The following is a 71,626-nucleotide window of genomic DNA, read 5'->3' as shown; positions in this document are numbered from 1 at the left end:
ATCTCTGTAGGCTGTTAAACTTTGTTTAGCTCTAAAATCTTGGAGGTGGCAGGTCAAGAAATTGATTTCTGATAACAGAACAGAGCAGACTAAAGCTTTCCCCAATGTACCTGCAGTTACAGAACAGTGTTGTAACAGAGGTGTTTACCCATATTGTATGCAGTATTTGAAGGAAGTTCTTCCTCTCCCCATCTCTCAAACTCCTTGACATGAAAGACAAAAATAGTAGTGATGCTTAGAATGCATTGTTGTGTGTGGGTTTGTTAAGCTGAAATTTTGAATAGAAAGTTAGATAAGAGCAGGTGAAAATGAGGTCACATACTGAAGGAAGAAGAAAGCAAACTTGTTAGCCTGCATAATGCAAAGGAAGGCTTGTGTTGCTCTCTAGGGTAACAAGAAGATCCATTCTAACTTTCATACCATGTGCAGCAGAGAGTATGAAGCTCCTGGAAGAACATACATTTAAATATTGATGATATTACAACATTTAATATCACCAGTAATTTCCCAGTTGCACATAGATACCATTTGTGTTATTATTTGACATAAATGGAAGTCTCTGGGGTGGCTTACTCCGAACTAAGGCAGACATACCAAATACATCTCTTTAGTGGCTGTTAAAGAAAGGAAAAAAAAAAAAAAAGGAACGAAAAACAACATTTTGGGGGCAGGATACGAGATGGAGATGGTGACAAGAAGGCAGAATGACTCCGTAGATATTATGGTTAAGAAAAAGAGCTGTATCATACCAGAAGGTAAGTCTACTTCTTTGGTTTAACTAATGAAGGAAAAACTATTTGTCTGTATCAAGCCAAACAGCAAAAAGACAAACTGCTTGTTAGTTGAAGCTGCATCACTAATCATATGTAGTAAAAATGTTTAAAAATGATTTGTAGCCAGAGCAAACTTATAGATGACTAATTTGCTTTAATATAGAAGCTTTGATATAAAAGGCATATTAATCTTTAACTGAATTTTAAGAGTCAATTTGTTTTTACATAGGAATATGGTATTTCTAAAGCTGAGAAATTGGAGATTGCCAAAGGTTACTGCACTCCTCTAGTCAGAAAAATTCGTTCTGACCTTCAGAGAACTCAAGATGATGACACTGTAAATAAGCTTCACCCTCTGTAAGCCAGTTACTTTTTTACATGGTTACATTAATTGCCATAAAAATTAGAGCTATTCTGTAGGTTTCAAATTTGAAATATCTTCTTAGCTCATAAAAATTAAAAAATATAATTTATTTATTTATTAACAGCTATTTTAAAATTAAGGCACATCTTATCATGGTCTAATAACATCTTGGTTTTTTTAAGCTACTCCAGGGGTGTTATGTCCCCAGAACGCCATGTTCGTACCCGGCTGTATTTCACCAGTGAGAGTCACGTCCACTCCCTGTTATCCACCCTTCGTTACGGTGCCTTATGTGATGTAAGTTTCTGTGTTAAAGCCCTGATATTTTGCGAGGAACCTGAATCTTCCTCTCACTGTATCAATTGAAACATTAAGTGTCTTTGAAATTTATCGCATTTTTTCAAACATTTTATTTTCTATTACTTATGCAGAAATATATTGCAAATTGCATGTTAATTAGCATGTTAATTTCCATCAAAGTAATGCTATGTTCTGTTGGCTGTATGTGTTAGAATCACAAATAGATGTGGAAAGGCCAGATACTTTTTTTTTGTCTTCTGTTGTCACCAATTCTTTCAACTTTTATTCTCAAGTTATGATTCAGGGTTTTCTTGAATTTACTTTTGCACTGGCTTACTATTTTTGACCATTGACGTATTGTCAAGACATCCCTACCTAATTTTAAGACTGCTCATAGAGTCTAAAGTTCTTCCTATACAGTGAATTTTTTTATTTTTCTATACTGTTATAGAATACTACAAAGGTGGTGCATTATCTCCATCTGATAGTCTTTGACACTGAAAAAGACAAGGTCTCCAGATTTAGAAATTACTTAAACTGACCTCTTGGAGTAGATATATGCAGCACCATGAACATATCTGGTTGTAAGATACCATTTGACTTATACACTACTTTTCAAATTGTCATGTTGACATACTTGCTGCTAATGGATGACGAAACTCAGTGATGGCAAAAGCATTTATAAGTCTCTGTGACATGCTACAACAGGTACACCTCAAGTTGAAGTCTGATAAACTCTTAATTTTTCTTTAAGGTGGATTACTAAATGGTTTCTTTGCTACAGCATAAAAAAGATGACTATTCATTTAAGTAGTTTAGGATGTGACAGTTGTACCTCCTCTATATACTAGGAAGCTCTGTTATTCTGTTTGGCTGATATCTCCATTAGCGTGATGTCTAAAAACATTTTTCACAATATACTAGCTGAAATGAATTTATTGCAACATTAGGAATTCTCATCAGGAGAATTGAAAACAGTGCCTCTGTCCTCATGTCATCATTGGCGAAAAAACATGAAAGACACCCTGAAATAACATGAAAAGTTTGCTCTTCACTTTTCAGTCATTTGATAAGCAATTTTAAGTCACTTTTGGTGGTTCATAATTAGTTTTTTTTCATTGTACCTCTGCATTTTCCTTAACTATAATGAGCTTTGCACTTCTACCATGAAAATCTGTGTAAATGTGGGAAAAGTGAAATCATCAGTCTTTTTAAAGAAAATAGCTGAGTTTTACTTGTTGATTTTTTTTTCTCCATAAGGAATCAAAAGATGAACAATGGAAACGAGCTATGGATTACTTAAATGTGGTCAATGAACTCAATTACATGACACAGATTGTCATCATGCTCTATGAGGATCCAAACAAGGTATTTAAAAATGGATAAATATCTACAGAAATTAGTAGTGGTGAGCAATTTATTAAAGTATAAACCTATTCTTTTACTTCAGGAACTTTCTTCGGAAGAACGTTTCCATGTAGAGCTGCATTTCAGTCCAGGAGCTAAAGGCTGTGAGGAAGATAAAAATTTACCATCTGGATATGGATACAGACCTGCCTCCAGAGAGGTAATAATTATGCCTTTCTTTAAAGCAAATCTCGGGTTTTTTGGATATGATGTACCTAAAATAAACACTTTAAAATTGTTAGATAAAAAATACAAGTGTGGGTTTTTCTTTTGGTAGAAAAACATGCAGTAAAAGTAGTCCCAATATTTTCTATTTTGAATGGGCACTGAGGTGAAGGACACAGACAATTTGGATGCTCTAAAGTTTTGCCAGAATTTTTACTATAAATGCAAAATACTCTAAGTGATATCAACATCAGAGTGTCACATGAAAAATATTTTGGCAACTGGAAGACATATTTAAGAAAGTAGTTAGGAATGTTTATGAATACATATTGTTGAGGAAGAATTGATATTTTCCAAGATATATGGTCAGGTAAGTGGACTTATGACTGCTGTTTGAGAAAGGAATGAGAGCAAAGCTAGGAATTCTTCTAAATAGAAGAAGAAAGAAGAAACAGATTATTATGTAGATTATTAAAGTTTAGAACTGTTTTTTCAGTAATATGTGATTTACATCTTGTATTTTAAATCAGCTTGTTTTATCTTTATGCGGAATATTTATTTAAGAGGCACTTCTGTCTACATGTTTGAAGGTGTGCAGAGAAATTGAGAATGAATTATGTATTTTCTGTAGAATGAAGGCTCAAAGAAAACCTCTCATAAAAATGATAGTGATGAGGAGGTACATACTCCTAAAAGAGATGAAACAGATCGATCGGTAGTGATGTTCAAGCCAATGGTATCAGACCCAATTCACATACACAGAAAGTCACCCCTTCCAAGATCCAGGAAGATTGGTTCTGTTGAAGTAAGTGTTTGTGTTCCAGATAATTTCTGTCAAAGATATTAACTTTTGCTTGCTTTTGAAAGAAAACAAAACCAAATGTGTTTCTGCTTTTGATTACACAGAACCAGCATGATACGCCTCACAGAAGGTTTGCCCCTGCTCAGTGGGAAATCCTCCATGCCAATAATTTCTCTGAAGGGATACTTTTTTTTAATTATTATTATTCTGTGATAAGATTTACTTCCTTTTTTTAAGCTATTTTAGAAAAGTTGATATTTGAAAATGAAGACTCTTTCAGTCTAAACCTGCATCTACAAACTAATATATATTGCTTTTCTATTCATCCTTACAAGAGAGCTACTACTGGGGATTAAGCAAACTTTCAGGGTGATTGTGCTGAAAGGGAATGGAGGGATTAGGGTGGATGGGGAGGTGCAGGACCTGAGACATCTGCTGTATTTGCTTTCATGTGGAGTGAAAGTGACTCCACTTGTCAAGCTTGTGAAGGTAAGAAAGATAAAGTGGAAGCTTTCTTTTTAAGTGGCTGGTGTTTGTTCATGAATTCTGTAGGTAACATCTTGAACAATCTAGTTTGCGTCTTGAAAGCCATGACATCTAGGTGTGCTTCACAGATATGGCTTAATGTCACAGAGGTGGGGGGGGATGCACAGCTGTATCACTGATATCATTGGGATGGCTGAGTGGAAATTCAGATGGTGCATAGAAGCACTTCTGTGATATTAATGCTAGAAGCAGACTAACAGCATCTTACTGCCTCATTTTCAGTTGCTTAAAACCATCAGAAATGAAGATTCACTCAAAAAGCTTTTTCTTTCATGTTTGTTATGGGAATGAGTTGTCTGTATGCAGTAAAAATATTACAGATTTGGAAATCACTTGGTTATTGGCAGTATGGAGAGAAAAAGATGCATGATTCCCTTCTGTAAGGATATTTGTATAACTTCACATGACTTCCATAAATTAACAGACATAATAAATGTTAATGTCTTACATTTTCTATTTCCAAGTTTTTTCATAAACAAATGCTCACAACATCAATATTTTTGATTTTTAAAAGCTGTTTTTGCGATGATCATGCAAACTCCCCTCCTAGCTATGAGTTCACTTATGCACAAGCTTAAAGGTCTATTACTTCAGACTTTCAACCATTTTCATAAACTATATGGAAGTTAACTTTCACAAGATATCAGAAGCACAAATTGCTAAATTTTGACTGTGCAGATAATATATGTTAAAATGGGATGTGTTTCAGCATTCAGACCTTGCTTATTTGCTGGAAGGAAATAGCCCATTTAGAGAAAACATACACTGTAAAACATATTTTTGTTATAATTAAAAGAGGAAGTTCCATCTGGCCTACTGAAATCTGCAAAACTAGTATTTGGAAGATTTAAACTAAACAGTATTTTGGAGCAATTTTAAAAAGTCACTGCAACTTAAACTGCTACTGCCTTGAACTTTTTCTTTTTTTTTTTTTTCTTTTCCTCTGCCCCCTCCCCCCCCCCCCTTTTTTTTTTTTTCCTCCTGTAAGGTGATTCTGTTTTCACCTATGTCCATTAATTTGAAAGGACACTGTCAGGTGTGAGATTATATGTAAATTTTAATCTGGGTTATAGTCAGCAATATTTATGGAAGGAATGCAACTGTGACTGAGTCATGAAAAGAAAAAAAAAACTTGAGTTGTAGTTAAAACAACAATGTAAAGCTCGTTGACATTGGGAAGCAAACTGTATTACAAAGAATGTTATTGCTAATGATATGTAATGATGAAGATTGGGGGGGGTGCTTAGCCTGACACTCCCTTTCAGTCCTGATACAGTGTCCAGCATCAGATAACTTTTAGGACATTTTTAAGTTTGGAAAACTACTACCAGTCAATTTGGTGCTACTATCAGTGAGTCAGCTGTAAAATCTCAAAGGAAATTTTAAAATTTTTAAAAAAGCATTCAGATAAGCTTATAAACTAGAAATGGAAACTATAAGTAATAAATAGGAAAGTTTAATGTACTTAGGAGGGGAAAAGCTATTTAACAGTATGTTAAGGGTAACAGAAGTTCTGTTTCCAACATTTGAGAAATTCTTAAAATTATGAATCAATTATTGTAACAATGAGTGATAACACGTTTTCTCTCATATCTAGTATTAGTCTACTAGAAATTTGATTGAAGTGTTGTAGTAAAAGGTATAGTTGGATGAAGATATAAAGTGAAACTGATAACTTTCTAATATAGGATTATTACTCTTCTCTCTTTGCTGTTTAATAGTTTTAAAGGTAGTATGTAAAAGGGTGCAAGCAGATTGGGGTTTTTTCTTTTCTGTTCATTTGGCTCTGTTGAATCTAACTTTGCATGCTTTGCTGTTTTTTGCCCCCTTTCTCACTTCCAGGAAGAGAGCCCCCTGAGTGTGTCTAGCCCAGAGTGTATTGGTACCTGGCTGCATTACACCAGTGGTGTGGGTACTGGGCGTCGAAGACGCAGATCAGGGGAACAAATCACTTCTTCCCCTGTCTCCCCTAAATCACTGGCTTTCACATCCAGTATTTTTGGCTCATGGCAACAGGTTTTTAAACTTTACTTCATTAAACATTTTATGCATTCCAAGCAACAACTGTCTTTAAGGACATCTAATCCCTTGTTACGGATTATGTTTCAAGCAATACCTTCCACTTTTTAAAATTACATGCCAAGAATGTCTGGGGGAAAGAGACCGAGTGCATGTTTTTCCACTGAATGTATTACACGCTTTCATAAACATTTGGTTTCTTTATAGGAATTGCAAATGTTACCACAGTAAAAAAGACTTAGTGTACTTCCTAATGAAAGAGAATTATGCTTTGGTTTAGTTGTCCTTTAAGACTTTAAAACCAGCATTGCTTAATTTGGTGGTAGGTAAATTAAAAAAAAAATAATAATTGCAACTGATTAAATTTAAAATAATTTATTTGGTACTTCATGTTGCTATTCAAAACTTGTTTTGCATATATCATATCTTCAGTGGCCTGGTATTAACTATAGGGAAAAAACTCTAGCACTAATAATTCTTGCCATCTATATCCGGAGGTATCTGAAACTCCCAACACAGTACATCATCCATTGACTCATACAGTATTTTCAAGATTGCTCCTTGTAATGGGGGATGAGGGAAAAGCAGGGAAAAAAAGAAACAGTAAATGTTTTGGAAGTACCAGTGAAGATCTGAAGCTGTTCAGAATGTCAAGATATTGTTTATGTGTAAGACAATGGATGGTGTTCTGTAACCATATCCTTTTAGTTTGAAAATTTTCATAATTTATTGTATAAAATTCTAAAATTATATACATTTGAAAAGTTTATATCAGCAAAGGCTGTGAGAATCTGAAAATTATAATGATTGAGCCTGTGCATGGTCAGTGATTGTATGGTTTCCTCAATAGCTTGTCTGTCTTTCCTTCCCTCCCCTCCTTTTTTCAATACAGGCGCAGTTTAGGAAAGTGCATTTGGTAAAATGAAATAAAATGTCTCAAATGTTTGTTCTCATATCAGTCTTGGTCTGTGTCCTTTCTCATTCTGAATGCTTGCTTTGCACCACTTCATTGCAAGGAACTCATGTGAAATGGACTCCCTTCAGAAGGGGATATTGCATGATCTCTCATGTTTCCTTTACATATTTTTACTAACACTTATCATACAGCTTATTAACATCTGTCTGTCTGAAACAGGCTGCTGTATCAAGTTAAATGGATGTTTCATGCTGCTGTTCTACTTTCCCTTATTTTTCTGTCTCTTACATCCAGGTCCTATCAGAAAGCAATAGTAACTTACGAACACCAAGAACTATTCTGGAACAAAAGCAGAGTGGTCTAGGTATGTGCCTACAGTTGAAATTTTTTTTTATGTTATCAGCTTTTCCTCTGCCTGCTGTTCTCTATAGTTGTATATTCTTTGAATAGCTTTTTTGTTAACAGGACCCAATAGTACTTGTTATTAATAACATATGCTGAGTGTCTGCCTATAGACTGGACTATTTTTTTTGCAATGAAATTTTAAAATAAATTATAACTGAAAAGAGCAAATTGTTTGAGATCCTTCATACGACTGATTTTGTACTGCTGACAAGAGGTACACAGGATTGTTTTTAACATAAAACAGATTTTTGAGATAATGTAGTTTCTGATTGAGCTTTTGGATTTTGCAAGAATATTATGGATTAAAATGGCCTGCTCTGGAAACAGTTAAAACACTTTTCTTTAAAATTTCTGTTTCCTATTGTGGGCAATTGATGAAAATAAAGATGTTTTTCTGAGGGGAGGGCCATGGGGAGCAAACATAAAGTTTCTTGATAGTATCAGGGATTTTGTTCATATTCCTCTCCTAAAATCAATTTCTTCTTTTCAGCATTAGTATGAATCATGCTATAATTCAAAGGCTTCTTTAAAATTCTCTTAATTCAAATGGTGCTTTTCTAATGCTTTATTAAAACAGGCATAGATATGATTCACATGCAAAAAAAACCTAAATCATGCACTGCTGTAAATCAATATTGATTTTTTTTCTGTGTGTCTTTTCATGGGAAAAAATAAGTATAAATAACTGCATCACCTAGATGCATAAACTTAGAAGTAGCTTTTCCTTTATTTGCAAAGATACGTGGTTTTTGTATGTTTAATCTTTCTGTGATACTTTTCTTCCCATTATATTTTTCCCATAGCAAAATGCATACAATCAGGTGCTCTTGTTTACTGAAGTCCTGGATTTATTATGTGCTTGCTAAAGTTAAATGAATATTCTTTTGTGTGACACAATATGCCTTGTGGAAGTTGATGTATTTCCATGTAGATTAAGGTATTGTATTTGTTGTGAAAGGCTTTTGCCACAGACCAGGCACCAATTTATTTTGGCTGACTGGTCACATGTGCTAGTAATGTTTCCCCTCATTAGACTGTTATAAGTAATGAAAGGAAGTATTGCTGGTTTTCAAAAAAAATCTGCCATTACTTATCTAAAATGTAAAAGATAAGTTCTGAGTGAAAAATCGCTTCTCCTTTCAACCAGTAGTAAAACGTAAAGGAAAAAACTTGCAACTTTTTTCCCATTTTGTTCATTGTTGTATGTAAGTTTCATTAATGGTTGATGAATACAAAAGTTATTTTTATATTTTTATCTGTGGCTGTCAATAATTTGTTTAAATTCCCATTCTAGTGGCAGGAATGCATGATTTGTGACAAAGTACTGTCACTTGCATGGAGCTGTGCAAAAGTCTTCTCAGGAAAGGGAGTTAAACTTTATGAAACTTTCAGTTTTTTTTCAGTTTGCAACATTGTTAGTAATGGTAGCTGAAATCTGAATAGAGTATTTCTGATTTGTTTAAGATTTTGTTGGGATTAGAATTGTTTCCACATACTAAGTCTGTGGAACTGCATGAGTACTTCATAGCAGCCTGTCATCTCAAAGGTTGATTTGGATGAATGCAATGAGCAGCATTTTTCCAGTTTCTATTTGTTTCAGGAATACAGGTATTCAAAGACACAACTTTCACATCATCAATCATCATCATCATCAATCATTATCATCATCATCTTCATTTTGTTTTGTTGTTTTGTTTATGTTTGCATTGATGCTAACTGGTAACTTTTTTTTACCAAAAGTGAAAACAGGACAAGAACTCACTTTGTTAAAGCCAGTCCTCTCTTTGCATATATAACAGAGTGTGCTGTTTCATGAGTAGAAGCACAATAAATTATGATAGTTTCAGCCTACAAGTCCCACTCTGACATTACAAGCATATTGTGAACCTGTCCAAGGCACTGCCAAAAGCTGCCTTTTGTGTGGTAAGAGCCATGTGCTTGCATGCTGCATGCATCCCCAATGTGAATGGACGAACACCTGGTTGTTGTATGTATTTTCTCTAACTCCCATCAGGGTCTCACTGTGCGGGCCTGTTTAGCACCTCAGTGCTCGGGGGTTCTTCAAGTGCACCTAACCTACAGGATTATGCTCGTACGCATCGTAAAAAGCTGACTTCTTCTGGCTTCATAGATGGTATGTGCACACTCTAGCACATGCACGCACGACCCATGTGCCACATTGAACTTCTAAAGATTTTAATGGAATCCTAGAATCTTTGGCCTTAGTATTAATTTTATGAGTTTCTATTCCTTCTTTATTGCCCACAGCTTGCTTATGTTTAACTTAATAGCATTGTTAATTCTTGTTTGTCTTGAATTGAACTCCAGATCACAGACTTGTAATTTGCACCAGGAGATTCCAGCAAGTGCATTTTTTAAGTAAACTGAAAGTTTTGTTTTTAAATTCTTTAATAATTTTAAACTCTTTTTTTTATCACTGCTAATTGATCTTGAAATTAAATTATTTGGAGCATATACAAAGAATGAAATATAAAGTAATAAGTTAAATACTGATGGTGAAAATTTTAGGATTCCTTACCTTTTTTTTTCGTGGGGTTTGGATTACAAGGAGCAGGAGATTCTCAGTTTTGGATAATCTGGCATAGAGAAGAAACTCACTCACTAGATTTCAGAATGTAAAGATACCAAAGCACACCTTCATAACTCTGAGGTGAAACAGTATTCATGCTGTTTTCCCCCCCACTTCACTTCTCAGTATTCAACTCTAACCTGAATAACCTTGTATGCCGGGATCACCAGCTCATTCTGCTTGTTTTCATACACGTCATTACACATCTTGTAGTTACCAACAATCCAAATTTTCTTCTTTTTTAACATCTCCTTAGATTTTAGCCCTTTTCCGTGGTCCCTTCTGCATGCCACTCACTTCTAATACCTTCTCATCTTTTCTTTTTTCCTTTCTTCTTCCTTTTCTATTTTAAAATCTTCCACTTTTGGTAGCTGTTACAAATTTCAGGTACCTGTTTTTCTCTTTCTCAGACACCACACGCGGTTCTGCTGTTAAAAGGTTTTCTATCTCATTTGCTCGACACCCAACCAATGGTACGTTTTGCTTTTATTTTAAAAACAAATCAAAACAAAAGGTTTCTTTCTTCATCCCTTTTATTTTTATTTCAAAAATGGGGTGTACAGTATCATCCAGCTGTCTGTCGTTCCTATCTTCAAGCACAATTTTAAATATATTTGTAATCATTAGATATCCTAAATACTTTCTTTACCATTCATTAGTATAAATACAACATCAAAATTCATTTCTTAGAAAATCTGTTAAAAAAATTAAGTACTAGTGTTAATCATGATCTCTCTAATAAATTATTTTCCTGAAGTTCTTGTATGATCAGACTGTACAGTACAAGATACAGACATGAAATCTGATCCTATTAGACATACACTTCTTGATAGCTGCTCTTTCTTCTTTGTCTTTCTCCTGCTGAGCTGATTCTCTGAGCCTGCCCATTCTAAAATAAATCACTGAATTGACAGCTGGAGTTTATGACTATCTTCTTGAAGTGATGCTAAATTACAAAAACTAAAGCAGAAGTTTTGGTTCTATTCCTGCTAAATTGCTGTATTTTTTATGGGACAAAAATTTATATTACCTTATCATACTTCTCTGTTCATCAGATGTGCAAATTACTTAAATATTGCACTAAAAATCACAGCAAGAGAGCTGTGACTTCTTGAGCAGCATTGACCTCTTGAGCTTCAAGAGTGAGAGTTAACTGTCTTCAGTTTGCAAAATTTCTCATTTAACACACAGGACAGAGGTATGTCTTTTTCTTCCTCAGCAAAATATTTTGCACCTCCCCTTCTACATTATTGAATAGGCCCCAGACGAGGACCAACTGGACCTGAATGTAGCTTTTCCAGATTTCTTCACTGCAGTTTTAAAATGTGCATGACTGCTGGCAGAGTTCAGTGATACTGAAATTGCAGTGGAAATCATCAGTATTTTCATGTTAGATTCAAAATATATTTGCTTAGGAAAAAAGTTTAAAAAAAAAAAGACTTGAGCTTTTGTTTAGCCTTGCTTATAAGCATAGTAGTATTTTAGTAGTAGTTACATTCATTTTAAATTGATAGTGGCTTTTTTGCACTGCAGTGCTTTATGAAGGAAAACTGTAGTAAGGCTAAATTTATTTTTAAGACTGAGTTTGATCTAAAATGCCAAATCTAATGCTTTATCTCAAATAGAAAAGTCAGGAGTCCATTTCTTATATGACTCAAACCAAACAATATTCCCAAAACATACAAGGTCAGAAAGTAAGAACTGCATTTGAGAATCTGTGGCTAATAATAGAATTACTTTTTGTTCGATTTAGTCACTTTTGTGATTCCATTCTTTTTTAAAAAAAGGATCTTAATAGCTTTTATCAATCACACTTATTGTTCTGATTCATGTAATGCAGCAGTTTTGCCATACATCTTTGAGGAGATTAATGCATGCAGTATGAGCTCCTTTGAACCCTAAGTATTGCAGTTTCCAGGGGTTCTCTACTAACATAACATCCTATTGATGTTGTTTCATCTGTCTGCTGGACTATCATTTTAATTATCCTTGTCCCTTTCATTCTGTTTTTTTCTTACTTTTATGTTGTTATCACTGTTATCACACCCTCTTAACTCATTTCAGACTACCTCCCCCCCCCCCCCCACCCCCCCAATCTTTAGTTCAAGGAACATGGTGAAACAAGTATCTTCTGAAAGTGCTGTGCCTTATTTTCTGGGCCTCTGCAGATCACCCACACCTCTTTAGGTGCTGGTCCATTTCCTCTGTGGAATTTCTAGGCTCCAGTGGTATGTCTCTACAGCTTTTGAACCTTAAGAGAGCAGGGTGGCTTTTTGAGATGCTGCGTTAACCCTTTCATTGGCTTCCCTTTTGATGCTTTAAGAATAAATACAGGCAAAAATCAAAGGCTGTTAGTGTACAGGGAATTACTTTCTTAAAGGGATACTGTTGGGCTTCTTCACCATAAAATTTATTTCTTATACCATCAGATAATATTTATCAGAAAACATTAAAATAAAACACTACACTTAGATTTCCTGATTATGTTTTAAGCCATATCCCTTAGAAATAGAGATACTAGAATGACATTCTGGGATATGACTAGCTGACAGCAGAATTGTCAAAACTCAACCAAAAAATTTGGAGGGGAAATTCCTAACACAATAAAATTTATTTCTTCTCTTTTTTCTTTTAAAGTGCATTTTGGAATTCCTCTCTGGTTCTTTGTACATGCACTATAACAATAATAGTTAACTAAAAAGGTAACCTGACATTGTCCCACTTCATTAATTGAAAAATCAGAAAAAAAATTCTTATTCAAGTGATAGGAACTTTTCTGTCAGGGAAAAGAGAAATCTTACATTTTACTGTAAGGCAACGAAAGGGTTTGCGCTTTACATGCATGCAAATAGTTATTTAGGATATTAATATGTATGGTAAGCATCTTAGTGCTTACACTGAAGGCTAGCTACTGGCTTTATAGGAGAATAGAAATTAATAGTATGATGGTGTTTCTTTGTACACAAAACTCGCGTTTTCATGAAATGCAACATTTTGTTTATAATTTAAGTGAAGCTGATATAAGTCTACCTCAGTTGGTTGAATATGTGTAGCAGTGGTCCCCAAAATTTGAATATGGCCAAGGTGGGTCTAAATATAAATATAGACATTTGGTGGTTGAAATCTTGCTGAATTTCTTCTTTATGCAAAGTGCTGATGGGGCGTGAATGGACAACATTGGGTATCACAGGAACATTGTTGCTTATTATTTCATGGGAAAGAACAGTTCCCAGTCATAATGTTATCTCTAATCAATGTACCTTGAACTGAAATTCTAAACATTATTTCATTCACTATTGCTTCTTCATTTAATTGTCTTAAAAGAAATTTACAGTATTGAATTGCAAAGTTCTAATGTTACAGCTGTATGTTGAAAACACTAATGGACATGTTTTCCTCTTCTGAAATGCAACTGGATGAAGCACTGTTTATTGAGTTACCAAACTTGAAGCACTTTAGAGGACTGCAAATTTATTTTTAGCCGAGATGTTTAAATGCTTTTTAGTCTGTTAGTAATATGGATATGCATGGTTAGTGTATGATCAATACTAACATAGAAAAGTCCAATAAATGTTTAGATTTTTGGGTTGCTTTACTTACCTGTTCCAATATATAAAACTTCTAGTCTTTCGATGGTGTTTTTAAATGCATAAAGGTACGTGTATATCTGTCTCAGAAAGTAAAAGCATGTAACCTCAAGATATAAAATGCTAACAGTGGTTTTCCTTTGATATTAAAGCAAAAGTTTGTTTTCACAGAATACTGAAGACTATAGAACATGAATTCTGCAAATTTATTTCTTGGAAGATAAAGCAATTTTAGCTCTTGTCTGCTAACAAAATAGCTATCCTACTTTCTTGCATGAATGAGTTACCTATTTAGTCTTGTGCCAGGTATGAGTAGGAGAAATACTACCTTTTCCTGACTTTTTTTTTTAAGTGATCTGCTAAGTTTGTCTTAAAGGGAGATTATCTTTCATGAACTGATTTGGGAGTAGGGCATAGTTCTCATATTGGAATAATTTATATGTACATGGGGACTTCATGTGTACACAGGACTTGAATCCCATGTATGTATCTTTAACTGGAAACTGGTTCATCTTGTTCCAAATCCTGTAATATTTAATTTCCCAGACTTCAAGAGACTTATGCCTGCATGTGCTCATGCAAACTAAGCATTTTTTATCATGCATTAATGCAGTACCTTAAATCCTGTCTTATGTTTGGAAATCTCTTTTTTTTTTCATTTTTTTATTTTAGGTTTTGAACTGTATTCCATGGTGCCTTCTATTTGCCCTTTGGAAACTCTACACAATTCATTGTCTTTGAAGCAGGTGGGTGAATTTCTTGCTTCTGTTGCTGCTCCATCAAGGGAAAATCTACAGGAGACATGTACTGGTTATAGTTTGTAATTATGTTAATTTTAAATTCTTAACTGTAGTTTTGTTAATCTTTGCAGTGTTTGCAGCTAACAAGTAAACTTGTTAAAAAAAAAAAAGAATACTGCTTTTGAAGAAAATGAAAATGTACATAAACCATCATTTTACATTTTGCACTATCCTTTTGTGGGTATGGATATATATAATTAATTGAAGTAGCATCTCTGTGGCTGAGGTAGTAGGTGAAGGATTTAATAAAATCATAGTTAATTTCCTTTATTATTATACTGACTTCTCTGTACTGTCCACACTCAGCAAATTACAGGTAATGCTTTTCAGGGAGCATGCAAAATTCCCAGCTTTATCCTGTAATGTACTGGATAGTACAGCAGAATAGTGTTGCATTTACACTTAAAACTTCATTATTTTCTGTTTCTTTCAATATTACTTGCGGTTTCACCTGTAGAGTACTTTGCAATTACTCAGCTTTTTAGCAGTTTGTGCTGCGTGTTTAAAGTTTAGGTGATCTTGAAAGGAAATATAGCTGAATTCTATCCATGTGCATGTGTCTGGGGAAGTTATTTCCCATTGTGATTCTAGTGCTGTGTCTTTGGAAATGGTTTAAGTTAGGTCAGATTTACCACATAATGGGATGTGTCAGGTGATTGAAAATCATTCTTCCTAAGGAACTGTCTAAAGACATACGCTTTGATGGAGAAACTTTTACTGTTTCCTATCAAAGTACAACAGTATTCTACCTGCTTGGACTTCTCCCTTTTTTCTACTACAGGATTGTTCATTTTTTCCCCCATTATTTTATAGAGTTTAGATACTAATCAGCAGCTTATTTGATAGGGTAGGTCTCCTGTATTTGAGAAGGAGTATAAGCAATTTAAGAAAATTGATGTTACTGAAACAGAGCTCAGAGAGGTTTGTATGGATATAAAAATTTTCAGCTATTTAAAATGTCTTTTTATACTGGTTAGGTAGTTTGTGTGTCTTCAAAATCAGTTCAGAATTAAGAGGATACAAGATGAAGAAATATTGAAAAACAAAATGTGTCATACTCCTAGCATTTGGTTGTCACCTTTCTACCAAGGAGTGATTGGAAAATAGACCTGATACAATTAAAGTCATAGATGTTTAGTTCTGCTTTCCTGTACTATTTGGAGGTTGTCTAGAGATTAATGCGTTGTGGGCACTTTTTATAGACATATTGGACTTGAAGCCTATTCAGGTGCAATCTTCATAACCTATGAGAAATAGCACGAATGCTTTCGCCAGTCTTCTCTCAAGGCACCTATTACTGAAATTCTGCCTTAACAGCATGAACTTACTGAGTTGCTTTCTGTTGTAAAAAAGAGATTTTAAGACTTGTCTTTCATATTGTAATTGTTTGACTCTAGAGTCAAAAATTGGTAGCTGAGCAGCTGGTTGTGTAAATGTGGTATCTATTTTGCTGAATGGATACAAAGTCCTGTAGCCACAGTTTTTGACATCTCATTTAGGTCAGAATATTTTTATTAAGAATGATTTTTTTCCCCTCATCATTTCAGCTACTCCAACTTACATGATGCCCCTTTCAGGAAGAAAAAATTCTTTAAATACATTCACCCCTGCAAAAATTCAACCAACTCCACTTGAAACTTTGCCTGAAAGTCTAGTGATGGAGAAACTAACCTTATGTAAGTAAATTCTGTCAAAGGCAGAATGACTAACTTGATTATTTCCAGCAGTATAAGTCTTCCTTACATATTACATGATTTCATAGGACAGCTTTTTCTTAACATTCCCTACATAAGTAGAATCATTTTGTGGGTCAGTGAGAACTCAAAAGCATTGCACAAATAACTTTAACAGTAAAACTCTGTTAATAGTTACTTTTCTCTTCTCTGAACTGTTTCATTTTCGATGGCCTGAAGTTCGTGAGCTTTTGTTTTGAAGTATGACAGCTATCTCCAATTAAGACAAAGTAAATTTATTTCTTCAAATGGCTAAATTTCTAAGACGTTTTCTGAACACCTAATGTAGAGCACTGTGACTCTGTTCTGACTAAAGCTGCCAATAACATGATGATGCATTCAATCATTAATACATTCAGTCTGAACTGTTGGCCCGCTACACTATCTGCCCTTGGGTGGTTGTGCTGCTTAGAGACCAAATTTCACTTGGATTTCTGATTTCATTAGTTAGTGTAGCTTATTTGTTTCTGTGCTAGGTAACATGCATTTTTCTTGCCTTTGTGCTTTTTAGCATGGATATTAAGTGTAAAACCTAATATATCTTTTCTCTCTATATGTACAGCTACCCTTGGATGTCCTGTTAATGTATCTAATATTAAAGCATCTCTTGAAGAGACCTCAGTAGATGCAGAAATTTGTGGTGAAACTCTTTCCGAGAAGAAATGATCAGACAAAACTGGAAACAACTTCTTAAATGGTTCTTCAGCATGCATTCAAGCAAGTAACAGAGCTGTCAAAAGCCATTCATGTTTGCATCTGCAATTGGTAGTGTACTTATAAATCTTTATACATGGTTAACTAGTGTTCACAGTATTTAGGTCAAGCGTCTTTTCTCATTTTCTAAAACACAGTATACTTATCAATTTGATGAACATCATAGCTTTTAATGGAAAAGCTGCACATGATCCTTTTCTGTGTCTTCAAATATCCACTGAAACATGTACAAAAACAAGATGGTATGTATTACAGTGGCTCTGTTGTTACTGTAATGAAAGCATTGTCTGTTGTCAACATAAACTTCTATTTTCAGGAGTTTATAATCTCCCTGTAAATTTTTCCTGTGTGCTGAAACAGAACACACATCTTGACTTTTTTTTAATTTAACTACATTTCCAAAGAGATGTCTTTTCCCTGGTTTGGAGATAAGCAGATATTTTCTGCATTTTAATTATATTATGTTATATATGCTGCAATAATTAGACATGATGGAGTGAGTTCTTGTATCAGCACTTTTGACTTCTCTTTTTCTTTTTCCTGTGTTTACATCAGACCTGTAACATTCAAATCTACCTTCTCATTTATTGTTTAGTACACATGCTTGTATACAGATACCTGTATATCATCCAGCACATAAAACTGTCTTTTATATGTTTTTATCAAAACCTTCTTTTGCTTACTAACAAAGACAGTTTTATTTTCCTTGCCATGTGTTTCTAGAAAAAGGTGATACTAAAAAGCAGGTTTTGTAGCGTGAGAAATGGTTACAGCTCGTCTGCTACTAGGTTTATTCCAAAAATTGTAAATATTCCACCTATGCTTTATTGTAATCTTTTCAGCACAGAGAGAGACTGTGGACTACCAGAACTCAGTGCATATTGTTGCAGAAAACTCAGGATTCATCATGGCCTGGGAATTTTCATACCTCCCTCCTTCCAAAATAAAAAAATACATTTTATGAGATGTAAGAAGCATTTCTGAATTGGTGGAACATGAAGTTATGGTGTTAGTTAGAATAATTATCCAATCTAAGCAATTTTTGTAATTTTTTTCTGAGGCACAAAAAATTCCTGGGTTATGAGTACTCCAAATGTATGAAAATACAGATCACTTCTTTAAGTTCAAGTGGCTGAGTAGTAAGAATGGACTTCATAACTACAAGTTAGGTAATTCCTTTCATGTTTAAGCTGCAGAAGACAGCTTACGAGTAAAATGTTTAAGTAGGGCTCTTACTTGTCTCCAGAGCCAGTGCTAGTTGCAATAGTTACATTCACTAGTTACTATTCACTTTGTCACAGGGTTTTTTTCAGTGTTTACCATATATGAAATGGCTTCTGCAGACAATTTCTAACAATGCTAAACAATGATTCAATACCAAAAATATTAAGGGTTTCACAGCTATATACTTCAAGCATTTCATTTTACGTAGTGTAATTGTGTTATTTACAATGTTGGTCTTGCATACAACTAAAGATATCGTTGTTTACCATTTCAAAAGAAAACCTAAAAATTTAAATATATGTATCATTCCAGTCAACCAAAGCTGTGGCATAAATTTTTTTATGTGCTTCTAAATAAAATCAAGGTCACTGGCAACTTCTCTTCTTTGTATTTTCTTTTAAAAGCACTGTGAAGTATAGTGAGTAGCTGACAAAGTCATCTCAGTGGAAAACAATCTACATATACACCAATAATTTACAAATAAGCCAAAATTACTCTTGGTGGTAAGAATGTGGCATAAAAGAAATGATGGTATCATTTCATACTGAAATCACTCCTCAAAAAGATAAGTACCACATTCTGCAGAGCTTTGTCATGCTCCAGAATGATAATATCAAATACAGGACCACTGTGAGTGCTCTACTTCTTGCTGTTGAGACCAACAATAGGACACAATGAGGACTGTACAGGTTTCAACCTATTTTTAATTCCCTTTTTTTATGCAATAGCACTCTCTCTCACATTAACTTTTTTGAACTATACATCCTATTCCAACCAGATTTGGCAGAGGTCAAAAAACATGTTTACAAAAAAATCAGTGGTCAAAATATGACTGTGACTCCCAAAATATTATCACCCTGCAATGTAGTTGAAATAAATATTTAGCTTAGCATTTCTTCAAAAATGAAGAATCATTTTGGAATTATAAAACATTCCAAACCACAAAAAAGGTGTTTGAAAACCCCTAAAATTAATTTAAATCCTGTTTTATGTTTCTTTATTATAAATTCCAGGTATGTAATTATCCAAGCACGCAGAGGCTGTTAAGGGAAAGCAGATGTGCTTCCAAAGTTCAGTTTTGTAGAAATCTATATAAACAAGAATAGGGAGATATGCATACAAGAAATAATTATATATATTATCTTATTTCAAAAATAATTATCATACATGGAACAACAGCATCAAAAACAGTTCAAAGGATAACAGCAGAAGACATATAACAGATTTTTAAAAGCCATTTCAGTGCAATAGAAAAGTGGCAGAAATTAGGGTTTTAAGACTACTTTCTGTCATCCAACACACAGAGAAGCATAATGTTCCTTTATTTTTCCTGCATTTTTTTCCTAATCATTTTACAGCAACTGTATTTTTGACAGTCCCATACGTAACTTGATTAAGAAAAAATAGCAAAAACTTTTACAGAAAACCAATTCTGCAAGAAGCAGTATAAGAAAGGAAGTGTACTTTCTAGTAGTAGTTCATATTTATTTTATTTTTCTTTCTAAATAATGGTTTTCATTTTGCTTGCTTTTGTGAGGACAAATTTTACTGACTATTTTTAAATGCTAGTTTTTTTATTCCTTTACTTAGCCTTCAAAACAACCACCTTGTGCTCTGAAATACAGAAACTGGTGTAACACTAAAGCAGTCCAGAGTGTATTACTGTGAAAAACAGATGCTGAATTAGAAATAGGCCAAATATTTTATATATAAAAAAGAGAATGTGTGAGTGTGTGAATGGCATCAAATGTGGGCTTAAGAGGAGGAGAATGCACTAAATACAGAGAACATCCCTTTCATAAAAGGTAGAAGCTAGTGTACAAAACACCTTACAGGAAGCTTAAATTCTGCATTTATACAAATCCAGTTCTAAAGTGGACTTACTTTAAAAAAAATAAAATAGACTTGACTGAAAAGTTGTCACTGTGCCACACAATGTATGAATATAGTATATAGAAATAGACTTCTAATCCAGAGTTCTGAAAATTAGAATTTACAGATCTCCATCCTGTTCAGTCAAAGAGAAACAAGAGAAAACAAGGTAATTGGGTGACAGGCATTTTGCAACAGATCCAGAACATTTCTAATATAATGGCAGTATCTTTGCTTCCAATAAAGCTTTAAGTTTGGTCTGAGTGCACCTGTCTTACCAGATCTCCTACTTCATCTCTCCAGAAGAAGGAATAACTGCTCCTTTATTTAATATGATTATTATTTGTTGTGTACTAATATAACTACTAAAAATTTGTGAACCTTTTAAAATCTGAGTATAAGTCCATTCAGACTTCCTGTCTTATTTGTTTTCAGATAGCTTGATAGCTTTTAATTTTTCTTTTGGGTGACAGCTGGGAATATATTTAGACTTAAATTATTAGATATAAAACTTCCATAAATTATTTTGAAAGGCTACTCTGGAAAGCATTTTGAATTCTATGAATTGAAACTAAATCTGTAGGCATTTTTAAAGAGCACTCACACAGAACATGTAGAGTTACAAATACTGAAAAGCAGAAATGAAAATAAAGGACAAAATCCAACCAAGAGAATTCAAAAGGAATTTCAAAAGAGATGACATTGGATTTGAAATAGAATAGAATGAAAAAAGAAAAAAAAAATGGAGGTTCCTGCCTTTTCTAGCTTCAACATTAGTTACAAGTAAGTAAACATGGACTAAAACTCTGTGCAGTTCTAGGCCACAAAAATTAAGAACAATGCTAAGGCACCTGAATACATCCAGAAGAAGGCAACCAAGCGGGCAGAAGGGCTGGAATGTCTGTCCTGCAAGGAGTGGTGGGGTTTGGAGAAAAGGAGGCTGAGGGGCAACATCACTGCTGTGTTTAGCTGCCAGAGGAGGGGATGTGGGGAAATACGTGCTGAGCTCTTCTTGCAATTCAAGAACAGGGTGTGTGGGAATGGTTCAAAGCTGTATCAGCTTTGAACCATTCCCAGGGTAGGTTCTGACTGGACAGTAGGAAGAACATTTTTTTTCTGAGAGGATGGTCAAACCCTGCCACAGGCTTTCTACAGACGTGGGTGGTACCCTGAGCCTGTTGGTGCTTCAAAAATAGGTATCTGGATAATGTCCTTTGTTGCAGCATGGCAGGGTGGCAGAAATGCTGCAGCCTTCTTTGAAATGTCTCCTTCGGAAGCTGCTCAGAATAAGACCACAAGAACAGCCATTTAAAGTGTTTGCACACACACACCACAGATAGCTCAGCAGAGGAAAGACAGGAAGGGTCTTTGTATGATGTACTCCAGCAAGTGTTTATTGCATCCACCACGCCAAAGGAACCAGAGCCAAAGGACAAAACTATGTGGTCTGCATGACTTAAGAATGGGGTCAGTGACCAATGACCTGAGGGCACAGGGATGGGCAAAGGGCAGGGCAAAGGGCAGCAAACTGTAGTGGGAATGAGGGATTAGTAATTGGGGTGGGCAGTGTCAACTGGCAAACGGGGGAGGCAATCTAAGGTAGATTGGCAGTAGTGCTGCAGAACATCACGGGTTAAGTCCTCTCTATCAGCTTATGTGGGGAAAACTCGTATGATACAATCTTCCAAGGCAAGCCCCAGGGGATTTCCCTGAAGGGGAGGAGTCAGAGGATTCCACAGTCCTTCACAATGGGCTTTAAATTTGGTCAGCCCTGAAGTGGTCAGGCAGTTAAACCAGATGATCACTGTAGGTCCCTCCCAACTGTTCTGTTCTGTTCTGTTCTATTCTATTCTATTCTATTCTATTCTATTCTATTCTATTCTATTCTATTCTATCTATTCTATTCTATTCTATTCTATTCTATTCTATTCTATTCCATTCCATTCCATTCCATTCCATTCCATTCCATTCCATTCCATTCCATTCTATTCTATATCCTATTCCTTCTATTAATAATTGCCATACATCTTAAACTCAACATAGGCTATGCACTCAATCCAAAAGTAAGGTTAAACAGGGATCATAGTAGCACACAGTAACTCAGGATGGAAATGGCTTCAGGAAGAGTGTGGTCAAATGTCTTGTTCAAATCAGGGTCATCTGTGGGACCAAACAATGTCACTAAATACAGCTTTCACTTGAGAGCCTTGAAGGATGGAGAATGCACCAACTCTGTGACCAACTAGATCCACTCATAGACATGTCTTCATCACTTCTCTTGCTCCTTAAAAATGCACAGTTTGATTCTGATAGACTTACTTATGTTCAATTAACAGCCTACAGCAACATTGGCAAGTATTTTCTGTTGCCTCTCCCTAAATATGTGCCCACTAAGAAATTTTTCTAAAGATTGGTCCAAATTTTCACTTCCCTTTCCCATTAACTTTTAGATCTCAAGGTGTAGGACAGAATGTGTTTTTTCATGTTGAATAGCTCTTTTTATAGCTTTGAGATACTCTGAATCAGAGCTGGTACTACCTGAAGGTCTGCAAAATGCACAAAGCTCTAAACCCACCACTTTTTTCATATTCTTTCCTGTGTTTGTGTCCATTGAATAAAATTCACCTTGCTTAAGTAGCTGTTATTCCAGCTGAAATCATCTTAATAAGGCAAAAAAGTCAATTTGGCCCAATAATTAAACCAAGGGATGGTTTTCACGCGTATTAAACTTATTTTTTTAATGTTATATAAAAATTAAGATTATCTTTTAATAAATGATGTGCTTTAAAAATTTTGTTTAGGTTTTAAGTTGATTTTCACTGTATTCACTGGTCTGTTAAGTTTTTAACTTAGCCAAATAATTCTTTAAGAAATTTCTAAACTTTTGAATTTGGATGGCAAGAGTTGCAAGTCATATGGCAATATGTAATATTTCTTTCTTTGTCTTTTAATATAAAAATACTTCTTCTGTGCCACACCCCCCCCACCCCTGCGCACCCCAGTATAACGCTCTATGGCCACACTCTCCTCAGAGGTGCTTTTCTCTTCCCTGCCCCCTCTCAAATTAGTGGCTTAGTTTTTATCTGGAATGTGGTTCTAGATTTCCAGCAAAAATTGTGTTTTCAAAATAATGGCTACAATCCTTCAATAGCAAAAGGAAAGTGAGTATTTAGTAAAAATGTTTGTCTCATTAGGCTTGGTGATTAAATCCATGTACAGAGATCCAAAAAACCACAATGAGTAAATATTCTATAAATTGCTCAGCTTTCAGCTGTTGAATTTAATAACTTCAATGCTCAAAACACCACAGCAGTTTCCAATGTACAAACATGGAATACAGGAATAGCAAGAAAAATAAGCCTTTTGATAAAAGGACTCTAGGGATAATAAATAAGGAAGAGCTTGAAGAGGATAATAGAAATTTAGCTGTTTTCAGTGTATTTTACCTTTAGTACTTACCAACTGTCTTGGATTGTCATTCTAATTGACAGTCATTGATGCGGGAAGCTACTGATGAGCACAGAGAGTGTAAGATGTTGGTATTTCATGTTCTGGCCAGAATGATGCAGAGAAAATGGCTTGTAATGGTCTCTTTCTGTCTGTGTTGCAGTAGTACTACTGTGTTTTTGTGAGTGATGGAGAGGATGGGGAGACTGACTCGGTGATCAGAATCCGATTTTACTGTGGGGTACAAGCACCTATATACTATTTCAGGGAGACTAGTAATGTGTACTGCAATGATTAGGTTAAAATCACAGACACAAATTTATGCATATGACAACATCTCTTGCTTGCAGAGTTTAATGGGATTTTCTTTTTCCGGTAAACCCGTTTGATTTAATCTTCTTGCAATCTAGGTCTAATTTTCAAAGTTCCATTTGCTTTTGCCAAGGCATCCTGTTATCAAATCTCCTATGTTAACCAGGTCCAAACTCCATCATCTATCCTGTGTCTCCCAACATTCCAACAAGTGTTAATCAGAACTTATGTGGGAAAACAGAGCCCAGGTTTTCTAAAGTATCTTTATTTTTCATGTAAAATCTTAGATGCCTTGATAAACATTGCAAAAAAGCAATGAAATACAGTAGTGTCTTGGTTTAGGGCCAATTTGGGAGAGGATCTCCAAAAAGGGGCCTCTCTAGAAAGCAAACCTACATGGCCCCTCTCTACAACTGGTTCAGGAAGAATTCCTTGGAGAGAGGTGGAAAGAACCTGTTTATTTAACAGGCACAGCAACCCCTCAACACACAAAATGAACAATACTGGATGACACCACTCTTTCACCGCTCTGAAAAAAATGACAAATTCAGAAAGTCTCTCCAGGGGGTGGTTGCTGTTATCAGTCCCTCCGGTGCTGGGGCAGCTGCTGCAGCCACAAGATGCAAACTCTCTCTCAGTGTTTCCCAGATCCCAGTCCGGAGGTCGGTAGGTGTAAACAGAAAGGGGAAACAGTCCAGGAAGGAATTTGGACTGTTTAGCTAAATTAACTAATGAGAAGAGGGGAAAAAAAAAAAGCAAGAGCAAGCAAAAGCAAAGCAGAAGCAAAGCAGAAGCAAGAGCAAAAGCAAAAAGCAGCACAGAAAGCAAAAAAGCAGCACTATGTAGTGTGCTATCTGTATGTCCCACGAGTAGCTGATAAGAGGCCCAAAACAAAACTTTCACTCTGACAGTCTTAAAGGCACAGAACATAATATCCAGCATAAATTACAAACACACAAATGGGGATAACAGCATCTTAACGTCACCCTAGAACATTCTACCTCTTATCTCTATATCGTCAAACAATTTCTTCTTATCTCATGTCTATACGGTTTAGTGTACAGATAACGGCAATAACATAGCAAACAGTGATATTTGCATATCATTCTCACTTCACAATCAGATCTCTTTGAGTTATACATCGTGTTGTTTTATCTCTTTGCATTATCTACCATGTGCAACTTGGTCTCTGAGCAAAGACAACTTTACGGATGGGTTTGTACTCGAGGCAGAATCGATTTACATCGCCTTCTCTAACAGACTTCTGACATGTACTACTGGGACTTTATCTCCATCTATTATATTCCGGGACTCATACTGGGCAGGACTTGCTCGGTTAGTGGAACTTCGGGTGTTAACTATCCAGATAGCCTTTGCTAAATGCTGCTCTCAATTTTTGAAAGATCCCCCACCCAAGGTTTTCAGCTCGGTTTTTAGTAGCTTATTGTACTTCTCTACTTTCCCTGCAGCTGGTGCATGGTAGGGGATATGGTATACTCACTCAATGCTATGTTCTCTAGTTCAGGTGTTGATAAGACTGTTCTTGAAATGAGTCTCATTGTTTGACTCAATTTGCTCAGGGGTTCTATGTCTCCACAGGACTTGCTTTTCAAGGCCTAGGATGGTGTTTCGCGCAGTGGCATGAGACACAGGGTAGGTTTCCAACCATCCAGTGGTGGCTTCTACCATGGTCAGCACGTGGTGCTTGCTTTGGCGTGTCTGGGGCAGTGTGATGTAGTTGATCTGCCAGGCCTCCCCATATTTGAACTTGGACTACTGCCCACTATACTATAGGGGCTTCACTCCCCTATAGTATAGTGGGCAGCACATGTCAGCAGTCATGGATAGCAGCATGTCTCACAGTCATGGATAACTTGAGAAATACTGTCCATGTTTAGATCTACCTTTCGGTCTCGTGCCCACTTATAGGTGGCATCTCTGCTCTGATGGCCTGAGGCATCATGGGCCCACCGAGCTAGGAATAACTCTCCCTTGTGCTCCCAATCTAGGTTTATCTTTGACACTTCTATTTTTGCAGCTTGGTCTACTTGCTCATTGTATTGGTGCTCCTCATTAGCTCTGCTTTTGGGGACATGGGCATCTGCATGGCGGACTTTTACAGGTAGCCTCCCTACGCTGGTAGCAATGTCTTTCTACTTATCAGCAGCCTAAATTGTTTTTTTTCTACACTGCAAATTGGCCTCTTTCTACTTTTCTAGCCATCTCTACAGAGCATTGGCTACTATCCATGAACACGTGTAAAGGTAGAGCCTTGACCATTTCTCTCTCTCAGCAATGTCTAGGGCCAGCTGAACAGCTTTGAGTTCTGCGAGTTGGCTTGATCTACTTTCTCTTTCAGTAGCTTGAGTGACTTGTCATGTGGGGCTCTATATGGCTGCTTTCCACTTCTGGTTCATCTCTACGATGCAACGGGAACTGTCTGTGAAAAGAGAGTAGCTTGTTTCCTCTGGTGGCAGTTGGTTATATGGAGGAGCTTCTTCAGTCCATGTCACTGGTTCTGGTTCTTCATCTGTGACACTGAAATCCTCACTTTTGGGCTAATTTGTAATTACCTCTAAAATCTCAGGGTGATTCAGTTTACTTATATGGGCGCACTGAGTGATAAGGGCAATCTACTTGCTCCATGGACTGTCAGTGGGATGGTGAGTGGAAGGAACCTTGCCTTTGAACATCCACCCCAGCACCAGCAGTCGGGGTGCCAGGAGGAGTTGTGCTTCTGTGCAAATCACCTCTGAGGCAGTTTGGACTCCTTCATGGGCAGCCAAGATTTTTTTCTCAGTTGGAGTATAGTTGGCTTCAGAGCCTCTGTAGCTTCGACTCTAAAATCTTGGCAGCCGACTCTGAGTCTCTCCAGGCACCTTCTGCCAAAGGCTCTAGGACAAGCCGTGGTTCCCGGCTGCAGAGTAAAGCATGTTCTTCACATCTGGTCCTGTCTTGACTGGACTAAGGGCTACTGCATGGGCAATTTCTTTCTTGATTTGGGCAAAAGCTTGTTGCTCAGGGCCCCAGTGGAAATAGTTCTTCTTGCGGGTGACTAGGTAAAGAGGGCTCACAATCTGACTGTACTCAGGAATGCGCATTCTCCAAAAGCTTATGGCACCTAGGAAAGCTTGCGTTTCCTTCTTATTGGTTGGTGGAGACATAGCTGTGATCTTGTTAACAACATCTGTAGGGATCTGACGCCGTCCATCCTGCCACTTCACTCCTAGGAACTGAATCTCACGAGCTGGTCCCTTTACTTTGCTCTTTTTAATGGCGAAACCAGCTCCCAGGAGGATTTGGATGATTTTCTGTCTTTTCTCAAACACTCCTGTGGCTGTGTTCTCCCACACAATGATGTCATCAATATACTGGAGGTGTTCTGGAGCTTCACCCTTTTCCAGTGCGGTCTGGATCAGTCTATGGCACATGGTGGGACTGTGCTTCCACCCCTGGGGCAATCGGTTCCAGGTATACTGCACTCCCCTCCAGGTGAAAGCAAACTGAGGCCTGCATTCTGCTACCAGAGGAATGGAGAAAAATGCATTGGCAATGTCAATAGTGGCATACCACTTTGCTGCCTTGGACTCCAGCTTGTATTGGAGCTCTAATATGTCCGGCACGGCAGCGCTCAGCGGTGGAGTCACTTCATTCAATGCATGGTAGTCCACCATCAATCTCCATTCTCCTTCAGATTTACGCACAGGCCAGATGGGGCTATTGAAGGGTGAGTGGGTCTCGCTGACCACCCCTTGGCTCGCCAGCTCTTGGATCATCTTATGGATGAGGATCACAGCATCTCGAGTGGTTCTATACTGCCGTCGATGCACTGTGGAAGTGGCAATTGCTCTTCTCTCTTCAGAAGTCTTACTGCTGATGGATTCTTGGACAGTCCAAGCAAGGTGTTCAATTGCTGGATGCCTTCTGACACTACAGCTGCTATCTTAAATGCTCACTTGAGCCTTTTGGGTCTTTGAAATACTCACTTCGAAGGTAATCTATGCTCAAAATACATGGGGCCTCTGGGCCAGTCACAATAGGGTGTTTCTTCTACTCATTTCCCATCAGGCTCACATCTGCTTCTACCAAAGTGAAATCTTGGGATCTCTGTCACACCAGCAATAGAAGCAGACTCTGTCTTCACATGTCTTGATGGGATTATTGTACATTGCGCACCAGTGTCAACTAAAGTTTTATACTCCTGTGGTTCTGATGTGCTAGAGCAATGAATCTACACAGACTAGAAAACATGATTTTCTTTAGCTTCTACTTGGCTAGAGGCAGGGCCCCTCTAAGCCTGGTCATCTTTCTTTCCCTGGGCATATGTCTTGGATGTTTTTCAAGGGGATCGGACATGTCATCATCATCATCATCGTATCTGGCAGTTCGGCTACGGGCAACTGGAGCTGCTTTCTTTTTGGTGGAACTTCCTCTCTGAGTCTTGTCTTCTTTCAATTCACGTACCCGTCGTGCCAGAGCAGCAGTAGATTTCCCATCCCATCTCTTCATGTTCTCTCCACTATCACGCAGGAAGAACCACAGCTCAGCTCGTGGGGTGTACCTTCTCTCTCCATCTGGGGAACGTCTGTATTGGGCACTAGGACCTCTGATCTGTACTGCTGAGATTTGGAGAAAGTCTTCCTTAATCTCTTCTCTGAGCTTTTTGTGATTCTCCTCTATCTTATCCTCTAACTTTTGCAGACGTGTTTCCACTGCTGCGATTCTGGCATGTGTTGGACCATGCACAGCGTCTGCATATGCTTGGAGCTTCTTTGCCATATCTAGCATGGTCTCATTTTTTTCATCTCGCTTCATTATGGCTAAGGCAGAAGCATATTCATGTGGCCTGAGTCTTACAAGTTTCTGCCACATCACAGACGTGCATGGTACCAAGTCTGGGTTCTTAGTTGTTACGTCATCTGAGAAGACAATCTCTGCCACTGCCATTTCTCTCAAGCGTTGGATTGCTTGTCCTATGGTCTTTTACTGTGTTTGCTGCATATAAAGATCATCTGCACACAGGTATCTTTGTGCAACACTGTCTAAGACCTGTGCCTAGAGGCTGTGAGGATTAACCCCCCTCATCATTCTTTGGTCGATGACAGGATCATGTGACAGGGATCCCAAATGCCTGGCTTCAGTGCCATCCAGAATTGTGGCCTCGCCTGCAGCATCTTAAAGATGGACTAACCAACTAATTATGGATTCATCAGGTCGCTGAGTGTAATCTTTCTTTAGGCTACGGAGGTCTTTCAGGGAAAAGGACTCCATATTGGCTTCTGATCTGGCACCTGCTGCTTTGACTTTTGATATTATGTCAGGAGGCACTGAGGGTCTTTCTCTTGCATCATCATTATCATCATTTACTGGTCGATTGGTCTTGTCCGTCCATTTTCTACTTCTAGTGCTAGTAGCAACAGCCATTGGTTTAGCTGCTGGCTTAGGCTCACTATCTAGCTCGGTTGCTGGCTTTGAGCCTGGGCTGTTGGCTGCAGCTTGAGTGACCGGAATAGCTGCTGTTTTGTCTCTGCCCTCCTGCTTCTGTCTGCTGCCTGACAGTATCTAGCAATGTGCGATAAGCGTATGCCAAGGCCCAGCTCACTGCAATGATCTGTTTCTCCTTAGGGTCATCCTGGTACTTCTCTTTCAGATATTTCCCCACCTCAGCTGGGTTCTGGATTTGTTCATGGGGGAAATCTCAGACTATAGGGTCAGAGAATTCCTTCAGGATTTGGCCCATATTCTCCCATTTCTCACACTACTTAGGATTTCCCACACTTCCGTCTACTCTTGAGTCAGGGATCTCATCAGCCTGTCTAGGAATCTCAGCCCTCATTCTAGAGAAGCAGCAGACTATATAGAGGAAGCTTACCAGATTGAGTACTAGAAAGATGGTCTCTTTAACATTCAGGGGAAACTGAACATTCTCTAATAGTGACGTAACAGATTCAGAGGAGAAGAAGGAAAGCAAAGGCTGAAAAGCCTCAGCCCCTGCTCCTCCTCTAACAAGCTGGATGCATAACCATAACCACGAACTATTCACACCTGGAGCAGACTCCACCATGTTTATAAACTTACAAATTATTACCAACAAGCCCAGCAGGATAGCTATTCTGGTCACTGCCCCTCTTCTGTAAAAGCTGTGTATTAGGGACAATACAAGAGCTATTTCTGGATAAGAAAATAAACCAAGGGACCATAGAGGTATTAAGATCTCAAAAAACCCTAGGGACCAGAAATGCAGGCAAGCCTTCACCCCAATAGACATTATGAATTCAAAAAGCATGGCTATTAACTTCTTTATACTGACACAGAGTAATGGCAACCAAAATGCACTCAAAACTGAGTTTTTCCACTCTCTCTCGAGCCCCATGCCCTGGGCACCAAATTTTGTCTTGGTTTAGGGCCAATTTAGGAGAGAGAGGCCTCTATAGAAAGTAAACCTAAGACAAGCAGCTTATCTTAAGAAAATCTTAACAGCATGATGGCATTGAAAACACAAAATTTTGAAAATTATGGGGATTTAGGAAACTAGATTCATTTTTTAAATATTTGGTTTGGAATGTGAATACTAGCTTTGAGAGAAGTCTTCAGGATCTGCCTTTCTTTTGGTGCCTAGGAATTTAAAAGTTTTGCACCACGTTAATTCTGTCAGTGTGAGACAAGTAAATAAATTTTACAGCTAATTAAATACTAAAATATCCTACTGCTGCCTGCCCTCTCCTCCTTGGAACTCCATTTCAGAGTCTGACTGAAAACTCAGTTGACATTGACAGCAGGAAGCTGTTGGGAGGAAGTTTGTTGGAAGAAAGTTGTGACATACTAACTCACAAGATCTTACAGCCTCATTTATACCTCGGGACAACATAGGAAGATGGGATTTCCCGCTCAGGCCAGTACTGCAGGTGTCAACATGAACAAAAGGAGTTTGTGTACTGTGAGCAACATGGAGCATCATAATGTCCCTGACCCACACTCCAGGTTCCTTTTCTTAGACTGCTGCTTGACCAGATACATTCCCCATGTTCTGTGCAAAATTTACTAATTTAGTTTTTAGAGCGCTTTTGTGATCTTGCAAACTATGACTTTCGAGGACTTGCAGAGCCTGTAATTAAAATTCCTTATAAAAACATTGGGGTTTATTTCTCTGTGGTTTGTTCTAGCTGAGAATTCCAAGGAACACAAATTCCAGGAGTATTTGGATGCACAGTGGTTAGTCTGGATGCATATGGGATGCCAACACCCTTCAGTGCAATTCAAGACCAGAGCAAGCGCAACTTTCTTTGCAGGACCATTTGCACTAGAGGGAGAACAGAATGTGGCCTTGGTACGGGGGTCATCCATGCCTTCCCAATCAGACTAATAAACTTTAGCTGTGTGTTTAAGAATGAGTCTTTAAAGAATCATTTTCAGAAAAAAAAAAAAAACAAACTAGCTTAAGTCCGCCCCTAGGGGTTTAAGAGCTGTGTGGTAGAGCTCATAATTATTATTACAGGGGAAAAACAGGACTGTGACATTAAACTTTTTCTTCCCCATCCCTTCTATCTCACTTGCAGAAGCCAAGTTAAGCAACTGCTTACAAGGTTTGCTGCAAGCAAGAGTATCTTTGCTTGCGCAGCAAAATGCAATAGGGAAATGATCTAATTGGTTGCTGGCAAAACCCGTTATTAAAGGTTTGTTATTCAGTCGGCGTTCAAACTTTGTAGGCTGCTTGAAAATACTACAGAAGTGGGCGGTATTCCCGTGATGAGAAAGTCACCAAGAGATGGTTGCTTGATCCATTCTTACAGCTATATACAACTGGAAATGGTATGGAGGACTAACGCTTATTAAACCACACTGACGGCAGCTGAAAGACTGGAGGCTCCCGCAGGCGAGGGAGGCGGAGCTCGGAATGGCCTGGATGCGCGGCACAGAGCCGCCGCCGCGCTCCGCCCTCAGCCCGGCGCCGGGCGGGCCCGGGGAACCGGAGCGCCGCACACGCCGCCTCTGGCAGCTGCTGCTCCCCGGGCCCCGCCGCGTTAGGCCGCAGGTAAGAGTGAGCGGGATCGGAGCCAGGCTTCGCGGCCTCTGGCCCTGCCCTCGGTTCCCAGACCTGGGTGGGCCCAGGGAGGGGCCGTAAGGCGGGAGCCTTCGGGGGTGGGCGGTAGAGGCTCCGGCGGGGCAGCCAGGGGAGCCGGACGGTGCGGACCGCGCCTCCCGAGGGCGCCGGCTCCTCTGCCCGCTCCCGGCGGCAGTGGGGCACGCGGACTGGGAGGCCGTTGTGCCGCACCCGGGCAGCGCGAGGTCCCGTGGTGCGGGCAGCGGCCCTGCGCACTTACAGGCCCCGGAGTCCGCCCTGCGGCCCCGACTGCGGCGGGGCTGAGCCGGTAGGGGAGGGCAAGGCAGTAGCTGCCCGGCGGCCCTGGGAGACCGGGACACTTGGTGACAATTTCCAAGTATGTACAGGGAAGCCGGGGAGTTGCCCTCTGGGGCCTGCAGTCTACACTGAGGCTGCTCCTGTGCGCTCTCCGTGCCACGCGATTGGTGACAGTGTAAGTGGTGGAAAAGCCCAGAACTTACTTGTTTGCAGCTATATTGGTACTAGTGTATGTACACATTTAGTACGCATAGCCGTCTCCTCAGTTGAAGTTTAAAGCACCCTAGCAGCCCCATGCTCAGACAAGCGATAAATATGACCTTACTATTGAATTTGACAATGACAACGTGCACTAGTGCACAGCGTTCTGTGGGTAACTTTTGTATTGCTCTGTAATAAATTTTGCTTAGTGAAGAGTAGACAGACTCAAGAGTTTTGTCTTAATATTTACTGTATGGTCTGTGAAGCTCATGGACTGCCCTTGTGCACTCAAAGATGTGTTAAAGTGTTACTTCAGTGTATTAAACTTCCTAAGCTGAGCTGCAGGCATTAGCAGGCATGTTTTTCCAGTTCTGTTTGCACATTACTGGAAAAGTGTCTTTGAACAGCTGCGGTGCTGTTTTGAGTGGTATTCAGAATGTAGGAAAACAATCTTAATTCTCTGTATATATTACTTATATGCTGATTTACATATATTTTGCCTAGCATAAATGTATTCTTTATTACAAAGAAAAACTAACAAATGCTTATTATGAGTGTGTCTTTGTTACTGTATTCTCTAGGGCCAGGATGTCATACACGTGTGCTTGCATAGCTGCATGCAGAAATGAATTGATGTCAGAAAGCTGCTCCTCCCACTACCCTTCTGCTGTTGGTATATTTTGAACCATATTCCAGCTAACGAAATGTGCTTGCTTCAGTTGTCTCTTTTCTTCCTTGAAGAAGAACATTTGTTAGGATAATGAAGATAGAGAAGTGTGGTTCTCACAGTGGCTTTGAAGTGGAGGGAAATGAGGCAGTGGCAGTGCAATTGGTGAAACTAAGCTCTTGTGTAAGAGTACTGACATAGTGTAGCTTCCTGTGCTGTCTCTTTTTTGATCAGCCTTATGCTACTGGCTTGGCCACCAGCAATGTATAATCATATGCAAATGTATGGTGTTGCAAAGTCAGATGAGTCAGAACTGAGTGTTCTGGGAGGAAGATTTCTGTTCACACTAGTTGTAAGCTTAATAAAATTTACTGTGACTGCATGTACTGTTGGCCTCTTATTAATTGTTACTCTATACTTGCATTATACTTGTTTTAAAGCAGCATTTAAGTAAGGGAAGGAGCATTTGAAAACAGGCAAACAACAAAACTTTAAAGCCTTTATGTACATTACTCTAGTGAGCTTGAGAAAGTGACCTTTATCAGTGTGGATGGTATAAGTGAATATGAAACTGATGCCTTAAATTTTAAGTTTCATATTTTCCAGATTCTGTACTGAGTTAGTATATAACTCTGAACTTCATATAAAGTGTTAGCAAATTCTCTTCACAGTTTAGTTAGACAAATCAATCCTTTTCTGCCCTAAGAACCAAGGTCACAGTTGAAGCTTCAGGCCCAAAAAGTATTTACAACAGCAAATTGAGGAGAGCAAACTGGGAGGATGGTACTTCATTACCTGAAGCTGTAATTGGACAATTAACCCCAATATGTAAATTGAACAAAACTTATAAAAGTGTGAAACCTTGTGACCAGTTGCTCATCTTGGGTGTAGCCACAGCCAGGCTCTTGTACTACCCAGGGTGTATCCTTTGAAGGCCTTTTTAATAAATACCTACTTTATTCCTTTAACCCTGTCTAGCCTCTGTTTCTAGGTGGCCTTTCAAGGCATCAAAACTTTTCCACCAAATATCTAAATATCTCCTGCAGATTGTAGCAAGATAAGACGAAGACCAAATGACTTAAAGTACTTCCATTAAAAAAAAACGGAAAAAACTAAATTGCATTGGTTGAATGTATTTTTCATAATATTTATGAGTAGGTCTATTTTTAAAGTTTCCTTCCTGGAATAGCTGTTCCTAGTCAAAGACTGAATACTGTATGGTTTAGGCTGATCATTTCAAAATAATGTCACCAGAGCTGCACTAACTTGCAAGTATAGAATACTACCCAACCTGAATTAATTTTCTAACACAGAAACATTGGAGAACCATAGTCCCTTTGGTTTTTAAAGAAAACAAATCAGAATTTATTTGGTGAAAACTGCAATACTTTAATACTTTAAGTCCTTTTGTTTGTTTTTTTCTGTCTCTTATTTTTAAAAGTGTTTAGTTTTTTGTTGACAACTCAGGTTGTTTGGTGTCTTCCCAAGTGGGCTAACCTGAAAATAAGAACTTCGAAAATTAAACTTAGATTTTAGTTGAAGAAAATATGGAAGATCAAAAATACAGAGAAGTAAAAATTAAATTATAAGGGAAACATTATTTTACTTGCTAATCCAATAAAGAATAAAAATTATTTGTGTTACAGTATGCATTACCTACTTTGCATGTATCTAACAGTTTCATTTTTTGATGAATCAGCATAGTAAACAAACAACCACCTTTATGCTGGCCAGGAGCATCATTTTACTGACCAAGGGAAGGGGAAGTGTTCGTCTGTGATTCAATCAAACAAGAGAGTCTCATTGTCCATGTGGAAGGCTCTAAATATTTTGGAGAAGTTATTGTCTGTTAAACACTTTTGTCTAGTGTTGCTTGGCAGAGAGATGTTAAATGGCCTTCTTTCCCACCATTTTATTTCACTTCCCCTGCTTGCTAAGTCTGCTCATACAAAATTCATTAGTCTGGTCAGATTCTTTACATTCCATGTGTCTTTTTGTAAATAGTATGCTCTGTCATGCTGATCTGGTCTGAGGTAGTCAGTTTTGTTGCTAGCTGTAGTTTCTCAGTAGTGCACTTATGACAGTCTTCAATTATAAAAGGTAGTTTTCTAGATCATAATAGTTTTCTATTTAAGATTGTTAATAACAAGCATTTAAAAAACTTGTTCCTGGTACTTGGAGTTGGAGCATATTAGTATAAATTGATGTAATCATCTTTTCAAAAAGAACACTTTGTTAATCCTAGTTTTTTTTAAGCCATGTGGTATTTATTGCCTGGTATACTGGGTAGCTGAATGGCTTGATTTTTTACCTGTTGACAAGAGCAACCCCCCCCCCAATACACATACTTTATTAGTTGTTTTGTAGGCTGTTGTTTTAGATTACATTCTGAAATTACTGCACTGGCTTTATTAATTCAGTAATATCAATTCACATTTTCTTAAGGTCTGTAGGATTATAGTCTATGTCTTATGCATAATTTAGTTTTCTTGCATGTGATTTTGAGGAAGTATATCTGTGCTACACTTAGTTATTACTCCATCTGAATGTTGTCTTATGTGGTGCAACAATTTCATATTGCCCCTATTCTCTTTAGCTTAGAGTATGGAATTTCTTGTAAGGAAGAGCAAACATTTCTTTTCCTGTCAGACTGCAAGGGGAATGATCTAGACCTTATCTTTCTCTCTTCACAAGAGACAGTTGAAATAATTAAAGGTGTCCTGGCTTCACACATGCTGGGCTGTTTCACTTGCGCCTGGTGTCTAACAGATAAATGTTCAGTCTTCCAAGTGCATTGTATACATCAAGTAATGGCAGCACAGAGAAGGGAAAGTGTCAAAACTGACTTGATATCTCTATTCAGGATGTTTGGCTCTTTTACAGTTGGTATCACCACTGCCATCTCCATTCTGCTTTTTCTTGTTGCAATTACTATCATTTTATCAATGTGACATATCTTAGTCATTCTTAACTAAAAGTATTGCCTACAGGCTTGGCATCCAGGAGGAAGAATCAGTTCTGAAGAAGAAAACATTTACTGAATGGACAGAAATTTAATGCTTCTCTAAAAGGAAAAAAAAAAGTCATGTTGTAAAATCACTTTAGATTCTAGCTGAGGAGATAATTAAAAATAGAAATTGCAAATTACAGAGAACCAGTTGTTTTGTTAAGACTAACTTAACAGAAGTTCCAAAATAATGTGGACAAAGCATAAGAGTTACCAAGGAAAAATGCTCTTCATCTTTCTTTTTTTTCAAATACTGAGTAATTAAAGTTTGTATGTTGTAAGTCACAATTCTGTCCTCAGAAAGAAGTAAGTAATGCATGTAACATAAGAAATAACACTTTATTGGAGAAAAAAAAACAAACACAAGATTTTGAGTGCAGTGAAGCACATGCCAAGAATCATTTCAACAATAAATGATTTACAGTGCATGTATTGTGATATATCACCCATATATTGTGTGTCATGCATGTCTGTTTTTCATTTTTCCCATGTTATGAAAAGGATATGAATGGTGTCTGACAACTTTGTGGAAGATTAAATAACCAGAAAATATTTATATTTGCAAAATCTGGAAATTTTGATGGTTTTACACTGAAAGAACTATCTTAAGAATATTAATCTATTCTTTGAGGTCATACAGTGATTTTTAATAGTTAATCTAGTATTTATCTTCATTATTTCTCTGCTCTGTGTTTTAGACAATTTTCTCAGTATTTGTCTGGATTGGGTCTGGTTACTTTATACACAGAGCTTGCTTTAAATATTCAGAGAATTGAAAAAATCTTGTAAAATCTCATTGAATTCTATTCTGAAGGCCATTCTGGTAGGTATTGGTCAAATTAATTCCCTTGGTAACTGCTACTTTCAGTTACTTTGCATATGTTTTTAATATGTGGACCAGCAGCAAAGAATATGCCATCTTGTTCTTAGTCACCTTGCTTAGATTTAATAATAATCTTCAATTATGAATTGTCTTGAATTGGCATCACTCTGTTGTCATTCTGTTTGAGAGGCAAGAAGACAAGCCAGCAGTAAGAAGGCTGAAGAAGTAATCTTTTAAAAGATTACTTCTGAAGAAGTAATCTTTTAAAACTGAAGTGCTGTGTTTTCCAGTATTTTAACTGATGAGCTTATACTTGTAAACAGCAGTGAACATAACAGAAGTTACCAAATGCTTTATAACCATAGAAATGTCCTAAAAATACTGTCAAAAGTTTTAAATATCTGTTTATAGGCGATGGTACAGACACTTACTGTGAATCTCAAATTTTTTTTCTATTTTTTTAATAGGAGTTTTCTAAATAATGTCTTTTCGTCTTTTTTGTTTTTTTTTCCCAGATAGGGATACGAATAATTTTGAAGCGATATGGCAGCTTGAATAACTGGCATTAAAAGTCTTGGGAAAGAAGACCTGAACACATACATGCTGAGTTTTGGTCCTTTGCTTATGGAGCTGACTAGTCATTCCTGTCACTGGCTAGCAGTCTCTAGCTCAGTCCCTTTAGTTTTTGATGTTTGTGGCACCAGCTTCTGATGCTGCTGTTCCTCTCGAATGTTTGACAGATTTCTTGGTTTTGATACTGTTCTTCACACTGCAGCACAGAATGGGAGTTCTGCAGTTTCAGAACCTTTAGTACCTAGGCTGGACCTTGCTGTCTTGAAGACTTTCTGCTCTGATCTTCCTTTGTACTAGTTTACAGTGAGGGTAATTATTGTGCAGTGAACTGCTGACTCCTTCCCTTCTGCATGGTTACCTTTCCAAGCTGATTGCTCTTGGTTATCAGAGCACATGCCCATGTTTCAAACAAAATAAATTAATTTTAAAAGTTGTGTTCTGAGAAGAGCAGCCTTTGTGTTATTTTCAGATTTTAAACTCCAAAAGTGCATTAAGATGTCTTCCTCCTTCCTCTTCTTTAGGGCACATATTGCCGTGATCAGCGATTTGTTTGTTCTGGGCTTGTTTATTTGTTTGTTGGTTTTGCTGTTTGTAGGTGACTAGGTAATATAATTAATTTCTGGCTTTGCAGTATGTCCATTTTATTTATACATTTTCTAGCATCATTTCAGTTTCTTTTAACAGAACAAATTGAGTCTTTCTGAAAGGTTCCGGGAGAGGTTTCCAAGCTGCTGGGTAAAACTTGGAAATTAAGAACAAGAACAGATACTTAGGTTTCTTGCCTAAAATCACAGGATAGCTGAAAATTGTAATGGAGAATTTCTGCGTGCTGTGCCTCCAGTAACTGTGGTTCCTGGTGGTATATAATTTCAACTTCAGAAATTGTCATTAATATCTCTGTCTCAGCAGCTGAAGCCTCGTCAGATTTACAGTTTCACTGCTTGATATGGTGTTAAAGTAGAAAACAACTCTTTCTGCTGTTCTAAAACTGGTAATTAACAGCATAAATATATATTGAATTCAATTAAATGTCATGGGAATCATTATTTAATTGTGTGGACTTTCTGCAGTGAAAAATTTTGGTGCTTGCTTTGTTTCAGTATTTTAATTCTTTATTTAACTGTTTTACCTGTTTTGATTGATTCACAGAATTGTTAGGGTTGGAAGGGATTTCTGGAGATCATTTGGTCCAACCCCAGACCATCTAGTCCAACCCCAGAATGTTTAAAAGCTCATTGGATGAAGTATATCTGCAAAAGTTACAGTACACAAAACTGCTAATGAAGAATCTTAAGTATACCACAACTGAGAATTAAAAGAGACCATTTAAGACTAAAGGAACATTAAAAGTAGTCTCTCTATAATATAAGTCTGTTAATGGAAAATAAAATCCTCTTTAGCAGAACTGCGGGCATTTTGTTTACTCCTGATTTATTAGCATAGGGAGCAGCAGGTTGATTGGGGACTAAGCAGGGAAGGAGAGGTAGGAACATCAGACCCCAATCACTTAAATCCAGGGTTAAACTAAGATTCTTTTGGTCTGGGTAGGTGCAAAGGAGAAATACCAATCAGATATCTTCAAGAGGTAAAAAATCAAAAAGTTTACTGGTGAATTGTAGAAGATGAGGAACTTTGTCAAATGATTTAGTACAACATGAAATACCACAGCACAGACATAGCCCACTGAATATAGAAAACCTTTAAACCCATTTGACATTATCTTCTGTTAAAAGAAAGGAGAAAGAGAGAAAGACAGGAAAGATGTAGAAAAACAGCTACCGCTGTTAGCGTTCAGGAACACATAATCACGAGATTATATGCAGGTGCTTTTATTGAAGAGCTCTGGGCATCAGGGGTACAGACCCAAATCTGACTCCGACATAGGTTCGGGATGGATATGCTTTTATATTCTATCATTATATAACTTTCATGTTAATTATTAAACTTACATTGTTCTATAGTATACATAGATTTCAGCCAAGCATGGCCACCTGAGAATAGGAACATACAGTTTCTCATTGTTCTTCTTATGATTATACAATAATTATTTTAATTACTACTACTTACACAGGTAAAACACAAGGCTTAACATTTCAGAGTTTATCTTAGCATTTTCCAGGGTGCCACTATCATTTTCCCTCCTTTGAAAGCATTTTCACTTCACTATAGGTATAAATGTTTTCACTTGAGACAGTCTTTTACTTCTCAATTTATGCTTGATGTTCTTCAAATCCAGGGTTGATGTAAAAGTTGTTGTGGATACTATCACGGGCTGGAGAACCAGAAGATAGTGGGCGTGGATCTCGTGTCAGTGCCTTTATTATTCTGGTTCCAGGATGTTTTCTTCTGTATTTCTCTCCTTAAGATGCTGTAAACTAACCAAATTGCTAAGAATACAATTAGTAAGATTATCACTCTCTCAATGGTAGATTTAATCTATGAACTCACATTCCACCCTAACCCTTTAAAGATTTTTCCTAACCAACTTGTATTCAAATCCTTTCGTTCTTCTTGTGCCTCATGCTCTATTTGTTTCAACTGATTGATGTCATATTCTACATCTGCAGTTACATTTGGGATGTGAACGCAGCAATGATCAACTTATCCCTTTAAAAATCCACATACTCCATGCTCCTTCAGAAGTAACAATCTAAGGCTAATCGATTTTGCAAAGTCATTTTTGTGGTGGCTTGTAATTGTACGTTTAATTTTCTAAATCCTTCTTGGGTGACTCTTGCTAGTCTATCTACCTGACCTGTAAGTTTGTACAGCATCTCTCTATTCTGATAGTTTGCTATAGGACCAAAAAAGAGTCTAGGGCCCACCCAAGTTTCATTCCACTAGAGGGTTCTTGCCAAGTGTCATCTGGATTTTCATTATCTAGAACTTCTCGTCTTGCTCTTATCTGCAGAAGTTCATGTTTTCCATTAAATGGGGACTTTTTCCAATTTCGACATATGGTTGGGAGGCCCAAAGTAATTTCCTTTACTTTCCCGTCTACAGGCAGATGTGTTGTCCAGGTACCATCGCTTCTTCTATACAAATTGTCCTGGACTTATAATTGTACTCGTGGTACATCCTTTAATCACTTTATAATTCATTTTGCCTTGCTTATGTTTGATCCCTCTGCAAGCACAACCAATCTGTAGGGCTGTTGCCAGGGGTGGCTTCTGTTTTATCTCTGCATTATCAGAAGTGCAGTCATAAGTTTTATTGCATGCCCACCAACTTACTTTGTCTGCCCACGTTCTGCTACTAGTAGCAGTGTATGTTATTGTTGGATCTGTTTCATTATCGGGGCCTTCCCACTTAATTCACCAAGGGGTGTTTGCCATATATTGGAATTTTTGAAGTATACTCACAGGCCACGCACTGTCCCAAGGCTCTGTCTGATTTTTCTGATCCTCGGCCTCACACTTCCATACCGGAGTAGTTTCTGTAACATTTTATATGATCTTTTTATAGTGTGGCAAATAGCATTGCCATTGTGTGATGCCTCCTGACTGTCCCAAAGGGGTTCCTAGTATGCCATCACTTAGATTACAGTCTTTCTGGCTCATAGGTCTTATCTATGTTCCTATTTTCTCCCAAGTTTCCTTGACCCCCTGTCTTGACTCGAGTACCTGTTCACATGCAATTGTTTTGTTCTTTTGTATTTCAGGTAGTTTTGATGTTATGATTCCCCAATTTACTGGGTCTCTTGCTGCCTTAGGTATTGGCAGACAGGCAGTTATTCTACTGGTGTTTTGTATTTTGGCAAAATCTTTCAGTAATCCAATCATTATATTCTCAGCTCGAACTGCATTAGAAATTTTTATCACCTGTGTTTCTGCCTCTCTCTTCATTCTAGAATGAAAAGTGGTTAGTTGATCTTTTTGCATCCCACATCCCAAAGACATTAATGACCATATCATTAGCACAATTACTAATAACAATCTCAAAGTAATTAAGCACATCTTATCTGCAGTCTTGGCTCCACAGTTTACACAGTCTGTGATCCAGGATGGACTTTCTTCACTCGGGTATAGTGAATTCAGGGGTCCACGCCGGCTACTTTGACTGCTGTAAAGGTGGTCAGCAGTACCTCATAGGGTCCATTTCACTTTTCTTTCAGCAGTTCTTCGTTCCAGTTTTTAATGTACACCTCGTCTCCTGGAAGTATGTCATGAACTGGATTCTCGAGAGTTATTGGTCTATTCCACACGAGGATGCTCCGGAGCTGAGCTAAATTTTTCAGAAGAGACAGAACATAATTATACACTTCCTGTTTTCCTGTAACATATACATTAGGGTTAGGCTCAGGAGATTCATATGGTTTCCCATACAATATCTCATAAGGACTGACTGACATCCTGCTCCTAGGTTTTATCCTAATCCTCAACAGTGCTGTTGGCAAAGCCTGGGGTCACTGCAGCTTGGCTTCTTGGCATCTTTTACTGATTTGCCTTTTTAGTGTCTGATTCATCCTCTCTACCTGTGCACTTGCATGGGGTCTCCACGGTTATCCCCAGCAATCTACTTACTTCTTTTACTACTGTAGCTATGAAATGGGGCCTCCTATCTGATGATACCCCTAGGGGTACCCCGAACCTGGGAATAATTTCCTGTAGTAACCACTTAACTGTTTCTTTTGCTTGGTTTGTGCGACAGGGAAGGCCTTCTGGCCATCCAGAAAATGTGTCAACCCCTACTAACAGGTATTTGTATCCTCAAGTTCTTGGCAATTCTACAAAATCTACCTGCCAATAGTCTCCTGGCTCTATTCCTATCTGAATTCTTCCTATCTGTGCCTGTCACCTAGCCACTGGGTTGTTTTTCAAGCAGATATCACATTTTGACATGACTGATTTTGCCATTGTTAACATCCATACTGAAATTAAACTCTGCTTTAGCAGAGTTTGGAGTGTCTGCACTCCAATGTCATTGGAGTGCAGACACATTGGTAAAATTTAGATTTTTACCAATGTGTCTGCACTCCAATGACATTCATTATGTTTAATATGTAGAACTTCTCTCATTATCAAGGGGGGGTACCACTATTTGTCCTTGTGCAGTCAAATATCATCCTTCCAGGTTCTTTTGTGCATTTAGTAAACGTGCCAGTCTCTCATCTTCTACTGAGTATCTTGGTTTTGGAGGCAGATTAAATTGAGATATATTGAGCTTTGAAGGTATCAATGCCATTGTTGTTTGCACCTCTTGAGCAACCTGTCGGGCTGCCCAGTCTGCCTTTCGATTTCCTTCACAGATTTTGGAGTTTCCTGATTGGTGTGCTTTACAATGTATAATTGCCACTTGCTCAGGTTTTTGTACTGCTTTTATCAATTGCAGGACTGCATCTTGGTGTTTAATCTGTGTACCTCGAGAAGACAATAATCCCCTTTCTTTCCACAGTGCTCCGTGTACATGCACCACCCCAAAGGCATATTTTGAGTCAGTCCATATATTTACCTTTTTCCCTTCACTTAATTCTAGTGCTCTGGTTAGAGCAACCAGTTCTGCCTTGTGGGCAGATCTATTTGGTGGTAATGCCTTTGCCTTCACTACTGTACTGACTGCTGTTACCGCATATCCAGCGTATCTGGTTCCATTTTCCACGAAGCTGCTCCCATCTGTAAATAGCTCCCACTCTGGCTGCTCTAGTGGGACGTCTTTCAAGTGTTCTCTTGCTGAATAGGTGTACTCTATTACCTCTACACAGTCGTGTTCCAATGGGCCTTCTTCAGTTGTGGTACCTAGGAACAAAGCTGGATTCAAAAGGTTAGTTGTTTTTAATGTGACATCATCCTGCTCAGTCAGGACTACCTGGAATTTTATCATCCTCCTTGGAGATAGCCAATGGCCCCCCTTCTGTTCTAAGACAGTGGTTATCATGTGTGGTACATAGACATCTATGTGTCTTCCCATAGTAAGCTTCCTGGCTTCTTGTATCAGCATCACGGTGGCTGCGACCACCCACAGACATGGAGGCCACCCTGCACTTATGTTGTCAAGTTGTTTGGAAAAGTAGCCCACCGGCCTTTTCCAGCTTTCCAGACGTTGGGTCAGGACTCCTAGTGCTAGGCGTAGCCTTTCATGTACAAACAGCTGAAAATCTTTAGACAGATCAGGCAGCCCTAATGCTGGAGCAGTCGTCAGTGCCTTTTTTAGTCTTAGGAAGGCTTCCTTCTGTGGCTTGGCCCAGGTGAATGGCTGCGTCTTCTGAGCTTCGTACAGGGGTTTTGCAATCAGTCTGTAGTCAATGATCCACAAGCGACAGCATCCTGCCATCTGAGGAAGACTTGCAGCTCATGTAAGTTCTGGGGCTCTGGAATAGCACAAATAGCTTGGATACGGTTAGTACCTAGTTTTCATTGCCCTTGTGAAGTTTCACATCCTAGATAGATCATAGTCTTTTGGGCAATTTGTGCCTTTCCTCTGGATACTTTGTAACCTCCCATTCCTAGTGAATTTAACATCTCAATGGTTACTTTTATACAGGTAGCTTTTTCTTCTGTAGCTGTTAGTATATCATCAACGTACTGCAACAATAGGTATTGGTCTCTTGGTACTTGCCCATTTTCGGTCCAAATTTCCAGCTCCTTTGCCAGTTGGTTTCCAAATAGGGTCAGACTATGCTTTTAAGTCCTTGTGTCGTGTCCAGGTGAGCTGGGTCTTTCTTCTGTTCCCTGGGTTTTCCCACTCAAAGGCAAACAGTTTCCTACTTTCTTTGTCAAGGGGGATGCAGAAAAAGGCATCTTTTAAATCAATTACAGTAAACCATTTGTATATCTCTTTTTGGATGTTAGCAATGTGTAGGGATTTGTTACCATTGGATAAATGTCCTTTTTTATTTTATTTATTGCTTTTAAATCCTGCAGTAATCTGTATTCACTATTCGGTTCCTTTACTGAAAATATTATGTCCTAACTTATTTTACAAATTCTATGTCTAATCAGCTGCTATATTCTCCCAACATCATCGCCTTGGTAGCGTTTTCCTGCTGGAACTGATTGCCCTGGTGAAACCTGTCTGGGCACTCTTGTTTCCAATGCCCCTCCCGCTTGCAATACACACATTGATTCAGGCTTTACCCTTGCATAACTGGTCTTCTACTACGACTACCTTTGCCACGTCTCCTGAAATTTGGGTTCCCTTTTCCTTGTACCACTGCCAAAGATTTTGCTGCTGCCCCCCCCCCACCCCCCGCCCCCCGTTCCTCTTTCGGGATTATTATACACCCTCCAGGCTACCCCCATGATTCTGAGTTTTCATAACTATTCCCACTACCTGTACTACCTTACCAGGACCTTCTCTACAAGTTCCAGCTGACCGCCTCTAAATACTCAAATCTGCAGGAAAAAGGCACTTCCACAAACCCTGGCCCTTCTACACCTTATCTCAAGGGAGCAATCACAGTTCATTTTTGTCTGCCTATGTCTTTTCTTTCCACAACCAGGGCAAGCTTTGACTGGCTTCAGGTTCTGTGGGCTACTGGGGTCGCTGATTCATTACTATTGCTATCTTTTTCACTTGCATCCCTCCCCCTCCTTTCTATCACAGTTAGGTTTTGCTCATCTCCTGAGGAAGAGGAATCAGGTGACCATGGGAGAGGAGGATAAAGAGAAAAAGGTGTACTAGACGAGACAGGTTCAGGATCCGGTGAGGTAGGGGCAGGCAATGGGACAGGGACAGATGAAGCAGGTGGGATAGGGTTAGGTTCTCTTAGTCTTATTGGAGCTACTTGTAAATCAATGTCTGTATAATTTTCCCTATTCAATGCCAAATGTTCTAGACAATGTTTCTTGCAAACTCCACACTTATCACTTGCAGACGCTGTAACCACCATTAATCTACATTCATCCCGCTATTCTGGCTTTCCCTGTAAATAGAAAAACAAATCAACATACGAAATCTCATCCATTGTTGGGTGTTTTTTTTTCTTCTCTTGCTTTTTCTTTTCCTTTTTTTTTCTTCTTTTTCCCTTCTTTTTTTTTTTTTTTCCTCTTGTTTACGAAACGACATTAACTGTGAAATACAAATATATTACAAGGTTCAGTATTTTGGCTTTTTTTTGCCATTCTCCAGGACACATTCTGGCCACCATGTATTACAGTAATTAATCAACTTAGCTTTACGTAATTCTTCCCAAAATTACCCTGTTTCCAATGTGCTATTAGGCACCCCAAAGGAGAAGTTTGTGGAATAGGGGCATTGCTGCCCAAAATTCCTTTGAGCTTCTCCAACCAGAAATACCAAAGCCGAAACCAGGAACGCTTTCGCAATTGTCTTCTGGAACGGTGTCTAGGCAATACCACCAGGAATTCCTTAGCCCAACCAAGCATAGCTTTTGCTGCGTCTTACTGGCAGGCACCCAAACCAAAATAAAAGCACCTTACCTCTCTCCTGGGGACGTTGTGAGCGGCAGAGGTGGTCGCGGCCGATGAGCTCCCCGAGAAACCCTCAGTGCCGGCTGGAGCGTGATCGAGTCGCGAACTCGCCCAGTAGCACTCACAGGGTCCCATCTGGGTCGCCAAAATGTTAGCGTTCAGGAACACATAATCACGAGATTATATGCAGGTGCTTTTATTGAAGAGCTCTGGGCATCAGGGGTACAGACTCAAATCTGATTCCGACATAGGTTCGGGATGGATATGCTTTTATATTCTATCATTATATAACTTTCATGTTAATTATTAAACTTACATTGTTCTATAGTATACATAGATTTCAGCCAAGCACGGCCACCTTAGACTAGGATCATACAGTTTCTCATTGTTCTTCTTATGATTATACAATAATTATTTTAATTACTACTACTTACACAGGTAAAACACAAGGCTTAACATTTCAGAGTTTATCTTAGCATTTTCCAGGGCGCCACTATCACCACCTCCAAGGTTCCAGTGTTGTAAAGCTCCAAGGTGAAGGTAGAGTTAAAGAGCAACATGCTTGCATCATGGTCAGTCTTCTTAAAAACCCTTCCTACTAGGTGGGTCTTTCTGTTGCTTAGCCATTTAGGGGGCTGGGTTAGGCAACACTGGGGGCCTGCCTCCATTGTGCTGTGAGTGACAGACACTGTGGGGCTGGGGTGGGGCACCACCTCACCAGAGCACGGCCTCACCCACCCTCTTCCACATATTCCAAGTCCCCAAGATGTCTCAAAACAGATTTCTACTCTCCGACAGAACTACTTTGAACTACTATTATTTGAACTACTCCTTCCCAATCCCTTTACAGAAACATCTTCTATTTTGCATACTAAGGCTAGTATTTTCTTTTGCCACGTGATAATTGCATACAGCTCCCTGTCTTATTTAAAACATTAAATTAATGAAGATAGGGGATTTTGGGGGGTGTCTAATTGCAGAAGATGCAATAAAGTACTTCCTTGTTGCATCGTTGCTACTAGGCTTGTCATGTTCCAAACCTGAAAATGGCAGCAAGTAGTAGGCAAACTCCTGGAAGTGTGTTTTAAGTTAGCCTTATTTGTGAATTATTGAGCTGTTGAATGTAGTTTATGATCACATATAATGAATTTTAGTATTCTTTCAGCTTAACCCTTGGATGCTAACTTTCCTTCCTTTGTGGCCTTTAAAAGTGACATGGTTATGCTGATTTTTTTTTTTTTTGTGAAGTATATTAACTACACTGCTGACCTTTAAAGCAAAGGTGAGTCTGACAATGAAGAAAGCATGGATTTGCAGGAAATGAAGAAAGCACAAATGTGACCTCTTATGTGAAGTAGCCGCATGACTGAAGTGGTTCAGATGATGCTGAAAATAGAAATGAAAAGGAGGCTTTTTGTACATCTGTTGGTGTATACTTGCTGTGATAGTGACCATATCTTTCCATGTTAGAGGTGATAATAGCTTGCAGTGAGCACTTTTGTTTGTAAAGGCACCAAATAATGCATTTGGAATAGTTGCTAAGGAAGGGTAAAATCTTTCCAAGAAATACAGGAAAAAAACCCCAAATCTTGCTTATTCTTAAGATCCTTATAAGAATCTAATGCTATATTCATTAAACACAGTATACAGAATATGCTCAGATGCCAATAGAATCCTATTAGAGTAAAAGAGTGTGTGTTTGATTAATTGTGAATAAGATGATAGGTGAATTTTCTTGGGGAGTATGTGAAGACATATATATATATATGTACATATTTATATGTCTTCACTAGCTAGGATGCCATTCCATGAATTTAAAGCAAGCTGTCTGCACATCTGGAAGACAGAAGCATTGCAGTACACTCATATCAGATCTGATCCATGGTCATATCTGAATGAGCTCGTACTTTTTAGGCATCTGTTTTGAAAACTTTGTTTACTAAAATTGTCAGTAGACAATTACAAAGTAAAGATGGGGAAGGTGCAAATGGATGCAGATGCTCCAAGAGGTCAGGGATTACAAAGAATCAAATGCACCAAAAGGCTGAAAAAATGATATACAAAGATGCTCCATTTTTGTGTATGATAGTATTCATATGTTTTTAGCTATTTAGAATTATCAGTATCTTTATGGCATCTTTTACTAAGAAAACCCACTGAAGGTAATTTTGAAAGGTAGATGTTGGTGATAGGTCTGTTATGTGACACTGTGCAGAGCTAAGACCATTCTGAATAGACTGGTTATGACTTCTGGGTGATACAAAATTCCTTTTCTGTGGTCCTCTTCTCAGCACCTTGTGTTGCATTTTCTGATCAAGATCTGTTTTATTTTTAGGAGAAAAACTTTGTGTTGAAAATGGAAGTTGATGTGACTGGAGAGTCCAGGACTGCCCTCTCCACCCTTTCTGTGCCTCTTGCAGAGGTGAGTTCTGCAGTTAGGATGGAAGCAGAAAAGCCACGCTGTTCCAGCACCCCCTGCTCACCATTGAGGCGGACAGTTGCAGGATATCAGATCCTTCACATGGATTCTAACTACCTGGTTAGTTTCACAACTGGAAAGGAACTGCTAAAATTGGCCCATAAGTATATTGGAAGTGAAGAGAATAAAGGAGAATCTGGTCCTAACTTGGGCTCCAAACATCTCGATTCAGGACTTTCACATTCCTCACGTTTGTACAAAACTAGAAGTAGGTACTACCAGCCCTATGAGATCCCAGCAGTAAATGGAAGGAGGAGGAGACGGATGCCCAGCTCAGGGGATAAATACAATAAAGCTTTACCATATGAACCTTACAAAGCACTTCATGGTCCCCTGCCTCTCTGCCTTTTGAAAGGTAAAAGGGCTCATTCAAAATCCCTAGACTACCTCAATTTAGACAAAATGAGCATTAAGGAACCTCCTGACACAGAAGTGCTACAATACCAGCTCCAACACCTTACTATTAGAGGGGATCGTATGTTTGCAAGGAGTAGCACATGAGCTATGACAAATTAAGAAATTGTTTCTGATCTTTTGTCTGTTGCTGCAGAAATCCACTGTTGTACTGTGTACATGACTGTCCACATTGTAGGTGGGTTTATCTACTCAATCTTACCAGGAAGTAATTTATTTAAATACAGTCTTGGCAATGCAGTGTTCTACAAGTATTGGGAGAGCAAAATCTTTCCTGATCCAGCAGCTTCTGATGCAGGTTTGACTGCAACTAGTGAATATTTTTTTGGTGAAGATGCAACTAGTGGATATTTCTTTGGACACATTTTAACAAAAAAAAAGGCTTTTAATTTTTGTGGGTTTTTTTTTTTCCTATAGTGCTACATCTAGTGTTTACAGTAATTCAACACTGAAAAATTTGTGATGTCTGCTTGGTTGTTGTTAATTTTGCCTTGATAGTAGAAACTGCTCTTGGATAAGTACCCAAGGAGGTTTTTTGGGTTTACTTTTTGTTTCTGTAGTAAAATGTATGCATTTTTCTTGCAGCATGGACAGGAAAGTAAGCTTGACTGGATAAATCACTTGCAATTTAAACAATCCAATTCGTACATTTTGAGACTGCGCTTGTACTGGTGATGTGGATGAGATTTATTCATAAAAGAAACTGCTACTTGAATCCTATTTAAACTGTTTTTTTAGTTTTTGCATGGAAGTAATTGCTTTGTCCTTTTTATTTTATAAAACATGTTCAGAATAAATCTGTAAGTTATTTAAAACAAATCTTTCAGGAAGTAAAGTGGTTTTTTTGGGTTTTTGGGGGCTTTTTTGTTAGATTTTTTAACATTGTCTAGAGACAGAAAATGGAACGTCTGTACTGGTATGCTGGTAATGTTTTTGATTTTATTTTGTGATTTTCATTTCATCTGTAGTAGCAGAAGGTATCAACTTCAGCATAGCTTTGGAAATTTTGTTGACTTGAAGCACTAAACATGAGCTCTGGAGGGAAGATTTTTTTTTTCTTGACAAGAGTATAAGTGAAATATTTCTTGTCAGGGTTGAAGAGATGATCTTGAATTTTGCAGCAGAATAATGCACTGGGTTACTTTTGTTAATAAATTTTTATCCAAATATGACATCAAGTGCAGTTTTGACAGCTGTATTCCTAGATGTGTTTAAAACGTTTTGTGTAATTACTTTTAATTTTACTTTAATTTAAAAATGAAAAATAGTTTTCATACTGTATTTTTTAGGTGCAGTCTTGTACTGAAGCAGTGCATAACTTGATTTTGCCTGATGACCTCTGCTGAAGTTAAAAATAATTTCATGTTGCTTTGAAGCATAAATTATTTGATCAGTTATTTCTGATAGAGTCAAGATTTGTTTTGTTTGTTTGTTTATCACTCAGAATTACTAGAAAGCACTAGTTAATTCATGTGCTCTGGGAAGTGAAGAGTTCTTACGCTGTCACTCCACAGTTTAAATGAAGGTAACCCACTAGTGAGCATTTTGTAGTTTGGTTATCCTTTTTAGGTTTTGTATTAGAAAATACAAAAAAAAAAAAAAACCCAATGTGTATTTTGCAACGTTAACTGCAATGGTGTAAATTTAATGTATTTAACATTGATCTTGAAAGTAAAGTCTTCCTATTAGTCTTTAGTTTGAAAAACAGAATACAGTCAGATGCCAAAGAGATAGTGGGTTTATTTAAGGAATAAACACTACTGTTTATTAAAATATCAAATTAATTTGTATTTCTGGCTGAAAAATAAAAAGGGTATTATTAACAGCTGTTGTTGTGAATTCATTTACTGTGTAGGAGAAGAAGAGGACATTTTAAAAAATACAACTATAGACCAGGGAACATTTAAAAACAACTTGAAAGTCAGGGTCCAAGATTTCTGTGACATAAATGCTTAGCTCTGTTCCTTTGTTTTGGGATATAGTGGATGCTACCATAGCCCTGGGCAGCCTGTTCCCGTGCTTTACAACCCTTAACAGGAAGAAATTTCCCCTAATATCCAAACTAAACCTCCCCTGGTGCAACTTGAGACTATTTCCTGTTGTCCTGTTGCTCTTTCTTTAGGAGAAGACCCTGACCCCCCCTGTGGCTGTGCCCTCCTCTCTGGTCATTGTAGAGGGAAACAAAGTTCTCTGTAAGCCTTCTTTTCTCCAGGCTGAGCCCCCCCAGCCCCTCAGAAGCTCCTCATTAACTCCATTCACTTCTCTGGACTCACTCCAACACCTCAATGTCTTTCTTCTTGTGGGAGGCCTAGCATTGTTGCCTGGATTTGAGGTGCAGCTGTCTTTGAATATTTGAATGTTTTTATCTGCCTTCCATTTTCAATAGGCCAGTGATGCATTTGAAATAACTTCTTCTGTCTCCTTAGATCTAGGTTCTAAGAAATGTGGGAGCGGAAAAAATATTTTTTACTCTTACATATTCTTGTCATATAGTACATGCTTTAAATTATTAACTGCAGAGTCATCCAAGATTTTAATCAGTATTGAAATTGCTACTGCAGTAATTGGTAACTTTTCTGTCTGCCTCAAAGGAGGTATATTTTTAAATGCATATAAATGTTGGCATTTTCCCTACTTACATGATTTAGGCTTCCAGTTAATGGGAAGATTGCCACTTTAAAACATTAGAGGATCTGGACTTCAGAAAAATAAAGCCGTGACACTTTTTTACTATATAACCTCCAATCAACTGCCTGTATTCCTATGTCATGTCGAATTCTTGTTGATGAATTTAGAACTTCATCCAGAAGGTAAGACTTTTTGGAATGAAAGGATTGCCTCAGGTGGACAATTTTCCAGGGAAATAATCTTGAATTGTTTTGTCTGTTTGAAAAACATTATCAGTTGAGACTTGCTTATGTCATGAGAAATAATATTGGGGGCACTATTTTTTTGTATTTATTTAACAGTGAGCTGGAGGAGGAAGTCAGAAACCTTATTACAGCACCTAATGCTTAATACTAATTCATATAAATATTGCCAGAAAAAAAGAGACAAAAGTGTATGTATCAATCAGAGGAGACATGACCATGGCTTCATTCAGTAATTGGAATCATCCAAGCTATCCTTTAAAGAGAGCTTTAAAAACCAAACTCATAACAGTAGGTAGTAGGCAGTATTCTACTCACACATGAGAGGTTTTCTCATTCCTTTGATCCAGAAGTTCATTTAATACTCAAGTGGTGTGAAAAGGTAGTAATCCTGACTGGTAAACTGGCAGAAGTTTAAATTTCTTGCAGAGGGAGGGTTAGTAATGCTGCTTGCTGTGGCAATTTCTACACAGCAAGTAATCATTCTGATTAAGGCTCCCTTTTAGACTGAATATTTTCTCTGATTGGAAGACTACATCTGTCTTTAATCATCCAGATAAGATGACATCATTAGGATGCTATAAACCGGCTGAAGGATTAAATGCCCACTATCAAAATGCAAACCTAATTCTGAAGTTGGAAAAGGCTGCCATTTTTAATTCTTTGATCAGCATTAGTTAATATGAACCCTAACTACACACTATCACTGAATAAAAATATCTTTATTAGAATGTGTGTTATATATAGGGAGAATTTTTTTTTATTTATTTGGCAGACACCTGCTTTTTCAAAGAATTTCTCTTGGCCAATTGGAAGAAGCTTTTCTGCACTTTGTTCCAAGTAGTAGGTAGCAAGTAGTCCTTACCCCCCTTGCCCTCCAGCAATGCTGTTCCTACCCAAAAGTTAGAGGGAGTGTCAGCAGGTGAAAGGAAGGAAAGGCAACCTCTGTTCCCTGCTCTGATGGCTACATGTTGTTTGGCCCCTCTCTCCTCAGGATTTCTGCCTCTTCTCAGAGGCTCTGTTTTCAAGTCCCCCTGCCATTTGATCAAGGAAGAGCTGCAGATGGACTGCAGGACCAGGACAAGGCCAGCACCTCGATGACCCAGTCACAAGGCAGGCCACCAGCTGAAATACCAGAACCATGGGGCCTGTTGCATCTGCTTCAAGCTCAAAGGGAAGGCCTCTGTCCACCATGGAAGGACGGTAAGCAAGGCACCCACTTGCTGGGATTGCAGTTGGCAGCAAGGTCAGCAGCCGTCTGCTGCATGGCACGAGGCTGTGGGGAAGACCCTGCCCCTTCGCTGCCATGCTTTGGGTGGTGACCGCCCAGCCTCTGGGGGAACTTGGCTTATGCCCATGCTGAACCTGTGGCTGCATATACTGTCCCAGCATTGGCCTCTGGATCTTCCCAGGCCTTTGAGTATGAGCCCTTGAAGGCCCCTGCTGCCTGGCTCAGCAAAGTGTAGCCCACAGCTGATGCCTGAGGCCATGTCACTTACTCAGGCTGCTCTTCTGCTAAGCCAGCTTTACAAGCCAGCCTGAAATTTTCAGGTGCTATTGTTTCTTACCAGGTTTTGCACGAGCTGCCTTTTTTCTGCTTCCTGAGCAGATTGCCAGAGTCTCAGAGCCTTCCTGCACTGCTCTTCTGCCCAGCGGAGCTGTTGAGCCACGTCGTCACATTGCTGCTGGCTGAGAGTTCTTACAGCTAGCAGCTCACGACGAAGGCCCCTCACATCCTCTGCAAACATGACACACGGCCAGAGTCAGAGACTACAGAAGCAGAGGGACCTGCTGACCTTAAGGCCTTTCAGTTTCAGGCAAGGAGGACCCTGCCCTCAGCTGCTTCACTCCTCAGAAGCCCTGCGGACAGAGCTGGCTTGGGAGCAACTGCACAGGGCAGGGCCACCAGCAGAAACAAAGCGCACGCGGCTCTCACCGACTATCGCCTCCTTGGCCTGCGTGGCTGCGCGCGCTTGGGCTTGCACACGGCTCTTGGCGATCTCCAGCTCCGATATGTGCTGCTGAGCCTCCAGCAGGCTGCTTTGCAGGCTCTCCTTCTCTGACCTACAAGTTGTGAACATGAAGAGCAATTGTTCCTGGCACACAGGGGCAGTTTCTCCAGTAAGAAGTACCTGAAGATCCCTTCGCCTTCGTATGGAAAACGGCTTGCATGGAAACTCAGATACAGCAGGACTATTTTACCACTTTACATAGCAAAGCAAGCTCCTCCAGGTGACTGGGCAGCCTTTCCTCATGACCTAGCCAAGCTGAGTTTGATCTCAGCAGCCAAAGCTCAAATTGCTGTTGCCTGACCCATCTCACACGCGTGAGATAGGTCAGGCAACAGCACCTAGCAAGTATCTGCAAAGGAGCAAAAGCCCAGCCTCTGCTCACTGCCCTGAGCCCATCAGCACTTCCAAGTCACTCTGCAGGGGGACAGAACAGGGCTCTCCTGCCTGACTCATCCATGTTTCATGCCATTCTTAGTGTACGTATCGGTTCATTATTTGCCAGGCACTCTCTGAGTAAAAGGGACTAAGGGAATTCACCAAACCATAGAGTGAAGCCTCCAGTTTCCAGCAGCATGAGTAGGAAAACAGAAGCAGGTTTTTATCTGAAGAAGAAATATCTCAGGGTGAGAGACCATTTCCTGCCATTCAAATGACTGGAATTTGATGAACAAGACCACTCGCTTCCTTTATTTTTGACTAACTAAACCAGCAGTGCCCAAATATCTTGGCACTCTTTAAAAAGGAAGAAGCAACAGCCAAAGGGACCTTGACTGTTACAGAGGGGGATGGACGAGTGGGCAACAATCAGTGCTCAGCAAGAATCCCCAGACACTGTCAAGAAGTCCCAAGACCTTTCCCTTCTGCTGCTGCTGCTGTTTCTAAGCAGATCTAGGTCCTGCACAATACTTCACAAGTGTGAGCTCTGAAGGGTCTCAAGATTTTCAGCATGGCCCTCCAGCTTCATCTGAAGCATCAGCATCCTACTCACAAAGTTCACATGGAAGAGCCTTGAATTTGAAAATCCCATGTCCAACTACTTGGCAAGGAAAGATTGATGGTCAGATGCACCCAAGGAGAAAGCAAAGCCAGAAGGAAAGTTCTGCTTTCAGCAAACACCTGCACGCTTTCCCTGGTACTCAATTCAATGCCAAGTTGGCTTGCTTTGCACTTGTCAAAGGAATGTGCAAGGGGTCCTGAGCATGCGCCCAAAAAGAGCTTTGCGAGTTTGAGCTGGCAGGAAAAAATCATTCAGACCACAGGATTCTTTTCTTTTTCTTTGTGTTTCTTTGCTTCTCTGTCAGAGAAACATCTGGGGATCACAGAGCAGTCAGTAAAACCTGACAACATACCCATTCAATAATGTCCCGCCCAGGGTCTCCTTCCTGCCTTTACCTGGCCTCTGCCAGCTGCTCTGAAAGGCCTCCTAGGTCCCGCTCCATGGCTGCCAGTCGGGCTTCCAGGGCAGCGTTCTCTTGGGCCAGCACCGCCTTCTCTCTGCACACCTGGGACAGTGTGTGCCCTTGGCGAGAGAACTCCTGGAGCAGCTTCTCCAGACCCCTGCGGGCTGGCCTCTGCGGGCGCCAAACCTGGAAGAGGGGAGGCACCATTTTTCAAGAGGAACAACAACAACAACAACAGCAGCACAGTCTTGGTCTTAGCTTGCTGCCAGAAGCAGCATTTGGGGAGGTTTTGCTAGGACAAATCCCTCTCCCACAAGAGCTGCCTAGGAACAAGGTGAGCATACCTTTGGCACTGCCAGAGGAAGCTCTTCCTTCAGCAGTTCCCTCTGGGGCTGCCATACCTCCTCTGTCTGTGCCGCTACTGCAGACGCCCTCTCTAGGGAGGAGTGGTGCTTTCTCTCCAACTCAGCCAACTCCTTCCATCTGCGACAAGCAGACACACAAACAAGCCTTTAATTGCAACACAGTCAAAACCAGGACTACGTACCATGTCCCGCATAAGGCAGTCCTAGGGCTTCCAACAGCCCTCTACTTCCACCTCAAGAGAATGCTGCAATTCCCTCCCTAGACCAGTATCTCTCTTTGTCGTTCATGCAGGTAAAAGATTCACCACTGAGAAATTCACACAATTGTGAATTCCAGAAGCCACAGGACATTTTCAGAAAGCTCAGGTACTCTCAGCATCAGAGCTTCCTGCCTGCTGATTACAGAGCTTCATGCCTGCTCCTTTCTGATTCCAGTGGATACCAGACTTGCAAAAGTTTTCTTTGGTGAAGACGAGCTTGGGAAGTCCAGAGGAGTACTCCCACCCTTCCTCTTGCATTCACTAGTGAAACAAGGAAAGAGTCTGCAAGCTAGAGCTTGGGGAGGAGGTGAGTAAAATTTTCCAATCCAATTATCAAACAATGGTTTAGGCTGGCAGAGACTCCAGGAGGCCTCCAGCCCAGTCTTCAGTTCCAAGCACTTGGGATCAGCATCTGGACAGGCTGCTCAAGGCTCTATTCACCTGGGGCTTCTGAATTTCCAGGGGTGGAAACTGCAGGATATCTCTGAGGTGCTTCCTCTTCTGCTGCCCAAATGCCTTTGCATTTCAATGCTTTGCTGTCCTTAAGCCCAGCCTGAACCTCCCTTGCTTTTACTCTGGTCTAGTTTGGAATGCTTTTAGTCAAGGTTTAAGAAGAGCCTCCCAGGAGGCAGCTATGCTCTAGGTGGGTCGGCAGCCAGACCTGCTCTGGGCTGCCTTTCCCCATCAGTGCTGAGCAAGTCAAAGGATGAGAAAGCCAAATCTGTTCTTTGACACTGGGCCTCCTAGAGCCCAGCAAGGCCCACCCCTGCTCAGAGAAAGCGAGAAAGCTGAACACACACCTGAACTCCCGGGCACCGCGCACTCTATCCGTGCTCTCCTGCCGCTCCGCCTTTCCTGCCTGGGCTGAGGAGTCCTGAGTGGCAAGAACATCTCCTAGCGGGACCTGCAAGGAATGGGCAGGGAAAATGCACAAACAAGCAATAGGCAGCTGGGAAGTTGCCTCTTAAAACCTGGCAGAAGCAGCAAGCAGAGACACAGCTGACCTGAAGGCAAAAGCTGTTGTGCGGTGTTGTTCATGTGGTATGTATGTGGTGTTTATGTCCTAACTAACCCTGGAGTTGTTCTGGAAGTGTCTGAGTAGAAGCAGGGAACATTTCTCTGCTCAGCTCTGGTCAAGTGGCTTCCCCTCAGGATTTCAGGCCTTAGAGAGCAGCCAACAGGAACTGCATTCCAGCCCTTCACAGACAGACCTTGTCTCTGCCATGCAGAGCTGCTCATGAGTCTTCTCAACAAACTTGGGTCTGGTCAAAGTTAAGGGGGCAGTCAAAGCAGTGACTGTAGCTACCTAGATAGGGCGTGGAGAGGGGCAGGTCCCTGCAGGCAACAGTGGCTCTTCCACAGCCCACAAGGCTGTGAACTGTGCCTTGGGACCTCTCTCTCTGCTGACAGCAGGGAGCCTGCACAGACTCTGTGCACAGAGGAGCTGACTTTCACACCAGTACCACTAAAGGACATCATGCTACCGCTTATCTGACACCAAGGGAAGTTCACAGTCCCTGTGAGAATGCCAGGACAATGATGCCTGCATGTGAAAGTTCAGATGCCATTCCCCATGGGTGCTCAGTGGCTGGGCTGAAGAGCTAGGTCATGGCAGGACTCCAGCCCACAGCATCTTCTGCCACAAAGGGCAAGTGCTGCCTGCTCAGAAACTTGCAGCCCTGCACTGCACCAGAGCTTTGCACTGAACCAACCAGAGCTGCCACTGATTGGTGCAGGATGCTCAGGCCCTGGACTGACAACACCTGGAGGTTTGTTGTCCTTTGCCTCCCCTTTAGCAGCTTCTACTTCTGCTCTGCTGCTCTTCAGGCAGGCAGCAGTGTGAGGGACAGGGAGTAAGCTGTCATTTGGAACCTGTTTTCTCCTGAGCTCTATCCCCAGCTGTCCTGAGAAGAAGTCATGAATTTGGATAAAATTGGGATGCTCAGTCATTAAAACTCAATTCAAGTGGGCTAGTGAGACTAATGTTTAGACAAGATTGCACATGCTTCTGAAAGAGATATTTCAGCCTGGCTACAATCAGCATGCAGCCTCCTGTCTGCAAAGCTTGACCTTCATTAGTGTAAAGCTCTTCAGTAGAAAAGGAGGAAACTGATGGAAGTCTTTTGGTGGTGTTCATGCAGACGTTGATGTGGACTTTGTTTCAGCTGCCAGACTGGCACTCTAGTGCAACAGGCCAAGCCCACAGCTTGCTGCACAATCCTCCGACACCAGGAATGTCAAGGGTGCCTGTCCCACTCACCGAACCGTGCACTTGACTCCTTCCACGTCTGAGGCGATCTGCCAGGGGCAAGGGAAAATGAAGAGGTGCTGTTAGAAAACTGTTGGTGCTGAGGAATCCCACAGAACAAGCGCAACCAAGCAGAGAGCATTTTCCTTTCACAACACCCCTCCAGGAGCAACACTTCTTTAGCACAACAAGCAGGACTGCAGGGCAAGAACCGAGGCTGTGTCTACCTTCTGCTCGGCTTTGCCATTAAGGAACTAGAAACGAGGTTGTGCCTATGCAAATTGTTTCTTAAAGGTCAGTGCATACATGGGAGCTCATTGTCCAGCCTACAGCTAAAGCAGCTTTTTTCTCCTCTCTTTCCTCACCTTGCTTTTGCTTTTTGGAAATTGCATGCAGCATGTCCTAAGGGGTTGCTGTAAACAATTCCCCACAAAAGCTTCCGGCAAACACCTCTTAGCACCTGCAGTTCTGTTGGGACACAGCACAGGCCCAGCTCCAGCTTTCAGGAGCACACACAAACTGCTCGGCAGTTTGCCCTTCAGCGCTAAGCCAATGGCTCTTGTAGCACACACAGGGGGTCCTGTTAGACAGGCACATCCTTTAAGGACAGAATGCAGAAAAAAGATGCTTTTCCTAAATTCTGCAGAGGAGAGCACAGTTTTTAGAAGGACGCCTGCAAAGCTTTCCCAGTCTGCATTCTGGAAGTTCCTACCCCCTGCTGGGCAAGAGACACCCCCTTTTCAGCTGAAGCTGTTGACAGGATGTTTACCAAACATATGGCACCTTTATGCCATTTTTGTTCCCACATGCTGCCCCAAGGAAAAACCTTCTATTTACCAGTCAAACGACGAAAAGCTTTCCGAGAAGCCGCCAATGAAAAGGCGCTGCTGAATGCTCTACGGACTCGCTCCATCGCTTGAGCAATGCTGCTCGAGTCCGTAGGCCGGGAAACAAAAATGGAAAAAACCCCCACTTGCACAAGTCCTGAGACCGTGCAAGGAAAAAGGGGAAAAGAACAGGACACTTGCACGAGTCCACGGACTGTGCAAGAAAACACAGAAACAGAAGGACACTCGCTGTAACCTGAGAACAGCTCAGTCGAGGTGATCCTCCTGCACTGAGCGCACCAAGAGCTGCTCTGGACGCTGAGGCCTTGGGGGCACCAGGAAAACCTCCTGCTGACAAGGCTGTGACGTGGCAGCCCTCTGCTGACATCACAAGAGCAGCTGCTCTGGGTTGGTCTGTGAATTCATGCATAATAACCAAACCTTCTCCACAGCTAACACAAAAGAACAGCCCAGAAAGTTCTCCTCTGTCCCAAAGCAGCACAAAACCCCCTTGCAGTCCATAACCCACAGCTGAAAGGATCCAAGAGTAACACAAAACAGGCACCAAGCCCATACACCCTGTGTGCCAAGCTGAACACTGACAAAGAGCCAGGATGTCAGGAAAGCAAAGGCAACGTGCCCTTGTGGCCAGCAGCGCCTCTGACTAAAACCAAGAACACTTGCTTAAATTCTGTGGATGAAATCATGCTTTTCAAATATCCCAGAGAGTTCCCTCTGTTTGAATGCCTGCCATTCCCACCCTTCTGCTGCATGGCTAACATCAACCAGCAAATTGTAGGGCTCCCTGGAGGAAGAATGACACCTAAGTGGGGAGAAAAAGCCAAGTAACCAACCTGCTGCTCGTACAGCACACTGCTGCTGCACAATGATGGCACCTCCAAGAAGCCTTTGGGGCCTGTGCTTCACTTCTGGCAGCTTCCCTGGAGTATGCATCTGGCAGTCTCAGGGATCTGACTCTTATGGACCCAGAGAAAGAAGGAAAAGAATGTTAATCCCAATGTGGTACAATGTAGAAGCTGGTGGGGAGAGGAAACCAGTGCACCAAAATGGGCAAGTCCCACCTAAAAGGAAGTTATGAGGCAGAGACCAAAGAGCTCAGCTGGTGGGCACAGTTTAGGAAGGCAGGCTCAGGAAAACAGAGCAACCACAAGCCTTTCAAAGTTCAAAAGCTTCCTTCCCCCTCCTCTCCTCTGCCCTTGAAACCAGGTTTTTTTCTCCCGTCTAGAAATACTTTCTTGAGCATTAAAAGCAAGTGCCTGGAAAACCTCCTGTGATTTTCTTTCTCATTTAAAAACTAAAATGAATGGAGAAGGATCTGGGTGTTTGCCTGCTCTTGCAGCCCCATTAGCATTTTGGAAGGGCTCTACACAAGTCCAGGTGTTTCCCAGCCCCAGGACCACCACTGCCATGAGCCCAGCAAGTGTAGTGGAGAGAGCAGCTGGTCACACTCCACATGTGACATACGGGAGGCTGGGTATTGTCCTGAAGCAAATTCCCTCTGTGTGTCAGACTGAGAGTCAGGACAATTCTCAAGAAATGTCTGCTTAGATGAGAGACGCCTTTGGATCTACAGACAGCACTTTTGTGCCTTACTGCTGTCATAATCCCAAAGCTTTAAAATGTGTCTGGGTGACCCCAATTTCTTCTAGACTAGACATCAGAGAGGAGTTTCAAACAGGCACTGCTTACAAATCGATCCCCAGAACCATGCATACCTTTTTTTGCCCACAACTCACAAAACACTGTTATTTTCTCAAAGGAAAGCAACGGGAAGCTCTAGAAGCCTGTCCCTACCCTAAGAATTTACAATCATTTTTTTCTCTACTTTCTACATCCTATGTCTTAGTAAAAGGCATTTCTGCCACCACGGCGGAGACAGACTGTGGTGTTACATTTTAGTTCAATGGTATGCTCTTTCTCACCCCTCGAAAATCCTGCCTCCGCCTGTGAGAAATTCAGCCTGGGAACTAATAGCTCCTTTCTGCTTTGGCTTTTGTCTTCTTTTTCTTTTTGGACAGCAGCGCTTTGTAACATCAGCTGAGCCTGCCCTCAGCCTGCCTGACTGGAGCCCGTCACCAAAGGAAGTGCAGGAAGCCTGGAGAGGAGGCACCTGTGCTTGAGGAGGCTTCGTGCCCTGCCAGCTCAGCGCAGGACTGGCAATCAAAACACGGAAATGCTGCTCTCCATGGGAAGGTTGCCTTGCCGGTCAGGCCGCGCTTAAGCTGTGCTTTGCCCTGGCGCTGTCCATTGCCCTGGCGCTGTGCCTTGCGGCCGCACAGTCCCTCCCGTCTGTGGCTTCGCGCTGCTTCGCAGCTGCCCGAGGCTCTCCCCCCTCAGAGAGGGGCCCCGCCCCGCCCCGGGCGCCCCCTGGCGGCTGCCCCGCCCCGCCCTTCCCGCGCAGGGGCGCTCCCTTCCCATGGCGCCGCCCAGCGGCAGCCGCCCCTCACTGCAGGCACGGAGGAGGGCTCGGGCCCTGCTGCTCGGCCTGGCCCTTGGCTCCCTTCTTTTCCAAGAGACAAGAAGGCTTGAAAGGAAGCCTTTTCCAACTGTGTCCCTCTGCTTGATTTTGTAGGGGCGGACAGTGTCCCCTATGGCCGTAGCATGCCCATAATTGCTGACACAGGAAAATATCCCTTCCTTCTCTCACCAGCTGTCATTACTGCCTGAAAAGCGCCGCCCAGCTCTGGAAGGAGAAACAGCCCACGGCACAGTGGTGCCATCCCTGCCCAGCCGGGGCTCTCTGGCACAGCAGCAGCAGCAGCAGCAGCAGGGCTTGCCTTGGCATCACCTGGGAAGCCAAAAGCCTCTGTACATCTGCAGGTTCTCAGGCTGCACCAGCTTCTGATGCTGGGTGAATCCTGCACGCTCTGACCATTTCCAAAAGGTTATAAAGGCAGCAGTGTAGACATATGTGCAGATCAACCAGCGTCCAATAAATGGGTATTACTGTGAGGGTTTGTGTGGCATTATTAGGGCTGTCATGCTGACAGTGTCTTCTCCCCAGTTTGTGTGCGATGCCATTGCTGGGCCAGCTTCCTGGCCAAGCTGTCATCCCCAGCCTCATTCTCTGGCTGTGGTTGCATCTCAAAGCCCAGTTGCCCAAGTTTCTGAGTTCCAGCTCAGAGGCTGGAGCAGCAAGCCATGCTGTTGCACAGGAATGAATGGTCTGTCTCCACTTCACTCTGGTGGCAGAAACCACTTTTGCCAAGACAAAGGATGTAGAAAGTAGAGGAAAAAATTGGTTGGAAACTCCTGGGGTGGGGGCAGTCTGCTAAAGCTTTCTGTTGCTTTTCCTTTGAGTAAACAGCAGTGTTTTGGGAATGGTGGGCAGAAAACGGTATGCGTGCTTCTGGGGACTGATTTGTAAGCCGTGCATGTTTGAAACTCCTCCCTGATCTCTAGCCTAGAGGAAATTGGGGTCACCCAGTGTCACCGTTAGGCCAGACGTGACATACACACACAAGCAAGGTCCAAGAAAAAAGAAGTTTTTATTCTGCGTGTTCTCCAGTTTATATACTCTTAACAAGCGTGATCTTAAGTCATTCACTACATCACAATAACTTATTATATCCATTGTTGCAAAGCAACTAGCGTCAATATAATTGGCAAAAGTTTTACAGAAATTTAATAAGGCACGTATGCACATCTACTTAGGCACGTAGTCTAGCTTGCAAAAATTCTTGTGTATCTTTTCTAATTGGTTTCCATGCTGACCGCCATGTCGTCTTCCTTGCTATGGATACAGTCGAAAACCATCAATTGTTATTTCTTCTATTAACTCAGCTTTGCTTGCAGGCCAGCTGTCAAGCCCCTCCATATCAAAGCACATCACAAAAAATCAAAAGCAATAAAGCAATAAATGAAGAGAATAAGTATTAATTTAAAATACTGTTTTCAAAAGAATTCACTAAAAATCAAAAGTCATTTTCTCAAAATCACAAAGGAAAATTGAAGATTGTTTAAAAACACATACTCTAATTTACAATTGCCTGTTGTCAACAGTCTTGGGGATTTCCACAGTAAAGAGGACATGTGCCAAGTTGTGTGCATTAATTATAGACGTCAGTTTTGTTATTTGTTTCATCATTCTCCATTTCATAATGAGTAAGATTGCTGATAAAATAAAACCAATCAAAACTAGAATCAAAAGGATAATGATGGCATGAGACATATTGTTCAGGACATTTGTGGCAGTAGGTCACTGTGGGAATCCACAAAATCAGAGGGTTTTGGGAAAGCTGCAAAAGGCAGGCCTCAGAGACAGCAGGACTGTGATTAGAGCTAAGCAGTAGCCATGAGATAGGTCAGCAGGCAAACTATTGAAAAAGTAGAAAAGCAAGGACAAATAGAATGATGGTCTGTGTATTAACGCTTGTCTAGGATAACTTCCTAAGCTGCAGAAAAGTTTATCTAGCAAGATATTAGGAAGTTTGAAGGTTAATACTGGAGCTCTGTGCATTGTGTTTTAAGGCTTAAAAGCAGGCATTGTATTCGAAATAAGCAAGCATTGTTTTAACTAATGGTACGTGTGCTTATAGTGGTTGGATGGAACTACTGTCAATATGCTTTTGCTTTGCGTGATTGGTCAAAAAAGTTATAAATTAAGTTGTAACTTTAAGTTCTTTGTCTGCTGCTTGGGATGTGAGCTGCTGGCATCTTCCCATTGTCATAGCCATGTAATGAGACTGATGCTGAAAAATAAAACAGCTCACGGCACGTTCCACAGCAGTCCCGTCCCGTTCGTGGTTTGTACATAGCCCCCGGCCGGCGGCAGGTCACCACCCAAAAAGAGTCTTTTGCTACCTGTGCTCAACATCTTTCCTTACTCTTTCCATGACACGATGTATTTGTCTCACATTCATTGTGATGAACAGTTCCAAGGGTTTTCTGCCCAGTTTTCTTAAGATTTTCCAAGGTTTGATTTAAGTCCTGATGAAGCAACCATTGCCTTACCAATGAGAGGTTCATCCCAATGGCAGTAGACATCAGTTTGGGAATCAGTGTGTAGTTGGATTGTCAAAGGTAGTGAGAGGTAACTGGAGCTTCATAAGAAAAGCAACATCCAGCAATCTTGATAAAGTTACGAGCACAAAAATTTGAATGAATTTTAGTATCCACTACTATATTTTCTAGGAATACAGTATCACAAGCAGTTCTAAAGCATGCACACCCATTGCCTATATTTAGGGACTGTTTCAGAAGCCTCGTAAGGATGAATTTCAAAATGCCAGACATTTTGCTCTTTGTCCAAAGAAATGTCTTGAGCTATAATTGCATTACTTTCACAGATGAACCCTTGTTGTTCTCAGACAATACAAAATTCCAGATTAACAGTTGGCCATTTCTTACCAATTTGATGGGCCCATTCCCTATGTCCCGAAGGACAGAGAACAGCTCCATCGTGATTCAGCCCTAATGCAATAACAGGAAATATCAAATGCACTGAGGCATTATGTATGGTTAACACGAAAGCTGTGGCTGTGTTTGTAATGGGGGTCATAAGTGAAATGTACCAAGTTCCACCAGGACTGGAATTCTCTTTCAAAATCCATGGCACTGTCCCAAAATATTTTCCCAATTTCAATAGGAAAAGTGCCTCCTTCGCCTTCTCTTATAATTGAGGCAGCAACTGACTGCATGCACAATTGTGCCTGGGTACAGCTGAGAGCCAAAGAAACGTAGTTTTGTGTAGCACCGAGTGCATCAATTACAAATTTGTGATCATTTACATTTATCTATTCCCAATTCGATAAAATATGTTTGATAACAACCACTGATGTGTCCCCAAAGCCAATAAGGATGACTGCAGTGGTTGTTGTAATTTGGTCAAATCTCTACTTGTGGCAGCCAATTTATTCTAGTTCAATTAATTCACATGTTACTGTGACATCATCACCTTGTGTTACAGTAAAGGGAAGGGAAAACATGGTTGCTGTCATCCAGCGCTAGTGTTATCATGCTTTATCTGGTCTTCATGTCCCTCAGAGTTGTGCAAAAGCAAGCACAAGAGAATCTGCCATAAAAAGGCAGAAAAAGTTAGAACAATGGAATGGTCAGAGGGGTTTTTAACACCAAAGGCACTTCCCCTACAGTAGGGGCATCCACCAAAACAGGTTGTCCAGGCTAATGTGCTGGGTTCTTGAAATCATCTGGTCCCCGTGGTGAAGGAAATAATGCTTGGAGCTGTTGGGCAAAAAGCAGCGATTTGGGGACACCCGTTTCCTCCCCCATCTGTAGTAAAGGGTGTGAGAAGTCCATTTAATCCCTTCACCTTTTGTCCAATCCTGCACACCTTTGACAGTAAAGTGAGAAACATTATCACATTGAATTTCCTTTGGTTTTAGAAAAATACCAAACCATCCCTGCATTGCTTTAACAGTATTATCTCCTATAGCTCTTTTAAAAGCCAAGCCAAATATAAGCAGAGCATAGGACTTAGTGTTAATACAGACAAGAAAAGAATTCTGTCCCTGGCTTTGGAAAATATTCCAGGCAGTTACCAGTTCCTCAGCCTGAGCACTACCTTCTCCCTCTCCATTAGCAGAAGTGGGGGAGAAAGGAAGGGTTGCTTTAATCGCTGTGGCAAGTTTGTCTTGGCTGCTATCCAAGCTCCCCATGTCTTGTATAGTAAGATTTTTTTACATCTCCTGTTATTGGGAAGATGTTACAGTACCACTTCCTGGGGGTCCCAGTGACTTTGAAGGGGTCTGTTCCGGACTGCAAGGCAAGATGTATTCTGTTACCATCTGTATGGCAGTTGTCTTTTGTCAAGTGGCAATTTTCCTTATGTCTCTCTCTGAGTGATCACAATCACTCCTCCCTCGGGAGGGGACATCTGCTGATAACAGGCTACTGAATGTCACTGCATGACTGATAAGAACTAGAACATCCCATTGTGAGATGCTCTGCCAGAGGGAGGAGCCAAGCATTGCTACTCAGATATAATCTGGAGGTTCTGAAATACCTCCACAGCTTCTCCACTGGATTGTCCAGAGGAACAGCAGCTGCCTCTTCTTCCACTGGATCTTCAGAGGAAGAATATCCCCTTTTTCTACAGGACCCCCTAGCTCCAACAGAACCATACCTGACACTCCAGGAGGACTGCAGCAACATTTCCAGTTGGACTGCTACCAACACCCTGACCAACGGGGTGTCAGGTTGAGTTCTGACTCAGTCAGTGTTCCAGTGTACTGCTTTGTTTTATTTTATCCTTTTATTTTCTTCCCTATTAAAAAACTGTTATTTCCTGCTCCCATTTTTTTTCCTAAGAGCTCCTTGCGTTAAAATTTATAGCAATTCACCGGGGTGGGGAGGGTTTACATTCTCCATTTCAGGGGAGGCTCCTGCCTTCCTTAGGAGACTCCTGTCTTTCCAAACCAAGACAGGGCCTCTCAGTACAATTGGTTGTTGTGCAATTTTTCCTACTTCTATGAGAGTTGAGCTAACCACAGACAAGCCCTCTTCCCAGGTAGTGTCTCTTTTCTCAGCATCTTTGAAGCCACAGGAATAAAACCCAACAGGCTTTGTTGCACCCTCAAGACCCCGCTGCCATGTATGTACAGATAGCCGAGAGGAGGAAATCCCCACTCCACCTGAAAGGGATCTGTAGGATGGATAGGGTCCAGTGCTTGGAGAGCTGTTGCTTCAAAAATCAGCAATTGCAATGCTTCCTCCTGAGAAGGAGTCCAATCCCAGTTCATCCCTTTTCTCAGCAAGTCATAAAGGGGAACAAATGGGGCATTCTGGTTACTAAGAAATCTGTCTGGTGTTTCTACAGGAGATGTAGCTGCTGTGGTTTTTGAAGGAGAATTGCTGTAGGTTTAAGTGTTCCTGGAAGCTCTTGAATTAAAGGCATCATAATTTCAGGCTTTACAGGTGATTGCATTGGTGACTTGTAGCCTGTAGCTGACTTTCTTTGATGCATCATTTGCAAGCAAGCAGCTTTGTGAATGCTTTCCAGGAGTTGGTACCTATGGGGTACCTATGGTTAAAAGGTCTCTCCTTTCCACGGGGCTAAGCCCCCCTGCCCAATAAGCTGCATGCTGAGTTAGGGACCATGGGATATGTCCATCTCCTGTTGTTAAGAACAGCCCATGTCCATAGTACCCACTGGCTTCTTGTTGTGACGAAAGAATTTGATCTCCCCCAGTGAAAGACACTTGACATATATGTTCTGTTTCAGATTTGTGGGGGAGAAGCCTGTACTCCTTTTGAAGTTTTGTTAATTCAGTGAGCAGTGTACGGGATTTCTTTGGTAGTTATATGCAGGTCAAAATCCGCAGTATTGATATAGCTGCATTCTGTTTTTATTAGAGGTTTTGTGCTATTGTAACAATAGCGTTCCCCAAAATTTTTCATTAGAGTTAATTTTGTTTGAGAGTAATTTTGATTGATGTGAGGAGTTTCCTTCTCCTTTGTTTCTTTTGAAGAATCAGCATTCTGTGAATTTTTAACATGTTCCTCACTCAAGGCAGCCCGTATTAAATGATTTTGATTTCTTTCTTCATCGAATTGTTTTTGCACAATTTCCACTAAGTTGTGAAGGGAGTCTATGATAGCATTTTCCTCACTTCTTTGCTTAAAGCAAGTTTCTATGGCTGCTGTGAGACAAGCTCCCAAAACTGAGCAGAGGATAGTTTTATTTTTGCCCAGTTTAAATTTTGTTTCATGTAGTAAAGAACATATTCTATCAATACCATTTTCTAAATTAAACCAGTTGTTCTCTGTATAAATTTCCCCCCCCTGGAGAAGGTGGGGCATTGTATTTAGCAAGCTGAGGAAAACACTCAGCTTTACCTTTTGCACTGAGGTTTTCAGTCATTTTGGGAAGGGACCAAAACCACGACAGGAAGGTAAAGACTTAAGTTACACAACCACACAGCCTTTGCTGTGTTTCCCTTCAATTCCCTGGGTAGCTGAAGAGCCAAAATCAGCCTGGGAGGCCCTGCTTAGTTTCTTCAAGTTGTCCCTTCCTTCCAAGGCAGTCCAAATTTGCCCATACACAAAACAGTTTCCCCTTTTGCACAAAGAAATCTTTTGTGAAATTCTGAAGGCAGAAGCTTCAACTGAGTATGGGGGTGCTTTTTACCTAAGCGTTTGCAGTTTGCAGGAAATTCCAGTCACCCCCCTACTGGACCTTCCCATGTTACAGACTACACACAACCCTGCAAACCCCTCTGTCTATCAGAATGCTGTCCGGAACACCAATTTAATGTCACGATCCACTCATACGAGCAGGAAGTCGTGATGGGTCGTTTTACTGATCTCAGAGTGCAAAACACAACACACTGGGGATTTCAGTATTAATCAAAACAAATGCACCTGTATTGAATGAGCACAGCAAATGTGATAGATGGATTAAGGGAGAGGAAAAAGATAGAAAAAGTGGGAGAGAGAAACAGAGAGGGGGCATAGCTAGGAAACAGAGAAAGACAAAAAATCCTCGTAGTCCAGCCAAAGGAGTTCGCCTAGTCACTTTGGGGAGTGTCTCTGTCGAGGCAGTCCCCACACAAAACAGAGACCACAAGCAGTCTCAGATGGCAACTCTTTATTATCGAACATGGCTGACCTTTTATACACTTTCTAAATCTTGATACTTCTTTTACCCTAACTATTGCCTACAAAAAATTAACATAACACTATTCTTGAAAAGTTACAATGACTTCAACTAACTTTCTAAAAATACTTTGTTGTCCAGCTTCAAAGTTCTCTTCTTATCTTTCTTCAGTTCCTCACTTCTCTTGCTCTCCTTGCTTACAGCCTTGGAGAGAGCTCCTTACCAGTTTCTTCTTGCTTCTCAGCTTTTATCTTGCACCTTTAGCTAACAGGCCTGCTTATAGCCCCTTTCCCAGGGGAGATCTCAAAGGTTCTGGTTAACTCAAGGTTCTATTATAGTCCATTGCTGAGGGGGGGGAAAGAGATCATGAAGTACGTCTATTGAAATCGCTGAGGGGAAAAAGATAGAGTAAAGAAGAGATGTAACAGGTAGTCCATGTTCTCAGCAGTAGGCAATGACCACTGCCTTCTTGCTCCAATGGCCACACTTGCAGGCAAAAATCTCCCTTTGGTCAGGTTGGCTCCCCCACAAACCTACCCTGTTTTAGGGGTTTCAGCCTCAGTCCATGGGAGGGGGGAGCTTCTCCGTATAGGGCTCTCATGTCTCAGTCCTTGAGAGAGAGGCTTCTTCCATCTCAGTCTGTCAGGGTGGCTGAAAAGCAGATGAGGGTCTTCTTTGGACCACCAGTGGTGACCCCAGAAAAGTCCAACCAGGCCAAGAGGAGGGAAAATTTCTGGGCTATTGTCACCAAGCAGGTGCAAGCATATGGGGCGCCTCACCCCCTGGAAAGCCCTGCTAGGAGAAGTCACTGTAGACACAGCTGCAAACAACCGCTTGGCAGGCCAGAATTCTGCTCAGGGGCCTCAGAATTTTTGGCGTTCATCCAGCACCGGCAAGCCAGAATTCCCATCAGGCTCCTCAGGGTCCCGTTGCCTGTCCTCGAGATGGTTACGAGGCAAATGAGAGGAACTTCAAACCGTCTCTCTCAGGCTGCCCTGCTCTTCACTGGGTTTTGAACTGAAATGCAATTGCACTTTCTTCCTCATCCAGAAGTCCATGGCTGGACAAAAACTGGCCAATGGGCAGCATTCCAAAGGCAGTGTAGGCTGGAGCTGATAACGGATGGAGATTGTTCCCAATTCCAAACCACACAAGGATGCCTTTTGGGGGGATTTTCCATCTTCAAGAAAGAATGGCCAGTTCAGAAGGGAAGGTAGAGCCTTATGCCCTGGCTGACAAGGAAGGGAATATTCCAACAGGCTTTAGCGTGTATAGGATTATTATTGTGAGTCCAGCTCCAAGGTGCTAGTGCAGAAAGCAATTCTGAAGTGGTCCTGGTCATCTCGTCCGCTTTCTCGATTGCTTCTCTACACGTTTCCTTTGTTTTCGTTTGAAAAGCCCTTAGAGAGGGGATTTAGATGGCGAGGGGCCCATATGGTCTGGAGAAGGAATAAGAGAAGTACAAACAGTCTTAGTAAACCACACCAGCATTAAACCACCACCACAGCCAATGAATTACTCTGAAGTATTTTGTCTCCAATGACTGGTGACAAGTCAGGAGTCTGAAGGGAATCTAGGAAGCCAACTGTTCTAATCAGTTTGGCCAGACTAGCACACACACCGTCACTGAGTCATTGGCTAGGTCACAGCCTTCTGCTGCTCGCACAACAGTCCCTGCTTTTGTCTTTACCTCCCTCCTTCTGAGACAAAGCTCTGGCTTTCCCATTCTCTTTTGGCCTGCAGTGCCATCCCTGCCTTCCTCAAATGTGCACTCTGATAGCGTCTCACCTGACCAGTGCTTTCCCTCCTGGCACCAAGGTCTCTCCAGCACTGTTTACCAAGGGCCAGCTAAGAGACAATGCCACCCAGAGACAGACAGTGTCCAGAGAAACAGTGCCCATAAAGAGGGCAGAGGAGTCCAAAACAACACACAAGCTCTCTTTTCACACCTTTTGCCTTTTAACGGGCTCTGCTTCGTAGCTCTTCTTGTTCAGCTTGCATGGTGGCAACTTCCTGCTTCATCTAAAGCAGCCTTTTCTCCTGCTCCTTCTGTACCTCTGCCAGGAAGTCTGCCCCTTGTGCCAGCAGCTGCTGTGCCTCCAAACGCTGCCCTTCTGGCTCCTGGTGAGGGGAGGAAGACACTTCCACGTGAAGTTCCAGCCAAGCTGCCCCAAAAAATCACTGGAAGGCTCATGCCTCACACCACCCCCCACCTGAAAAGTGCACATCAGTAGTTACTTTGTGCCCTCCAGCAATGCAGTCCTAAGCAGAAATTCAGAAGGAGGATCAGCAGGTGGGAGAAAAGGAGATGCCACCTTGCTTTCCTGCTCTGATGGCTGCCTGTTTCCTGGCCCCTCTCTCCTCAGGATTTCTACTTGCTCTCAGAGGCTCTGGTCTCAGTGCTGAAGTGGTCTTATCATAACCTCTGCTTCCTGCATTACCTTGCTGCAGGGATGACAGCAATCAGCCTGTCAGAAGAGGCCTAAGAGAGGCTCCGCTGATTGGAGAAACGGATGCTGCCCAAAGGGAAAAGGAAACAAAACAACCCAAATTAAAAGAGACATAGGAAAAAGGAACCATTCTTTTCCAAACTGAGTTCCTAACAGGGTCACGCTGGATTCATCTGGCTCCCAGAAATACACAGACATCGGACTGAGGGCACCATCAGCCCATCTGCCTTCATGTCCAAGATGCTGCTATTGCAGGAAACATGGCCCCGAACTGCACTAGTCCATTCCTCAAAGTGTCCTCACTTGCTGGGATTTTTGTCCGGATATCACTGTGGGATTGCTGCTTGCTGTCCAAAGGTTTTGTTCCTTTCGGGAAAGTCAACAGGCTTATTCTTGTACTCCTCTTTGCTATTTGAGACATGGGCTATATGGGTGTCCAAGAGAGATGTGGGGCATAAGACATTCCCCAAGACACTCCCAAGAGCTCTGAAAAATATTGATCCCACGTGTTGCTCTCAGGACGATTGGACATGCAGGTTTTCAGGAGCAAGCCAGGAGCAAGGACACAAGCAGCAGTGCGCAGATGTGCTCAGGTCTGGCTTGCAGGAAGAGCGGTGTCTGCCTCGGCATGCCCCTCCTTCCTGTGCTGGCTGGCATCTTCCATCACAGCAGGCACAGCCAAGGAAGGAGCCTGATCACCAGCTCCTTGTCTGCCACAAAACCTGGCAGCAAAGCCACAGCCATTCTCA

The 71,626-nt window shown here is 40.7% G+C and overlaps 2 protein-coding genes across 23 annotated transcripts in view; both read left to right on the top strand.

Annotated features, from left to right (window-relative positions):
• The window catches only part of PPIP5K2 (diphosphoinositol pentakisphosphate kinase 2), a 47,136-nt gene extending 28,416 nt beyond the window's left edge, over positions 1 to 18,720 (top strand). For 5 of the 12 annotated variants that reach the window (XM_050986798.1, XM_009097873.4, XM_050986796.1 and 2 more), the window contains 12 exons: positions 1,003 to 1,130; positions 1,320 to 1,434; positions 2,698 to 2,805; positions 2,888 to 3,004; positions 3,641 to 3,814; positions 6,200 to 6,373; positions 7,587 to 7,656; positions 9,712 to 9,831; positions 10,698 to 10,760; positions 14,547 to 14,678; positions 16,222 to 16,350; positions 16,970 to 18,720. In XM_050986798.1, coding sequence (XP_050842755.1) covers positions 1,003 to 1,130; positions 1,320 to 1,434; positions 2,698 to 2,805; positions 2,888 to 3,004; positions 3,641 to 3,814; positions 6,200 to 6,373; positions 7,587 to 7,656; positions 9,712 to 9,831; positions 10,698 to 10,760; positions 14,547 to 14,678; positions 16,222 to 16,350; positions 16,970 to 17,073 — 1,434 coding nt within the window. In that variant the 3' untranslated portion in view covers positions 17,074 to 18,720. Of the gene's footprint in view, positions 1 to 1,002; positions 1,131 to 1,319; positions 1,435 to 2,697; positions 2,806 to 2,887; positions 3,005 to 3,640; positions 3,815 to 6,199; positions 6,374 to 7,586; positions 7,657 to 9,711; positions 9,832 to 10,697; positions 10,761 to 11,342; positions 11,486 to 14,546; positions 14,695 to 16,221; positions 16,351 to 16,969 lie in introns of those variants that run through there. The other 7 variants (XM_050986797.1, XR_007780427.1, XM_018922859.3 and 4 more) reach the window with 7 other exon arrangements.
• A 13,168-nt stretch (positions 18,721 to 31,888) lies between these two features.
• On the top strand, positions 31,889 to 63,599 carry MACIR (macrophage immunometabolism regulator). Of its 11 annotated transcripts, none has more exons than XM_050987079.1 (5): positions 31,889 to 32,008; positions 48,311 to 51,678; positions 52,733 to 52,941; positions 53,348 to 54,882; positions 55,951 to 63,599. In XM_050987079.1, exon 2 carries the CDS (start codon positions 48,332 to 48,334, stop codon positions 48,953 to 48,955), a length of 624 nt encoding a protein of 207 aa, XP_050843036.1. In that variant the 5' UTR covers positions 31,889 to 32,008; positions 48,311 to 48,331; the 3' UTR covers positions 48,956 to 51,678; positions 52,733 to 52,941; positions 53,348 to 54,882; positions 55,951 to 63,599. The 11 variants fall into 11 exon arrangements, with proteins under 11 accessions (XP_050843036.1, XP_050843041.1, XP_050843040.1 ...); XM_050987084.1 differs by having other exon boundaries at positions 53,348 to 56,082; positions 61,522 to 63,599; XM_050987083.1 differs by having other exon boundaries at positions 53,348 to 56,082; positions 60,893 to 63,599.
• Positions 63,600 to 71,626: the final 8,027 nt, after the last annotated feature.

The sequence above is a fragment of the Serinus canaria genome, chromosome Z (genome assembly GCF_022539315.1).
Source record: "Serinus canaria isolate serCan28SL12 chromosome Z, serCan2020, whole genome shotgun sequence".
NCBI lineage: Eukaryota > Metazoa > Chordata > Aves > Passeriformes > Fringillidae > Serinus > Serinus canaria.
The sequence above is the reverse complement of the archived record's forward strand: the minus strand, read 5'-3'. Positions and strand labels throughout refer to the sequence as shown.

Bases quoted from the DNA above. Each gene is read 5' to 3' on its own strand.
- MACIR (XM_050987086.1), top strand. From the start codon at position 33,125: ATGTCATACACGTGTGCTTGCATAGCTGCATGCAGAAATGAATTGATG. The intron at 33,206-48,310 runs GTTGGTATATTT...TTTTATTTTTAG, and splicing joins CCTCCCACTACCCTTCTGCT to GAGAAAAACTTTGTGTTGAA.